Source organism: Lygodium microphyllum, chromosome 8 (assembly GCF_053477565.2).
Source record: "Lygodium microphyllum isolate KBCC chromosome 8, Lygodium_microphyllum_v1.1.10, whole genome shotgun sequence".
NCBI classification, from domain to species: Eukaryota; Viridiplantae; Streptophyta; class Polypodiopsida; order Schizaeales; family Lygodiaceae; genus Lygodium; species Lygodium microphyllum.
The window spans coordinates 107,375,537-107,447,625 of record NC_141142.1 but is presented as its reverse complement, the minus strand read 5'-3'; the positions used below and the strand labels follow the sequence as shown (position 1 = coordinate 107,447,625).

The 72,089-nt window shown below is 42.7% G+C and overlaps 1 protein-coding gene across 4 annotated transcripts; it reads left to right on the top strand.

Moving 5' to 3' along the window:
- Positions 1 to 24,548: 24,548 nt before the first annotated feature.
- LOC148032705 (pentatricopeptide repeat-containing protein At4g13650-like) lies at positions 24,549 to 62,622 on the top strand. 4 transcript variants are annotated; one of them, XM_087683342.1, is made up of 3 exons: positions 24,549 to 26,925; positions 27,229 to 27,389; positions 61,419 to 62,622. In XM_087683342.1, exon 1 carries the CDS (start codon positions 24,708 to 24,710, stop codon positions 26,589 to 26,591), a length of 1,884 nt encoding a protein of 627 aa, XP_087539468.1. In that variant the 5' UTR covers positions 24,549 to 24,707; the 3' UTR covers positions 26,592 to 26,925; positions 27,229 to 27,389; positions 61,419 to 62,622. The 4 variants fall into 4 exon arrangements, with proteins under 4 accessions (XP_087539468.1, XP_087539465.1, XP_087539467.1 ...); XM_087683339.1 differs by having other exon boundaries at positions 27,224 to 27,389; XM_087683341.1 differs by having other exon boundaries at positions 27,210 to 27,389.
- Positions 62,623 to 72,089: the final 9,467 nt, after the last annotated feature.

The following is a 72,089-nucleotide window of genomic DNA, read 5'->3' as shown; positions in this document are numbered from 1 at the left end:
GAAGGCTCGTGTTTCCACTCAAAAGACGGTATTTTGCCTATTCTTCTTCTGAAAAAGGCAATTTGCCAGCCTTATCTTGGCCCGCCATGATGGGTGCATGTCATGAAACCATATTCGCCATTAGTGTAATTCAGAATAATCACAAACAAAAGGAAACAATTACACATTTGCTGAACTGATTTACTCGAGTGCAGAAATTGACTTTTTCTTTCACTTAGTTTGTTGGTTTCAAATTTTATATCCTTTTCCACACTCACAAGTTGTTCCAACCTACCAATGTGTGCCTTTCCTTTATTATTTTCCTTGTGTGTTTGGTTTGATTTACCTTACACTTACCTTTACCTTGCCTTACTCTTACTCCCTTCCCTTTGTAATTGAGAAAAATCCTTCATAGGATTGAAGGCTAGAGTGTAAAGGACACACTGCGCATGGGTATAGTGCTTTAATTTTGTATGAGCCACGCATAGAAGTTTGGATTATATTCCATGTGGGCATACCGGTCCATGTCGAAAGATCAGATATCAAGCTGGGTGATGTAAGTAAGGACATCAAGCAAGAAGTCAATAGAGTCCATGCGACTAGCAATGTGTAGCTTCTCCTCGGCAAGGATGCGATCTAAATAGGGGTGTCCATGAATATGTTCTTCCATGGATTGGTCACGAATGGTCGTTAATACTCTATAAGAGGTTGAAGCAACATAAGTTGGTTCGTATTCTGATGTTTTAATTGCACGTCGTTGCTTGGCATTTGACATGACCTGACATCCCTCGAGCTACCATTGGAGGCGAAGAGTGTACCATTTTTTCAAGAAAGGGGAGTTGTTGGCTACAAGTTGTTTCAAGTATTCTATCTCTTGTTCGTTGGCACAAGCTGCACGCTTGTGATGTGAAGTGATGAGGCATTGTCACTGCACTTTGTTCGTAGGAAACCTCGGTGGCAATCAGCTCCGCAGTTGCTTTGAAAGCTTTGACAAACATGAATTTCGATTCTTTCCAAGAACAAGGGAGCATCCGTATTTCCGTCGCCACAAGTTCATCCAAGAGTCCCAAGTCTAAGCGGTCATAGATTTTAGTAGCAAGTGACATGAAAGTCACGTCCAAGCATCTAAGGCAAGCAACCAAGTCATCCCCCATATTTTCAGCTAAGTCTACGACCAAAGTTGGAATTTATCGCCATGCATAAGAGGGTCTAAGGTCGGCATAGGTGGTTGAGGTTTGACAAAACTAAAGAGTTCGTCGCAGCTTGGTTTGCTCCTTAGGTTGTAGCTTGGCTTGATGTTCAATGAATTTGGTCATGGTTGCGATTGTCATGCTACTAGATGCTTATGAGGTTTGAGGGGTACCATCAACTCTAGATTTGGGCATTTTGTTAGTAGGAAGCTGCGATTTTGGGCGATAGATTTGTTTTGGCACTATTAAGCTAGGTTTTGGTAGTTCTATGGACTTGGCGACCCGATTCTCTTATGGACCGAGTGTCTCTAATTCACTATTTTGTGTGGCTAAGCTCAAGGGTGGCATTGGAAAGGGAATTTTGGTTGTTTTGTCTTTAGGTAGCCAAATCCAAGGGTTACCCTCATAATAGCCTTGTGCTTGCAATAAGGTTTTGGGGACCCATCGTGGCTTGATCGTGCGTCGATGTTTACACTTTCCTCTTGGCCTCATAGGTTTCAAGCGTGTTCCCTTAGCTCCGCGAGGACGTGGGTATCTGCTTCGAGGTGGCAGTCCTTGACGTTCAGGTACCCATTTGAACTAGGGTTTCTTGGCTTCAGTGTTGGGTTTAGCGGGTTGCTGGCATTGAGGTTTGGCGGGTTGTGACAAGTCACGACTACCCTCCTTAGACTTGAAGGTGGGGTTCTCTATGGGTGGCTTTGTGGACTTGGAAGAAATCACGCCGTTCTTGATGAAAGATGTAACTATTCAAATGTTGCCTATGGCTAGGTGGATACGTTGCGACTTGTAGTTGACAGTACAATGAGCTCGCTTCTTAAAGGTTCATCCTAACAACGATTCTGTACCTACATCTTTAGTGTTGGGAAACACATAGAAGATCATTGGCATGCTATCAGACTCGATAGAAATTGCAACCTTGCACTTTTCCAAATGTGTGTAGGGTCGGCCTCCATACCGGCTGAGCTTAGGATTAGTGGGTTGCAACTGCGGTTTGCCAATTTGGGTCCAATGTGTTGGGGGTAAAGGTGCCTCCACCTAGCCGCCCGTGTGTTACTACACTAATAGTCACTACCACTGCACACTGCAGGTGGCGGGTGCCCCTCACCGTTACTTTATTCTTTATTCTTTTAGTAACAGTTTGAATAAAGGAAGGCCCGGTCACACATTGTGACTGTTGGAGTTCCCATTTCTTGTATCTCTCTTTCTTGCTCTTGCTCTCCCGCCATAGCTCTCGAGTGCAAGCTTCGATCCTTCTCACCTTTCAACTAGTACCACAGCTCGGCTTCCCAACTCTTGAGCTTGGTTCGTGGCATTCTGAGCTTCCCATCAACTCCCTACTCGCATTGGGTCTCCTTCCCGACAGCCATATCCGACTCCTTCAAGCTCCCATCACTCCCCGGCTTCTCGAGCTTCTTTTCGGCCTATTGAGGCACCCTCAGGGCATTCAAGAAAAGGTATTTGATCATTTTCTTCAGGGTTTACTTCAGTTCTCAGGTCTCATAGGCTGTAAACAAGATTGGGGCAGCCACCATTGAAACTCCCTTGCTTCATATCTTACTTGCCTTTGAACAAGACTTGTTGGGGCTCATTGTGGGCCACCATTGGCCACTTCTCTTGCCCCCCAACACCTCAAATTTCAACCACGTGAGCAGCAGGCCTCCCCTACAGATCTGGACAGTTTGTGCCATCTTCTTATAGCCTGTGTATAGCACCAAAGCAGCCCCCTACTTCCTAGTGGTCATTGGCATGATGTTTGGGCTTCATAATGCACTCTTGACATGGTCTATGGCTTGGTCTTGAAGGCTTGAGCATTGGACATTGATTTGGGGATGATTCAAACACTGTTTGGGACTGTTTACAATAGTTCACAGTCATGTTATGCTAATGCTACATTGACAGTAAATGCTATGCTTGTCTAGGCATACATAGTCAACCGGTTTGATGCCTATTGGATGCCGATCGACTTGGGGATGGATTGCACATGTTGTACCATCATTTTGGCATTGATTTGGGACTGAAATTTCTCAGTTTTTACAGTCATTTCATGCTATAATAAAAGCAGGCTGAAGCTATTACACATGCCTTGGGTTTCGCCTATTGGTTCCGGCCTATGTCTTGGATATATGCCATGAAGTATTGATCTTCGGGTTAGCCATCAACTTGTTATCCCAATCACTACGCAAGGTAGAAATGACTTTGGTTAGGACATTTACTAAGGTTTTATTGGTGGATTCAGCTTGACCATTTGCTTGAGTGTAATAAGGCGAAGATTTTCGATGGATGATTATGAAGGAAGACAAGAGGTGAGCTATCACTTCATTGATGAAGTGTGTGCCTTGGTTGATGACCAATTTGATGGGGCAGCCAAACCATCAAATCACCTACTCCCATAGGTACTTGGTAGTGGTTCTAGCATCATTTTTTCTCGTAGCTCATCCTTCTGCCCATTTTGTTAAATAGTGAGTGGCCATAATGATGTTTTTGGCTTGTGAATATTGTGCCACAAGACTAAGGCTCTGATGAAGTCAATCCCCCATTTCTCGAAGGGTTGTCGTGTGATAATTGAGGCTAGCTCCATGTGATCTTTACGAATACAGAATTTAGTTCATTGGCACTCATCACAATGCTTCACAAATAGTGATGCATCTTCGAATAGAGTAGGCCACCACAATTGGGACTGTAGCACTTTTGTCGCGTCTTCACTGAAATGTCCTCCTGCAATTCCATCGTGTGCCTCTGTCAGTGTGTCATGCATCTCATGCTCACACACGCATCTGTGCAGTAACCCATCTTGCCCCAACCTGTAGAGTTAGCCTACTATCAACTGATAGGGTTGGATTTTTAGGATGAGCTGCCTAAGTCGGGCCTTTTCTATCGGTCATTTCGATGGTCCGTACTCAAGCACTTGAACTATGTCATCTGCCCAATACGGTGTCATGTTGGCTCTAAACAAATCCTTTTTGCTGGATAAACGGAATAGATGTGTGTCTGGCAGTTTATCCACAATGCCTTGTCCAACAACTTCTCCCGTAGGGATGTGAGACAGATGGTCAGCCATGTAATGATGCTTCCCTTTACGCACCGGCATAGAGAAGTCAAACTCCAAATGTAGAAGGAGCCATCTAGCAATGCATCCTGTGGCGCATGGTTTGTTAACAAGATACAACAAGGCTTGATGGTCAACAAAGAAGGTAAAAGGCACAGCCAAGAGATAATGCCAAAATTTCTTTACAACAAACACCATGGCCAAGCTCTCTCTCTCAGTTGTTGAGTAATTAATTTCAGTCGTCTCAGTGAGTTGTCTGCTAGCAAAGCTCACTGGGTAATCACTGTTGTGTTCACCAGGTTGGCACAACACAGCTTCCACAACGAATTTCAAAGCATCAATGTGCACATCAAATGAGTGTCCAATCTAGGGCTCATAGATTGGTGATGCGATCAGAGTCTTTTTTAGTTCCTCATATGCACGTTGGCATTTCTCAATCCATTTGAATATGATAAATAGCTTGTATAGAGGTCTAGCAATCAATGCATAGGTAAACATGAACCATTGATAATACCCTATATGGCCTAAGAAGCACTGAACACCCTTGTAATAAGTTGGAAATGGAAGATCGACAATGACCCTGATCTTCGAGAAATCTGTGGCAATGTTGTTCTTCGCCACCACATGTCCTAGGATGCATCCATGCTTCAGCTAAAATTGGCACTTCAAGGGGTTCAACGAGAGACAGTATAGTCGACATCGTGCAAAGACCGCTCGGAGTCTATCTAAGTGTTCTCTCCAAGTAGAGTGAACACACAAGTTGTCCATGAAGACCTCTAACTCTTTCCTCATCATGTCTTTGAATATTGTACACATCAGTCGTTGAAAGGTGGCTGGCGCATTAGTCAATCCAAAGGCATGACTATCTAGGCAAAGATGCCTCATTTAGTGGCAAATGCAGTCTTATGCCTATCATTAGGATGTACTTGCAACTGATTGTATGCAAAAAGAAGCCGTCCAAAAAACTGTAGGCCTCTTTGCCAGCCACTCTCTCAAGCATGTGCTCAGTGTATGGCAATGTGTAATTCTCTCTCTTCATAGATGCATTTACCTTCTTGTAATTGACACACACTCTAATCCCTTCTTTAATACGATGACTACGGGGAAAACCTAGTTCGTGTGTTCAATTTTGTAGATGAATCCTGCTCTCATTAGCTTGTCAATTTCTTCCTTGATGGCATGGGCATGCTTTGGATTCATGGGATACAGTCACTGCTTTGACCAATGTTGCGGCAGGTGTCATGGGTATGTTGTGAGTCACCACACTCAGGTCTACCCCTTTGAGCTCTTCTAGGGACCAAGCAAAGGCATCTATATATGCTCGCGAGAGAGTAACAAGACTTGCTTCATCTTGCTCAACCAAGTCATCGGCTATAAAGATAGGTCGTGGGGTCTCCCCTTCCCTGGCTAAATTGACCTCTTTGACCTTGGTGGGTCCCTCGATTGGTTCACTTGCCTACCCCTGTCGTTTGGCTCCAAGCAAGATCACCACTATATCGCTCTTTTTGAACTTTGTGAATCGCTTTGGTAGGTCTTGTAGTTTTTGTTGCTCTTCTATCTACGTTTCTTTAGGCTACTTCCATCGTTCCTCCCTTGACCGTCGGCATCTTCGGTGGATGGGTAGGTTCCCCTTGGTGTGTCTAGTCTTGGGGGGTCAAGGTATTTCAGGATCAATCATTATCTGAGTTGCCTTCCAACCCAGAATGAAACTCTTTGTCTTCATTAGAAGAGGGGTTCTCTCCTGGTGGTCGTAGCTCAAAAGGTGAGTCCGTTCACATCAGTGGTGTGTCACTCGGTTGGGCTAGGCATGCCTGCTCATAGTCGATTGTGCCTTTGTGCTCCAACCAAGTTCGATTGCAGTCCTTGTGCATGATTCCCTTCTCTATTCTAAGGGTGCTCTGCTTGCATGGTTTGGAGTCTACCCGTATTTGTTTGATTATACGTCCCCCAGTGTTGGTGGTTGTGTGAGTCTGCATTTATAATGCTTATACAAATTTACCTATTTATCAAGGTTCTTATGGTGATTTGATGATGATGGGGCCTCGTGGGAATTGGTCCTAGGGAGAAGCTGATCAAATGATTGGAGACTCTTGGGATCTTGTATGGATTCCGCATCTGCACAACTACTAGTCTTTTTGCTCCAGTCACTACGGTCCCTCCACTTGCACCTTGAATTATCTCTTTATTGACCAAAAACTGTACTAGGCCACAAGGTTACTAGCATCCACTGTAGTAGAAGTGCCATGGGTGGGTGCAGAGACTGGGGTGGTGGGCACTAGGACAAGTGGGATGGGGTCAATTATACCATTGCCTTTGCCCTTTGCCTACTGGGGGTGGCATGCATTTGGGTACCTAGGATCTCATCCCTAGGCGTTCTTTTTCATGTTGGCTCATGGCAGCCAACTCCTCCTCCCTAGAGGGCTACTCCACTAATAGGCGGATGGCTAGGGCTATGCCTTCTTCTTCTCTCCTCCTGAGCTCCTTGGCTTCTTCATCTACTTTGCTCTTTCTCTCCTCTTCAACCCTCTTGGATTCCTCTTTTATCCTTTTTGACTCCTCCTTTTCTTTTCTCTTTCTTTTTTCTTCAGCATTTTTGGACTCTCTTTGGGCTCTTTGTATGTCTGCTCTCTCTTTCTTCCTGCTCTCTTCTTTGGCCTTCTCTTGTGGAGACTTTTTCTTGGACTTCTTGACCCCTCCATGGCTAGATTGTGCTTCATGTTGTTCTTCTTCGTCACTCACCGTTCTCTTGCTAGACTGCCCTTGCTCACAATGAGGTGGTGACTTGTCTGGCGTTTCATAGACTTCTTCTCCATCTTGGATTTCCCCTAATGCCTCCCTAATGATGGCTATCAAGACCCCACCAAATCCTATGGTTGAGGCCTTGGAGAATGATGTCTTTCTTGCCCTAGAGGCTGGGAACTCTCCACCTATGAGTCTTCCTCTTGTGGTCAATGACTTTGCTGAAGTCTCAATGGTCTTTTGCACGAAGCCGTTCAGGTTTACTTCATCTAGAGACTTCCCTGCAATGCTTTTCAACATCAGCACATTGATATCGCTCATCAATGTAGTGTATCTTTGGCTGGAAAATAGAGCATGCACCATTTTGGCTTGAAGCTATGGAGCTCTAGATCAGGGATATCTACCAAGCCAATGCCATTGTTCATGTGGACTAGAACTTTGTCCATTCCAAGCATGTTATATACATCCCTTTTTGGCCATCTTTCCACCTTGTTGGATAGGCCCAATGCCCTCTCAAGTAACTTGGGGGTTAACTCAACTTCCACTTGGTGGGCGTCTTCTCCTTAGCGTACCGTTACAATGCCACAAATCCTATTGAAGGTCCGAGAGGAACTCCGTGCACTTTTTGTAATCGATGGCCTTGCCAACCTTTTCCACATACTTTTGCAACTTGCATTGGCTCACGACTCACCATATGGCCTGCTCCTTTAGGATATGCCTAAACTTGAATTGGTTGTAGGCCCTCGTCTCCATTGAGAGGTTATACTTTGCTTGCTCTTCCTCTGAGAATGGCAATTTGCTGGTTTTTTCATGTCTAGCCATTGTAGGTCCATATCATGAAGCCACAGCTCACCATTAGTGTTTTTTAAGACAAATTCTTACAGAAACACATGTAGAAAATGGTTGTGTGCTTATGGAAAATTGAAATGATTAACTAAAGAAAGAGACTTTTCCTTCAAGCAGTCCATGCATTCCAACCAATTTTATGACACTTTTCCTTAATCTCAAGTTTTTTTTAATCCATTCTTTTGTGCTAGTCTGTTTTTATGTTCCACACTTTACCCCTTCCCCCCTTGGGAGATGAGAAGAATCCTTCCTAGGATTTGAAGGGTTAAGGGCATTCACCGCATGCTCATGGTGCTTTACTTTTGCATGACCCAAGCGTAGAAGTTTGGGTTGTACTCTATATTAGCATAGTGGTCCATGTCGAAAGGTCGGATGCCTACATGAGTGATGTAGGTGTGGACATCCATTAGGAAATCACTGGAGTCTATTCTACTGGCAATGTGTAACTCCTTTGTCAAAATGTGATCTAAGTAGGGGTGGAGTTGGGGGGGGGGGGCACTTTGATGGAGACTTCATGGCACAACAAATCTTGTAGTCTTCTATGGTGGCCAACTCTATTCTGCAATGTTGTGAGATTCATCAAGCACTGTGACAAATGCCAACACATGAAAGTTCTAGTCAAGGAGGATAAGATAGAGCTAACACCAATGATTGCAAGGACAACCATTTAAAAAGTGTGAGATAGACTTTGTAGGGCCTATAAGTCTTGCAACTCAATATTCTCAAGCTAGATACCTTATCATTGCTCAAATTACCCGACCAAGTGGGCTAAGGCTAGGGCGATAAGAAAAAATGATGTGAGAATGAAAATAAAGTTCTAACTGGCAGTGTGCAAAAATCGATTTGTTTTTGTGTGAAGCTTTAGTTTTTCTTGGCAAGTTGTACATACATTTTCTTTTCTTAAACAAATTCCATACTTCTCAAATCGAGGATCAAACGGAAAATGAGTTGGTTGAACCCAAGTCCCCCTTGACTACTCCGAGCCATGATGAGAGCGTCTCACTACAGTTTCATGAGAAGGAGACCCTTTGGTCTAAGGACCTTGAGTTTGAATGCCCAATGGTAGCTAAGAATGTGGGGCTCATGCACATGCAATACCTAGGGATTGATTCAGTCAAATTCAATCATGAATGTAGCTACACTTGACCATTATGGGTAATATTCCAATGGATGGCATAGATCATACATTTTCCTTTGATCCATGTGAGTTAAGTATTGGGCCAAAAAGTAAAAGGTCTATTTAGACCAGTACATATGGCACAATCTTCAAGGGATCTTTATGTGAGTTGGGCTCTATCTTATACCACTATTTCATGGTAGACTGCATGCAAGGTAGCTCTTTGTTTTAGACCAATTTGAATTCTAGTTGAATTATAGATATGTGTGGCTTACATAAGCTAAATGCACCCAGAATAAGTTTTCTTTCAAGCTATAGTACACCTTATTTGAATCAACCCATGGAACGTTATGGAAGTTTTAATGCGGCCAAAACTATATAGATAGCATAGTGTTTGTTGATCAGAGGATCTCATAACTAAGACATTTTGAACCAAGTTCCCAATTTGATGGTTCAATATGGATACATTGATATTGTACTTTATTCGTAGATCTAGCTCCATGTGTTATCTTGAAGATTTTGAATTCTTTGTAATGTCTAAATAGAGTAGCACCCTACCCCTTTCTACCACTTGGGAAAACCCTTTAATAAGTTCTATATTTTGCTTTTTGGGGACAAAAACATATGAGTGGGGATGGAATGTAAAGAATAGAATATCATGGAAAGAATAGGAGAAAATGTGAGAAAATTCCTAGCTACATGGGTAGGGGTATAAAAAGTATAAGGGACTCAACTAGGGCATCAATTTATCAATAATCAAGTCTCTTTTTACCTTCATTCCAACTTTCATGGCTTCCTCCCTCTCTTTCTCTCTCTTCATGTCTTTCTCTCTCATCTACTGGTATTTCTCTTCTTCTCTCTCCTAAGTCTCCTTCATCACAATTAGGAAAGTATATCCCTTGGTCACGCTGACGATTTTGATGGGACAACCAAAATGTGATATTTTTTTCTCCCAAAGAAATCATGCAATCGTTCATGCATCATCTTTTCGGGTTGCCCTACCTTTGTCTATTTAGTTATATGATCCATGGCTATAATGATGTATTGTAGGTTGGTCTAATGGGTCCCATGGAGTCTACACCCTACTTTTCAAGAGGTTGGCGGCAAGTAGTCAACGGTGTGAGTTTCACCTTACCCTTTCGGATGGGTAATTTTGTACTTTGGCACTCATCATAGTGCTTGATAAATCTAGTAGCATCCTTAAAGAGAACAAGCAACCAAAATTGGGATTGGAGTACTTTCCTCGTTATGATATTCATGTCAAAGTTTCCTCCAATAATATTAGAGTGTGCCTCTTGTAACATCCTCAATTTCATGCTCACAAATACACTGTCATAGGAGTTCATCCTACCCTATGTGGCAAATTGTCTAGTGAAGATCAATTGGTAAGGTTGGGTCTTGATTAGGAGGTTTGTTATTCAAGCTTTCTTAATTAGTCATTTTGATAGGCCTTGCTTGTGGATATGGACAATGTTGTTGGTCCAATGAGGTGTAAGATTGGCCTTAAAGAGATGAGCTTCTTGATTAATATAGAACAAATGAGCATCAAGGAGTTGAGAATAAACTTTTGCAGTATTTTTACCATTGGTCACTCATGATAAGGGATCGGCACAATGAAGTACTATTTATCTCTATATATAATAATAGAAAAGTCACATTCCAACAAAAGTAAGGGCCATCTAGTCATGCCTCATGTGGCACAAGGTTGATTTACAAGGTACAAAAATACTTGATGCCTAACAAAAAATGTGAAAGGCCTAGTGAGGAGATAATATAAATTTTTTTAATGACCTAAACCATTGCTAAATCCTATTACTTAGTAGTAGAGTAGTTCATTTTGACATCAATAAGTTGTCCAATGCAAAGCTCATTGAGAAATCCATATCATGCTCACCGAGCTAGTATAACATCACTCCAAATTCAAATTTTTAGATGTTGATACATACATAAAATGTCATTATTGAGATGGCAAGCTCAACATATGCGGATATTGATGATGAACCACCTGATTAGATTGATCTGCATGTCTACACTTAGCATTCCGGTGGTCATTATGATCCTCACATGGCCATTGACTCATCACTTATTATATTTGGTTGTTACACCTATCTACAACTAGCATAGCTATAGCGCCAATGGATTAGTATAGTTAATTATGCACTGTTTGACTTAGTAGGCCACTTTCTTTTATATTGTATCTTATCTATATTTTGTGTACGTTGTATTGTGTGTAAAAGAAGAAAAAGAAACCAACAATAAAATGTTTTTACCTTCATATGTGTTCTTGTGTTTTTGAGTGAGCTTTCTCTTATGTGCATGATGGTTGTTTGGTACAACAGCTCAAGCAAGCCCCCCACCACACAAGTCATCACATGGTGTTAGAGCGGCGCCACTAAGAGAAACCAGTTTTAAAGGCTGAAGTGAAGGAGAAGAAGTAAGAATTTGAGCAAGCAAGTGAGAGGTAAGAAGCTCTCCCATTCTTTCACTCTTTCTCTTGGATAGAGCATGTGGAGGCAGTCGAAGTAGGGTAGGGGAAAAAAATCCAACTTTGTGAGATTTGGTATGTGAGCAAAGCATTGTATATTCTATAGATAATCCCTCTAGGGTGTTGTCTGCGCCACGTTTTTGGCCATCTGAGATCGTTTCGGGCCTTGTTTTAGACATGCAAGGTTACCAATAGTACTTTCAGGTTATACTACAATTTTGGTTGTGTCGACTGAAAGTGGATGCACAGGTTACAATTTTCAAATTTGTAAGTTTTGATGTGTTTGTCAAGAAGCAAATACAAGTTTTATCTACTAAGAGGTTGTAGATTATATGTATTGTTGATCAGTTAGTGAAAAAGACTGCTTGGTGTATTATTGTGCACTTGTTATGAAAGGTTGCAAAGGACTTGCTTGCTATTTTGTATTAGTTTTTTAATAATGGCAAATAATAGTGGAAACCCCATGAGTGAGAAGCTAGACAAGAACAAGTACCCATCATGGAAGCTCCATGTAACAAACTTCCTTATTAGGAAATGTCTCTTTGAGTTTGTTTCAGGTGAAGAAAAGGAGCCTGAGTCGAGTAACCTTATGACTATAGATGAATTAAAGGCACAGAAAGAATGGAATGCAAAAGACACTTAATGGTGGAAAACTTAGCTCATTTGGAGCTAAGTAGCAATTAACAGTTGTCAATTGATGTATGTAATATTCTTGTTGCCATTTTTTGTGTAAAGAGAATATTTTATTAGTTTAATGCTAAAATATCTGAAGTTGCATGAGTAGGCTTCTATTCATTGAGACAATACAATCATTGTGGTGATGAGTGAGATGCATATGAGCAGCCCTTATCTTCTTGAGAATATTCTACGAGGTCCTTCGATTGCAAATGAACGAGTCAAGAAAGTGGTAAGTACAAATCATTTCCTAAATATGCATTTAATTTTATTTATGAATTTGAAGCTGAAAGGAAGTTGCAAGTACAAATTGTTTTCTAAAATTTCATTTACTATGATTATGACCTTGTTTTCTAGCTTATGGATCCCAAAGGTGATAGCCCATCTCACCTACATCACCATATTCAAGAAAGATGTAGTTGACATACTTTAGATCCAACTTGTTGTGCTTGTCTTTAGGTATGGCAGAATGCCTCATACCCAAAGATACACATGTGCATATGAGGGTTTACCAGACCGTACCTCCTCATCAAACCTACCCCCACGAGCAATGCATGGGGATCTATTAGTCAAGTAAACTACAATAATAACTACCTCAGTCCAAAATATATAAGGTAAACTTGCATAACTAAACATATTGCGGGTGGTCTCCTAAATGGTTCTATTCATGCACTCTACAATATCTTTTTGGGGTGGGCTATAGGGGGTGGTTAATTGACGCTTAATGTCTTGATCATCCTAGAAATGCTCAAAAGCATGTGAGACATACTCCCCTCCATTATCATTTTGTAAGCATTTCAACCTATACCCAAATTGGTTATCAACTAAAGCAATAAAGTGTTGAAACATAGGATATGCCTAGACTTAATGTGAAAAATTGTCAATAAAGATGACAAAGTACTTAGCACCACCTAAGGACTAATAGGATGTGGGACCATAAAAATCCAAATGAATAAGAGCTAGGAACTTATCCATGTGTAGAACCAAACTTCTTATAAGTAATATATATTTGCCTACCATATAAACAATGATCACAAGAGTCAAAACATGAATAATCCAAGGGCGAGAGATATTGCAAAAGAGTCAAAACTTTCATTCCTTTGAGTGACAAAGCAAAGGATAGACTACCAATCTTGGCACCTCTACCAAAAAGGAGGTTGCCATAAGTGATTTTCCATGTAGAATCACCAAGGTAACATGATATCTAGCATCATTTAATTATCTTGCAGAGATAAGGCCTTTGGTCAAAGATGGTACTTGACATACATCATGGAGAACAAATAAAATACCTTTAAATGCATATTGCTAATGACAACAATGTCAAAGACATGATCATCGCCTAGGTGCATTGAACTAGAAATAGTATGATAAGTATAGAATCAAGTACGATGCGAGGTCACATGAAAGGAAGCACTCAATTTGAGTAACTAGAACTAAGAGAAAGAAAATTAACCATCAATCAAGTGCATGGCACCAAGTGAAGAAGCAACGAAAATAAAATCATTTAAATTATACTCCGATACATTTATCTCCTCAATCTTGATAGTGGACTTTGTAATGTGCTAAGCATCATATGTCTTAGCATTATCTTGTGCTTTTCCTTAGCCTTTCTCACACCTATCTTGGCGTAGCTTACGGCACTCTGGCTGCATATATCCTTGCTACCCACAACAATGACAAGAGAGGACTTAGGACCATGCCATTTATTGCAACCTTGCTCATAAGGTCTAGACTTAGACCTATGTTGTTGTGGGTCTCTACCAAGGCGTTCTTAACTACCTCTAGTATCATCCTTAGGATATTGCTTTGAACGAGGCTAGGCAAAGGAGGAGGGTGGTTTAAAAGTGTAGTTTTTGATGGCTCTCAAGCTACGTGACAATGGTGAACATATTGTTAGGTTAGTTACACACTAAATGATAGATGCCCACTTTGTAAGCTTTAACCAATCAAAACACTTATTTAAGGGTTGGGTGCCTGCATTCCTTTACACACTGGAGAGGACATGACTTGTTGTTTACCTACTAAACACGTGAACTCCTTGCCCACTTTTGGATGGGGAGTCTCCCCTGCCCACCTTGTAAAGTGGTGGACAAGGGAGCACTTTTTGCATTTACAACCAATCAAAAATTTATAATTTTTTTTTTTTTACAAACGGTGTCCATTTGGTGTGTAAAGGTATTGCACCATGTCTGCACCCAGTTTCAAAAAGTGCATGCCCACACTTTGGGTAGGTGTAATAAAGAAATTTTCATGGTGATTTAATTAGGAAATTAGTCTATTTTGGACTGGAGTATAAAAGGCAAGAGGGTGCCAATGTAAATAATCTTTTTTCATTTTACATATCTCCACTTCTTGGAGCTTGAAGGTATTTCCTTCCCCACCATTGTAAGGGGTGAGTTCCTTGTAGCAGCCTTCATCAATTGATTCTCAAGCTTCCATGGCTTTAGCATTTCTTGTAGTTCTTGGTTGTGAGACATCTTGAATTAAGAAATGGCAAGCTATGGTTTCCAACATTTCTTGTTAATTCAGCTTTTCCTATTAGTTCTATGTTAATTTCCATTTAAGTGGCAACCTTCATTTCATTGGTATCTGAGCATGGACTTTGATCCATGGGAAGGGTCATTTTCATGGTGGATCTAGTCACAGGCTTGGTACAGGGTAATTGGTAGGACAAAATTTGGTCACAGGACTAGTTACAGTTCAAACCATGACTAGCCATGGCTATCTGCATCAAGTCATCACTATTTTGGAGGTTCTTGGAGGTTCTATGGTGAAAATAGCAGCTCATGGCCAATCCATCAGTCATTTTGGAGGGAGATTGGACTAATTGGAGTTAAATAGGAATTATGGAAGATTAAATAGGGTTACTTTTTGTTAAGCAAGGGTTTCTTCTTCTCTTTTCTCTTTCTCTCAAGCTTCCTTACAAACTACCATGGAGATTTCTTCTCAAATCTTCTTCCCATGAACTCGAATGGACAAAAGGCTTACATACCACACTTCTATGGATCATGAGCTCTCTATTGAATACTCCTATGGCATAGTTTGCCTATCATTTCTTCACGAGATAGAGGAGTGTGTCTTCAGCCTGTTTGCACCATTTTCTCAGCAACATACTCCTGCCTCACGTGTTCAAAAAATGAGCCATAGAAGCTCATAGTAAGCAAGCTATGGTCTCTACAATGCTTGGCAATGATCCTCCTTCATTAGTTTGGCAAGATTTCAAAGCATTTGTGGACTCCTCTTCTCTCTTGAAACCCTAGAGCTCACTGTTTTGGACAGCATGAAGATTCTTGCAATTTCTTGAAGTATGGAGAGGGCTTTCATGATCTATGGCTTCCTGAGATGAAGGCAAGCTTCTATGCTTGAAATAGAGCCGACATTGAAGCATTTTGAAGAGATTTGAAGCATTCTTCTTCTCTTTATGAAGGTGAAAAAAGGGCAGCCATGTATTTCATGAAATTTTTGGTCAAATGAAGCTTGATTCATGGGGCTTTTGATCTTTCTTGCTTCTTGAAGCTTCCCTACACATCAAGGACCTGACATGAAGGCTTTTGTAAAGATTGGAGCAACTCTTCTTCTCAAATCTGGGGAAAAACAGGGCAACCACTCAATTCCTCAAAATTTTTGGTCTTACAAGGCTCAAATCATGGGGCTTTTGTATTCTTCAGCTTCAAGAAGTTTTCATTAAATCTACTATATCAAAGGAGGGCCAACATTGGAGCAATCTATCAAGAATTGAAGGAATTTTCTCTTCATGAAGGCAAGAAGGTCCTGAATTCTCATAAATTCTTGATTCTAATCAAGAATTGAGGCTTCTTCAAGATTCTTGGATTATCTACAACCCTTTCTTGAAGACATTCAATCAATGATGGCATTCCCATAATCAATTGGAGCTTCTTGATTGCTTGGAGTTGGAGCAAGCATTATGGGGTTAATCTTCTCTTGAAGCTGAGCTTATACCCTTCAACTTGGATCAATTCGATGGTGGATTTTATAGAGTATTGACCGATTGTGATTCATCTACCATTCTTCAACATCAATCAAGAGGTAATTCTTGTTTCCTACTCGTAATTTCCCTATTAATCCACTTGTTCAAGCTTTCCAATTGCTGAAAGGGAAGAAATTAAGAGTAAATCATTGATGTCATGATCATATAGTACCTTACCTAGGGATTGATTAATGTTGTTTACTGATTTCCAGCTTAGTCCATTCATAAATCGATGCCCAAATGATTGCATAGATTGATTCATTACTCCTTGCTTTGTTGCTTGATCAACCCATAATACAAACTCATGCAATTTCCTTTCATTATTGCTTAAGAATTTCTTAACCTCTAACTTTGGGTTTTTTGTGATTCAATCCATTAAGAATATCCAATAAATTGTAAAAGGTGAGCATAGTAAATCAGTGAGTCACTGATTACTATTGGTAAGCCTTTCTCATCCTCAGTTTTCATACATTTTACCCTTTAATTCTTGCATACCATGAAATGATAAAATCGTGATTTAGTGATGCATTGTATTCCTTCATTGTTAGAACACTAGCTCTGCCATGTATATTCCGACCGAGGAAAAAGGTCGAAGCCGGATGAGATAGCAAGACAAAAGAGAGGTGACCCTCCCTTGCTATTTAAGACTCCATAGGGGTGTACAACCTAGCCGGGAAGGAACTTTGCACACCTTCCGGAGTTTTAGAGCCCATGTAGGTGCCCGTTCTACCGTTTTATTCCTCACTACAAGTGGTGGACCATGGAAGACCACTTGGGAAAGACTGGATGAAGATTGGAAGACTCATGGTACTAGAGCAAAACAGGGCAGTCAGTGACATTTTTGATCAGAAATACATGTCTACAGGTACTTTGAAGTTGACTCCAGGTGAATGAATGAGCTTCCAGGTCATACTTCAGTGCCCACAGGTGGTTATTGATGATCCATGACAAAAGGGTTTGAAACAGGGTCCAAACAATTAATTTACATGCTATTACAGGTTGTTGTCTAATCCTAGACAGTCATATAAAATCAATTAGAGAAATGGGATATTTCACTCTGAAATATTGGTTCTTATACTCAATGTGTAGAGGATGAAGTTAGCTTTGACACTTCATTTGGACCAACGGATCAAAACTTTTGGCCATTTCAGTAGGTGGTCATTGTAGACAGCATTGGGACTGGTTGACAAGGTACACTGTTTTGATCCAAAGCAACCACATACCTCTTCCAAAGTTGTTATTTCGGTAAATATGATATATCTACGTGTTATTAGCTTCATGTGGAGCTATCAAGCACTTAGATTAGAGGAGAATAGCTTTGGATATTGACCATTCTTGCAGGCAGTCCTGAAATTATCACAGTTTACATGATGGCAAGGAACAAGAAGAAAGGTCAGGTATTGGAGTCCATTAATGAAGGATTAGAATATTACAATGCTGAAGCTAATCCTACCATTGGAGCCACATATCAAGGGCAAGAATTTATAGGTAATAGTACAACAAATGAAGAGGCCCATTGGCCAAGGATTCCTTTTGACAATGAGCCCAAAATTGAAGCAAATGTCACCCATGATTCCAATGACTTCCAATAGTTATCAAAGCAAGTTGGTAACTTGAATGAAGGTCTAATCCAACTCACACATTCAATGGATGACAAATTGGGTAAGATGATCAGTCATATGGATCAGCAGAACTATAGAATGGATACCAAATTTGAATAGTTAGTCACCATATTCAACAACTTGGATAACAAATTGCAAAGCAATTCACCTTCCCATGTTGAAGATGTACCTATTGTTCATGGCAATGTGAGGTTCACAATAGCCCAACAGAATATACCATCTACTTTTGAACATGGAGGACCTTCTAAGGTGAATGAAACAGTTCAGCCTCGTACCAATTCATGGAATAGGAACAAGACCAACTTTACTAGTTCAAGAGATAAAGGCCATCAAGATCATTCCCTGTATGACGACAAAAATGAGTTTGTACATGGATGTCATCCCTTTTACAAAGAGTTTGGTTTTCAACATACCCAAGTTCCTCATGCAAGAGGTGATCAAGGGCAATGTGCACATGATAAAGCAAGGAAATGAGACAGTTTCCAGCATGCTGAAGATCAACAAGCTAGATTGTCACATGGGATATCCACTTATAACCAACATTCGCATGGAAACTCATTGTTTGGTCGTCAATCTTTTGGAAATAATGGAAATGGACAGCATTCATCTACACATAATCATGGACACCAAGCAATGAGTGATCATTCTAATAGACAACAATCTTTTGGATATACCAACCATAATGGGTAGCACTATCATTATGACAAGGAATACAAGGACAAAGTCAATATATCCAATTTTAAAGGAGATAACCGTTCACCGACCAAACTTGAAGAATGGCTCAACAAATTGGAAATGTATTTCACTCTGTACCCACGCAATGATCAAGCAAAGATTTGTTGTGGAGCCCTACACGTAGAGGGTTATGCGCATACGTGGTGGAGATACATGAGCAAGATTGGAGAGAAATTTTAGTCTTGGGAGGACTTAAAATCAGTCATAACTCAAGTATTCATGTCACCAATGGAGAAGGAAAGGCTTGAAAGAAAATGGTATGATCTTAGGCAAATGGGTTCTACCGTGAGGGAGTATTCCAGTCAATTTTTAAACCTCTCCATGTATGTGGAAGGCATTTTTGATATAGCCAAATTGAACAAATACATTTTTGGTCTTGATCCAAACCTATCAGATGAAGTAGGGGGAGCCAAGCCTATAAATGTTCATGCAACCATTCAATATGCCGAGAGGTATAGCCAAAAGTATAGAAGAGATTTGACTTCATTTCAGCCCAAAACAGGAATGAATTATCAATGCAATCAGCCTATGAGATTTGGACAGCAGTTCAACCAACAACGAGAAGGATTTAGAGCTAAAAACAGGTTTCAAAATAATTCCAGCAAGGTGCCAACCTATCCTACAGCATATGCTTCAAAACAGGGCAATTTTTTAGGATATAATGCTGATCCAAAAGGAGATTTCAAAAGAGCTGAAGGTGCAAACATGCAATATCCCAATAATAACAGTAACAAGGTACTTCCTAATGATAAATCCAAGGGTTTATGCTACAAATGTGGGGAGAAATGGTCTCCTGAGCACAAGCAGAAGTGCAAGGGATATATAGCAAAGTCTAATATGTTGAATATTGAAGACTCTGATGAAGAAGAGACACAAGAAGGACATCTTTTGCAAGTAGAGACAGTTCCTACTTGTGATGAGATGCATGAGCATGATGATCAGGACATATAGGAGGAATTAGAGCCGGTTAGTAATTTTCCTTATGATCTAGGTGGTCCATTTGATCCTGGTGGATCAAAGATGGATGATCCTTCTATGGTTACTTGTCAACCCATGTTATGTTCCATATCTTAGGATGCATGGTTGGGTTGTAAAGGTGAAAGTACACTTCATCTTAAGGGCACTATAAATTCAAAGGTTGCCCATATTCTCATTGATACGGGCATCACACATAGTTTTGTCAATGCCAAATCATTATATGAGCTGAAGTTATTACCTCAAGAGATAGAAGTTCCATTGAAGGTACAAGTAGCTAATGGTGCCCAAGAGTTGAGTAAAGAGATATGCAAGCAGACTCCTATTGAATTATCACGGACTTGCACTATTATGATGGACTTGATTGTCCTAGAAATGGGTCCCATTGACATCATCATTGGGTGTGATTTGCTTAAACAGCTTGGAAAATTTTCTTTGAATCTAAATCAAATGTTCATAGAGTTTACATGGAATGGGCAGCAAGTAAAACTAAATGGCATGGAGAGAAAGCAAGTGGAAATAATCAGTAAGAAGAAGACGAAGAAGGAAATTAATGCTATGTCTTGCATTTTTACACTTCTTCTATCAAAGGCAGATGAAAATCATCAATCTACTTCACCTAAGGAGCAAGATCCATGTCATTGTAAACTCTTGGAAGAGTTTAAGGATATATTTCAGCCACCTACATCATTACCTCCTTAGCGTGAAGTGGATCACCCTATTGATTTAATGCCTGACACTAAACCCATAAAAAAACGTCATTACAGATTATCCAAGTATGAGAGAGAAGAAGTAGAGAAACATGTTAAAGACTTGCTGGAAATGGGGTTTATTCAGCCTAGTTAGTCACCTTTTGCTTCTCCTGTACTTCTTGTCAAAAAGAAAGATGGGTCATTCAGGATGTGTATTGACTATAGAGACTTAAACAAGAGCACAATAAAGAACATGTACCCAATTCCCCGCATTGATGATTTGTTGGATGAACTCAAAGATGCAAGAATTTTCACAAAGATTGACTTAAGGTCAGAATATCACCAAATCAGGATGAAAGCAAGGGATGAGTACAAGACAGCTTTTAGAACAGAAAGAGGTCTCTATCATTTTTTAGTTATGCCATTTGGACTTTCAAATGCACCTGCAACTTTTCAGGCTCTTATGAACAAGATTTTGTAGACATTCTTGTATAAATTAGTCTTAGTATTCTTTGATGACATTCTCATCTATAGCAAGAGTAGAGATGAACATCTAAAGTATGTCAAAGAAGTCCTTGTTACCTTGAGAAGACACAAGCTTTTTGCAAAGGAAAGCAATTGTACTTTTATGGCTAACGAAGTAGAATAATTGGGTCATATAGTTGGTGATAAAGGAATTATGGTTGATCCAAAGAAGGTTCAGTGCATCAAGGATTGGCCCATACCACAAAATTCTACTTCACTACGAGTATTTCTTGGACTATCTTCTTTCTATAGAAGATTCATTAAGAATTATGCCCATATAGCAACTCCTCTTACTGATAGATTAAAAAAAGAAGCTTTCTTTTGGGATGCTATAGCCAATAAGAGTTTCAATGAGCTAAAAATTCTACTCATTTTAGCACCTATTTTAGTGTGTCCAAACTTTTCCAAGGAGTTCACTATATTTACTGATGCTAGTGGCAGAGGTATTGGGGCTGTTTTATGCCAAGACCATGGTGTTATTACTTATGAAAGCAGGAAGTTGGATGATAAAGAAAGAGAGCTCCATGTCTATGAGTAGGAAATGCTAGCCATTCTTCATGCGATGAAGAAGTGGCATCACTACATTTATGGCAGTCATTTTAAGATGAAGAGTGACCATGGTGTGTTGAAATATTTTCTCTCTCAGCCAAATCTTTATCCCAAACAAAGATGATGGTTAGCTACACTTCAGGGATATGATTTTGAGATTTCTTATATGGTGGGCAAGGATAATGTAGTGGTTGATGCTTTATCCAGGATGTAGGCATGTTCTGTTTCAAGCATTTCTACCCTACATAAGGATTGGATCCATGACATTCAAGAAGAATATCTTTTAGATTAGCACACTGCCAATATTATGAAGAAATTATAGCAAGATGATGGATCTAAACTTTCCAATTTCAAATAGCAAAATGGACTTCTTTGGTTTAAAGGGAGAGTATATTTGACCCCTCAGTCTTCATTTAGATCCCGAATCTTATAGGAGATGCATTCTTCTCCTTTGGCAGGACATATTGGATTGTTTAAAACCTTTGACAAGATCCATAAATGTTTCTATTGGAAGGGACTTTGGAAAGATATCAAGGAATATGTGATGCAGTGCTTTCCATACCAACAGAATAAAGATTCAAATCTATTGCCTGGTGGTTTACTCCAGCCTTTGCCTATTCCACACGGTAAATGGACTGATATCAGCATGGATTTTATTACAGGACTTCCTACCACTAAGCAGGGCCGGAATAGCATTTTTGTTGTGGTTGATCGTCTTACGAAATCAGCCCACTTCATACCTACCAAAGTCCAATATTCAGCAAAACAGGTGGCGGATCAATTCATGGAAGGGATTTTCAGACTTCATGGATTACCTACGAAGATTGTTTTTGATAGGGATTCCAAGTTCATAGGAAATTTTTGGAAAAGTCTTTTTACTTCCATGGTTACAAAACTAACTCCAAGTAGTGCCTATCATCCACAAACAGATGGCCAAACTGAAAGGGTCAATAGATGGTTAGAAATCTACCTCAGACACTTTTGTCATGATACACAGAATGCATGGGATCATTGGATTCATCTGGCAGAGTTCTGTTATAATAATACTCATCACATGAGTATTGGTATGTCACCATTTGAGGCATTATATAGATATAAAGTCCAAGTACCTTTAGCATTGTTTCATGATGAAGTGAATCCTCTTGCTCGAGAAGAGTTAGAAAAGATGAAAGCCTTAATGAAGCAGTGCAAAGAAAATATTAGCAAGGCACAAGAGACAATGAAATCATATGCGGATGATAAAATAAGGCATGTGGATTTTGAAGAAGGAGAATGGGTATTTTTGAAAGTACATAAGTCTCGTTATGCTTTTCTCAAGGGTGGACATAATAAGCTTGCTCATCGCTATTATGGTCCATATTAAATGATAAAGAAAATTGGGATCTTGCATACCAACTTGATCTACCTCCTACCACACGTATTCACAATGTTTTTCATGTGTCTCAACTCAAGAAATATATTGGGCCTAACTTACAAGTTCTTGAAGAATTACCTCCTCTTGATGAAGATGGTTTAATCATCTATGAGTCCGAAAGAATTGCTGGCAAGAGAGAGAAGGTTCTAAGGAACCGTATTGTTATGGAATACCTTGTCAAGTGGAAGGGATTGCCTATGGAAGAATCATCTTGGCAACATGCTACTTATTTGGATCAGTTTCCATGGCTTCTTCAAGAAGATGGTTAGTTCATTGTACAGTGGACGACTTGCTATATTCATTTTCTTCCATGAAAATAATTGACCTATCAACATCAAAATTGGATTTTGATGATATGGATGGATACCTTATGAAGTATACTTCATTTCTATATCTTATATGCGACAGTATAGCATTTCTATCCAAAGTTATGGGTCATTTACTATCACTACTCTATTCAGGACATCATTCCAGATTTCCACTGTTTTGAGCTTACTTTGGAGATTCTTCTCAATGGAAGATTATTTTCTTCAATGGACAATTTCAACAAGGATATTCAGCATTGGCCTCTCATTTCTTCATACTTATCATTCATACATCCTTTCACTCTTCAAAGTTTTGAGGACAAAACTTTTGGGCATGGATGGATTGTAATAAAGCAATTTTCATGTTGCTTTAATTAGGAAATGAGTCTATTTTGGATTGGAGTATAAAAGGCAAGAGGGTGCTAATGTAAATCATCTTTTTTCATTTTACATATATCCACTTCTTGGAGCTTTAAGGTATTTCCTTCCCCACCATTGTAAGGGGCGAGTTCCTTCAAGCAACCTTCATCAATTGATTCTCAAGCTTCCATCGCTTCAACATTTCTTGTAGTTATTGGTTGTGAGACATCTTGAATTAAGAAATGGCAAGCTATGGTTTCCAGCATTTCTTGTTAATTCAGCATTTCCTATTAGTTCTATGTTAATTTCCATTTAAGTGGCAACCTTCTTTTCAGCAGGGGTTGGCCGTTCATCACTTGGTGTGTAACCGTGCTAATGAGCATTTCTTCATCTATTACATTTTCACTTATGGGCCTTTCAATTAATGCTTACCACATAGATAAAGTAGGCTAGTACATGAGTACACATGATTCATGTGAGTGGCCTATTGATGTTAGCAAGTATCTAATTTTGAGAAACTTGTAAAGTGATTACCAGGCAAACAAGAGTTATGAAACTCTTAAGATCTTGATAAGATTAAAAAAAGACTCACCGAGCTAAGACACACACACACACACACACACACACACACACACACACTCTCTCTCTCTCTCTCTCTCTCTCTCTCTCTTTTCATGAAGAAGTCTAAATTAATGAATCGAGATACTAGCTGGTCAGGCATTGTTGGCGAGACCTGCTAATTGTGCAGTGCACAATTGGCAAACTTGCAAATTCACGAGGCTTCGTCTTGTTTGTTTTGTGCTTTTGTGAGCAAAGGGAAGTGGATATTCCATGTTTGCTTTCCTTTGCTCACAAAATAATTAAAAATTGCATGCTTTGCATGCACTTGTGAAATGTTAAATGTTTGAAGAGTCTCTCTCTCTCTCTCTCTCTCTCTCTCTTTATTGGACTATTCATTCACCTTTATCTACGGATGTTAATATCTCTCTTTATCTCTCTCCTTATAAATACATTTAGTGATGACTAAAAAATTGATATGAATCAATTACATGAAAAATTGATGTGAATTGACATTATCGATGCCGTTAATGTTTTCAACCACATGAAAAATCTATGTAAATAAGTAATTTCCTAATTAAAAATGTAGCGATTGATGTTTTGAAATAGAGGAGGAGTTTAAGGAAGAACAAGGTGGACATGTTTCTGAAAAAGTACAATGGTTATTGTTTAGAAATAGAAGAGGAGCTGAACAAAATAAAAGTAGAGTTGTTATGTCGATTGAGTAGTTGCAGGTGATCTAGCTCTTCTCACCCCCTAAGGTCGCACCATACTATGAATGGGGGAGGGAAATGGAGAGCATGTATTGATGATGATAGATGTGGTAGGAAAATAAAAAAACAGGAAAATATCTGATTGGATACACGGAGGAAAACGCGTGCGTGACATCGGCCAGCTTTGATGCTTGATGCATGTTCTCACACACAGACAATCAGAAGCATTACTGCCTCTGAGGGTCGGGCTACAGGCAAAGCAACTGCCGAGCATTTTCTGCAAACAATTATCTAGCAACGCAGAGCTTGATCATCCCGAAGGTTCAGACGCAGCAAGTCCGATTGCTCGCACTGTCCAATCTCTATGCGGGAAAGGACAGCTCAAAAGAGCTGTTGATGTGCTTTTGAGTCATCCGCATCGAGCCACTTGTCCCCAGACGTTGTATATCTCCCTTCTTAAGGCCTGCAGTAAGCGCAAGGCCCTTCTTCTCGTCAAGAAAGTCCATGAATTCCTTGGCATTCATAGGATTAAGCTTGCAGGATTGCTTGGTGACCATCTCGTCATCGCATTGGCCAGTTGTGGTGCTCTCAATGACGCACAGCATGCCCTGTTGTCGATGCCGAGCCGCACCGTCTTTTCTTGGACGGCTTTGATTTCCGGCCATGCTGGCAGCGGCAATCGTGAGGAGGCTTTGAAGGTTTTTCATCAGATGCAAGAGGATGGCGTGCAGCCAGATCAACACACTTTTGTGAGTCTTTTTCAAGCATGCGGGAACATAGCTGACCTTCAAGAGGGGAGAAAGCTACATGCAGATGCCTGCATGAAAGGGTTTACTTTCGATATCTTCGTTAACAGTGCACTTATGGGCATGTATGGCAAGTGGGGAAGCATTATGGAAGCTGAGAATGTCTTTGATGGGCTATCTCGTCAAAATGTTGTATCTTGGAGTACTATGATGTCACTTTATGCTGATCAGGCTCAAAGTGAGGTGGCTTTGCAGTTTTACAGGCAGATGCATGAAGAGGGTATTAGTCCAGATGAACAGACACTTGTCATTGTCATACAGTCATGCATTGGCCTGTTAGAACAGCAAGTTGCTGCTGGCAATGAAGACTCTAAAGTGAAAACGGCTTGCTCAGAAATTGGCCAGGCTTTACATAGTGATGCATTAAGGCTGGGCCTTACCTCATGCGATTTTGTTGGCAATTCCTTAGTGAATATGCATGGCAAGCTTGGAAATCTCGAATATGCAGAGAGGATTTTCAAGGACTTGTCAAATCCTAGCATTGTTGCATGGAGCGTAATGCTCTCAGCATATATAATGCATGGTCAAGGTGAGAAAGCCTTACAGTTTTACAGATACATGCAAGAAGAAGGTCACGCTTTGGATGATGTTGCAATTATATCTATTCTCCAAGCATGCATTGAAACAGGAAGCTTGGAGACTTGTAGGCAGCTTCATTTCACTATCACAGTTGCAGGTTATGATCAAAACCTACTATTATTGAACACCCTTATCCGTGCATATGGGAGTTGCATTAGTATAGTAGATGCTCAGGCAGTATTTTGTGGACTATGTGAGCCTGATGTTACCTCGTGGAATTCTTTTCTTGCTGGTTTTGCACAAGAAGGATATCAAAGAACAGGTCTTGTAGTTCTTAGTGACGAGATACATTCAACTGGTATTAAGCCAGACACAGTCACATTCCTCTCACTTCTTTCAGCTTGCAATCATGCTGGCCTTGTCGATGAAGCTATTGCATGCTTTGATTACATGCATGTGCAGTATGGTATTGCTCCAAAGTTAAAACATTATGTGGTTCTTGTCGATCTCCTTGGGCGTGCAGGCTGCTTCAAAAGAGTGGAAAGCACTTTATTAGGGATGCCAATGAATGCTGATCTGATGGTCTGGTTAAGTGTGCTGAATGGGTGTCGCATGCATGACAATGTCAAGCTAGGGAAGCAGGCGTTCACTTATGCAGCAGATTTACAGCCTGAGGACTCTTCTTTCTATGTATTAATGTCAAACATCTGTGCTTCTGGTAGATTTCTTGGCTATGCAACTGAGGAGGAATGAAAAAGAATGTAATACTCATTAATGTGTTGAAGAGAGCATTATTATCCACTGTTAGGACTGTGGTTGTTTCTCATGAGTTGCAGCCACTCTAACAAGAAGTTGGTTGAGAATGCCAAAACCTCCTCTTAAAAGAAGTTGATTTATCGTGGGAGCTTTTATGTCAAGAATACACCACAATGCTTTTATTTTCCATTGATGTTCATAATGGACTTGGGTTACTGGATATATTTTTGTGTTTGAAACATCTGAAGAGTTGCTTTGAAGGCTCTTTTGGCCTGGTAATAAGCGTACTGGAGGATTCTAAGTAGCCATGACTTTTCAAGGCTAAATTAAGGTATTTATGGCTAGAGCGAGTAGGTTATGTATGAGATTTCCATTGCACCTAAAAAAGTTCTGGTATTAAGATATAGGAGATTTTATTGAAGTTGAGCATTTCAGTAATCAGGAAAACAACTTATTTAGTTATAGAACTTATTGTGTTTTAAGTAGCTGCAAAACTTCGTTGTGTTTTAAGAAACTGTAAACTTGAAAATTAGGGGATATTTAGTTGTACACATAATGCCTTTTCTTATTTGATCATGATTATGATCATTTGTACTTGCTGCTGACTATCAGTAGTGGGCTGTTTTCAGGACAGACAATTCATCAAATGGAAGTACAAGATTATGTTTGGTTGCTTTCACCATCCTTGTATGAACTCTTGAAGACCTAGTGTTAAATGGATGCACTAGGGACAAACTTCTGGAGCTTATGAGCTTTTAGCACGATGATTCTTTCAACTCACCACCAGTCACTCAGGTTTGCAAAGCCAATTTATTAGTAGCACTATCATGATTTTGGTCATTTACTTAGGTTTTGCAAAGCCAATGTATTCGTAATACTGTCAGGATTCTGTCTTACTCAACATGAATCTTATGATCTTATATCCATCATTGTTTGTTTGTAGTGTGCTTATGGGGAAATGGGTATTATGGGTGGACATTTACAAATATATGTTGGCATGTGTGCTTATGGAAAAATGGGTATTCATGGGTGCACATTTACAAGTATACATTTGAGTGTGTGCATGCATGCGCATGCAAGCATGTGTGAGTGAGAAGAAAGAAAGAAGTTGTATTAACATCTACAAGAGGTCAATTTGACCTATGAGACAAAGTAGGTACATAAACTTAAGGAACTACCATGCTTCCCAAGTAATGTAAAGAAAACATAATACACAGACACACATATACACACACACATTGAGCCACTAAAATTAAAGAATGCATTAGTCAAAATTTTATGTGGATGCCTAGTTTGTTCTCCTTAAAACAGCCCCAAAAATCAATTAAAAGCAAATTTCAAAAATAAAAGGTTTTATGTTCAAATTGTGAGAGTGCGCAATAGAAGAAGGAATTCAAACATAGAGGAAGAGGAAGAAAATTGAATGAGAGATAATCTGCCAATTGGAGAGGAAGAAAATTGAATGTGAGATAATTTGGCAAGGTAGGCTATAAGTAGCCATAAATGCCCTAAACAGGCTGATGTGCTACAGTAAATGCCATAAATATTGGCTGGCCAGCATTTAATGCTGGTCGAACTGGGAAAATACCAGAAAAAATGACAAGTGGCCACAGAAAAATCTTGATAGGCATGGACAATATTCTGCAGGTGGAGCAGACTGAGAAATGCAAAAATTGACCTAGAAATGCACACAGGATGGCGATAATTGAAGGAAATGCATAGAAATCCAATTAGACAGCCACTTAAGGGTGACTAGCCTCCCCCATCAAAACACATGACAGACATGTCAGAGCTCTCAATGTCCTTGTTTGACTTAGACTAAGTTTCACAGGCAGGAGATGACAAGGCATGACAAACATGACTACTAACACCTCCTCTCAGATTCTAAATGTGGTAGAAGGCCAAGGAGGAAATGGACCTTGGGATGGCAAGAGGAATGCCAATGTCGATGAAGAAGCTCCTCACGATCCTAGGAAAACCCCTCTAAAATACTAGGGGCTAGGGAATCCATAGCCGCATCATTGAGATCGCCCCCCTCTAAAAGGGATGGGGGGTATGAAGGAACCACCAGAGGAGAGGCTAGGGGATGGGAAGGAGTATGTGGAAAAGATGGTGCACAAGCGGAAACGGGTGTCTCAATAGACAATTGCCTTAGGAGACCCGGCATAAGAGAAGGGGAATGGAACGTGTAAAGCTTGCTCTCTTGCCAACCTGTCGTGATAACAACTCCTGTAGAAGAATCCTCAATACAAATGGCTTGCTCACATGATTGCTGACACAAACAATGGGAACAATAACCAAAAAACCTCTATAAAAGAGCATGTTGTGTGCATCCCGAACGATCCTTGATCATTCCAACCAGCCAGCTGTCTTCCTCTTGCTGCCTACATCCGTGCAAGGTCATCAACAATCTGAAGGAAGTCTGCCCCAGCCATCACCCAGTTTCCTATTGCTGTTGCCAACTACTCTGGAGTCTGCCCTGCTGTATTGCTGTTGCCAACTCTTCTGGAGTCTGCCCTTCTGTTGCCTTCAGCCTGGTCTGCCCAGCTGCTGGAAGTCCTGCCCAGCGATTCTGCATTATTGCATACTCACCTAGAGGCTTGCCAGCTGCTGCCATGATCTCTGGACTGCTGTGGACTGCATTTGTAGCTGCTATAGCCTGCGTTTTCTGCTGCATGTGGACAGCCAGCTGATGCCATCGTTCCTCCTATTGCTGTTGTGGAGCTGCCATCTTGGCCAGCATTATTACGTCGGGCCGCCCGGAGTCTCCTACATCATCCGGCTGCCTGGAGGACCGTGTTCACTCCTTCCATTGCTACTCTCAACATTAGCATCACCAGTGGATTGTTGTTGCTGCATTTTGGGATCGATCGCAAATATGACACTCTCTCAGAGCTGTTCTTGGCATCTCCGACACCACTTTCAGCTCATCTCATCCTTGATCCTTGAGGCATAGAGGTCTGAAGCCCCCATTTGTATCATACATGTTCATTTTCATAGAGCATTCTATAGACTATGTTCCTTGTGTTTTTCTTTTGGGTTTCCCTAGCATTTTTTTACATGGTATTAGAGCTAGGTGCTCTCTCAATTGACACTTGAGCCTTGATAAGTAAGCTTGGCATTCAAGAGCACATGAGAACGCAAGAAGAGAGATCTCAATGTTCATCGCCAAAGCAATCCCCCTTGGAGTCTATCTCTTAGATGCCAATATCCCCCTTGCTAGGGATTTTGAGGGAATGGTATCCACATTTCCCTTCTCAAACACAAGATTTCCCTAAGAGGGAAGGTATCCCACCAAGGTCCATGTATTGTCTTACCCAAGATGAATATGTGGAGATTCAGAGGCAATGGTGTAAGAGAGTTAGACAAAGTTTAAGTCCTTATGCTCAAGATCTACGTTGCATACTCTTACCCCTTTGACGCATCATCTCAATGCCCATACTTACATCTCAGAGGAAGGTGCACGGTAGTTTGAGTTTGAAGTTGTCGAGGATCCGAAACTTGTAGCCCAAAGAGGACCCGTTGACATGGGAATAATGCCACAGCAAGTCTATCCAGTTCCACAAGAGTCAATGCAAGGTACACACATTTTACATTTTGCTTGTTCTTTGTTGACTCCATTTGATGCTTAGGACATGGATATAAGTATTCATGATAACCTTGACCCATATTGGTATGTGAATGTAAATGGATGTGGGTTTAGAGGAAGAAGATTATGTAATACCTCTCATTCACTTGCTAATTTTGGAGATTTTTTTGTTGGTGCATCTAATCATTCACAAATATGCCACTCATTCCACCCATTTCTCACATTCCATTCACTACATACACATACTCACCCAGTATAGAATTGGGGGTACCATAGCAACATGGGATGAGTGAAGGGGGTTGAGAGACAGGGAAAAGTAGGGGATGGGGAATGAGAGTGGGATTTGGATGGGGATCTTAAAAAATATGTGTTTGGGGATGGGGAATGAGAGTAGGATTTGGATGGGGATCTTAAAAAATATGTGTTTTCTTGACATAATTGAAATGCTTTGTAAATAAACTAAACAAATATGATACTTGAACTTAAAAACAAATATATTGTTCCAACTCAAAAACATTCTTAAAATGTTACCTAAAATAATAAATGAGCCATGAAAGTCAAAACACTCCATATGACATAAATTGCAAGTAGGTGCAAAAGTCTCAAAGTAGTCTAAACCTGCCCTTTGTGCAAAACCCTTGGTAACAAGTCTAGCTTTATGCTTGTTTAAGGAACCATTTGCAAGATACTTGGTCTTATAGACCCACTTTACACCTATCACCTTCTGCTTTTTGAGATGTGGAACCAACTTTCAAGTTTGATTTCGGAATCAAGCTCATATTGCATAGCTTGCCGCTAAATATCTTGGGCAAGAGCCTCCTCAACTATAGTAGCTCGGAATCCTGGAGAATTTGAGACATAAGAGCATAATTTACACAAAGTGAACTATCCCGCTCGGGTTGTAATCAAGCTGATCTACGTGGACCGGAAGGAGCAGTAGGAAAGTGAGTAATATCTAAATCCTGCATGAGTTGCTTGTACCAACAACGAGGAATCTGAATAGATTGCTGCTGTTGCGAGGGAGACCGAGTAGCCTTTGGAACCTGCAAAGCACATGCACGGGTAGGGGATGCCCCTCATTAAGGGAAGGGAGATCCTCCTCATCTGAAGAAGGCTACCCTGCTGACTGTTGGGTAGCCCTCCAAGGCTCTCGAAGGGAGGCTGAAGGGGTGGAGGTACGTGGTGAAGAAGTGGTCGCATCCATCAGGGGTGGAAGGGAAGTCGGTATAGAGGAATAGGAGAGGGAGGAGCCGAAGACGAAGAAGGGGTGCTAAGAGGCAACTTGGAAGGAAGGAGAGGTATTGAAGGTGGAGAAGGGCCAGTTGATGACGAAGAATCATCTGCAAAAGAACAATCAATGGGATCCTTAGAGGCCACAGCTTTATCAAAGATCACATCCTTGCCTCTACGGGTCATAGAGTCGGTGTCCCTTTGTGGTTGAGATATAGCCCACGAAGATGAGCTTCCTTGACTTGGAGTCGAGCTTCGTCTCTCTTCTTCTTGTCCACATGGACAAATGTGTCAGTGCAGCGATGCGGAAGCGTGGGACCAAGATTGAGAGAGAGTGAACACAGGGAGAAGAGAGAGAGACAAGAGTCAGTAAAACACAGAAAATCTGCAGTGTAGAATGCTGTATAGGAATGCAGAAATATACACGGGTGCATAGAGAATATTTGCGTATGTCTCCACCTTGAGGACCTTGATCTCCGTCCGCCCGTGTGCTGTCAGTCACCAGCAGGTTGTCTCTGTCAGATGTCAGATGTGTGTGTCCAAGTGCTGGACCGGACTGCTATAAATAGTAGAGGAAAAATACCAAAAAAATGGCCAGAATCAGGTCACTGCCTGAAACTGTCCGACTGCTGCTGTACCTGACTGACTGTGCTGCAGTACCTAACCGACTGATGACGTGGCAATTGTCCGAGTGCTGACCTGGCATCAACTGCACTGTCCGTACTTCTTGCTGCAACTTTGCTGTCCAGGGAATGACTCTCTAACACCTCCTGTTAGATCCTGGATAGGTCAAAAGACGGAGGGATCTGGCATGCGTCGAAGAAGAGCTTGGGGAAGCGCCTTCGTGAACAAATCAGCAAGATTATCCTCTGTCTTGTAGTACTCCACATCAATGGTCCCATCCAAAAGCTTCTCCTGAATGAAGTGATAGTGGATCTCAATGTGCTTCATCCAGGCATGGAATACAGGATTCCGTACCAAGGCAATGCAACTCTCATTGTCGCACTGTAGAAGAGTAGGATGAGTCTGGGAGCAGCCAAGCTCCTCCAACAATCTTTGAAGCCACACAACCTCACATGTGGTGGAAGATGCGGCCCGATACTCCGTCTCAATAGAAGAAAGGGCTACCGTGGGCTGCTTCTTGCTACTCCATGAGATAACACGTGTACCCAAGGTAAAACGATAGCCTGTAGTAGACCGCCGATGGTCCACATCGCTAGCCCAATCCGAGTCGCTCCAACCTACAAGAACAAGAGCTGAAGCATCTGTACCTGTTGGATAAGAAATCCCTAAGTCAGAGGTCCCCCTCAAATACTGAAGAATCCTCAGGGCAGCTTGCCAATGCACATGTTTGGGTTCACTCATGAACCCTGCCAAAAGACCCACAGTAAAGCAAAGATCAACACAAGTGTTGAGTAGCCAAATCAAGGATCCAATGAACTGACGGTAGTGGGAAGCATCCAACAAGGGAGAACTTGAGTGTGAAGTGGCCTTCCAGTTCGGATCCATAGGAGTAGAAATGGTCCGACAAGTCTCCATCTCAAAAGTCACCAAGAGCTCCTAAATGTATCTCTATTGAGAGATGAAAATTCTCCTCTGAGACTAATAAATCTTGTGACCCAAGAAGAAATGAAGAAGTCCCAAATCCGTCATCTCGAACGTCTGATGTAAGGCTGTCTTGGTCTCTTGGACCTTTTGTGCCTGGTCACTTGTAAGAATCAAATCATCAACATACAAGACAAACAACACACGACCAGCCTCGGAAGTGTGCATATAAAGTTACAGATCGGCCTTGGAGCGCCGATATCCCAACTTTGACTGAAGAAACGAGTTAATCTTCTCATCCCATGCACGTGGAGTCTTCTTGAGGCCATACAAGGCCTTCTTCAACTGTAAACTTTCCCATCGGAGGATCCAAAGCCAGAAGGCTACTCTACATAGATCTCCTCTTGCAAGTCACCATTGAGAAAGGCCGACTTCACATCCAACTGATAGACAGGCCATCTCCTATGGCGAGCCAAGGCAAGAACAGCTCGAATAGTCACCATATGAACAGTGGGGGAAAAAGTATCATGGAAGTCAATGCCTGAGCGCTGAGCAAAACCTTAGCAACAAGGCGAGCCTTGTGCTTGTCTAAAGAACCATCGCTAAGGTACTTGGTCTTGAAGACCCACTTGATGCCAATCACCTTCTTGTGAGAGGGACGAGGCACAAGGGACCAAGTGCCATTCCTCTCAATAGCCTCCAACTCGGCTTCCATAGCCTTCCGCCAATGGTCAGACTGCAAAGCCTCCTTCACAGAAGTGGGCTCTCGATCCTGCATAACACGGGTCATCAAACAATAGCTAGAGCAAACAAGCTCTGTAGAATGTGCTTGATTCCTCTGTGACCTATGTGGTGTTAGTCTGCTCTTCTTCAGTCTCAGTCTGTCATCTCCTGGTTGTGAGCTCCTGTCAGAGTCTGACAGGAGACAAAGGAGCTCTGTCAGGACATTTTTGTGGCTGCCCTAGTCAGCATGCAGCCCTGGGTTTGTTCCAGCCCAAACTGGGCTGTTTTTGTCCAGACTGCCCATTTTCTGGGCAGTCGGCCAGATCTGGCCGGAGTCGGCCAGATCTGGCTGGTCGGCCAAATCTGGCCAGGTCGGCCAGTTTGCTGGCCTGGGGGCTATTTATATCAGCCCCCCCAGTCAGTCCAGCATTGTTCTCTGCAGGTACAGCACTGCTCCCTCCATCTCCGTCTCCGGCATTGGTGCTGCCACTGCTTCCAGTCTGTCCTGGTTCCCTCACTGACGCTCCGGGCTGCGTGCAGGGACTGTTCTGTCCATTCCAGTGTATTCAGCATTCATCTCAGTCAGTGCAGACTTTCTTCCTTCATTCTCTGCTTTCTCTCTCCTATCCTCTGTGTTCGTGTTCTTCTTCCGTTGCGCACTCTCACATGGTATCATCGCCTGATTGAGAGCACGGAGGACATACCTTCAAGAGAGAAATACCTTCCTGTTGCTGCCAACAGATCCACAACAGCCAGGCGACTGCTTCAGGAGGCTGTACAGCCTGCGTTTGCTGCCCACGCTGACTGCAGAGGCTGCCACGTCATCCAGCGACGCAGCAACCCTGCGTTTTCCACCAGGCTGCCTCTCCTGCTGCTGGGCGACCTCCCTACAGGCTGCGTTTTGCTGTCCTGCAGGTCGCTTCCACCCCAGGCGTCACTTTTCCTGCTGGCGACCTCTGTCCGGGCTGTTTTCCTGGTGCTGGTGGTCTCTTCTCTGGTGTTCGACATCAGTATTCTTTGCGTTTTGCAGATCCAGGTGTTTGTAGGCACTCCCTGCCTGCGTCTTGGTGGTTGGTGACCACATTGCTGGTCCTATTTCGACAGCGGCACAACTTTCTTTGGTATTTTGCAGATTGGAAGATGTCTTACCAGTTTTCAGGATTTGAAGACTCAGAGGATGAGCTTCTCTCTCATCATTCCTCTGAGCGGAGGCGGGATTATCGTGAAGTTCGACATCGGGAAGAACCTCCTCGCACTCGTCCTTCTTCAGTCCATGCATCTCAGAGGGTTCCATCTACTGCGAAGGTTTCTTCAGTGAAGACTGCTTCAGATGTGCGGATTCCTTCCTTGATTCCCTCTATACAGGTGCCGATTCTCCCTTCCTTTCCGAAGGAAGATAAGTTGGATGGTTCCAACTACTCCCTATGGTCATGCAAGGTGGCTTGCATCCTCGATACATTTGACCTTTGGGAGCTTGTTTCTTCGCCCATCGACCGACCCCCCGTGGATTCGTTCGATGGCACCTCTATGGACCGTGCAGCCTTATGGGATAGGCTCAACTCTCGAGCCCGTTCCTTTCTTTTTATGAGTCTCCATGATTCTGTTCTTGTACATGTTCACAGGTTAAAGACCGCGGCGGAAGTATGGACAAAGCTTGCGTCTTTGTATCAGCACAAGACATTTGCCCACAAGATTTCCTTGGAGAAGAAGTTGCGGATGCTCAGTCTTGATGGTTCTTCTTCCATGAAGGAGCACATCACGAAGATGGAGGATATGCGAGGCGAGCTAGCCTCTCTTGGTCGTTTGATATCGTTTGAGGATATAGCGATGATTCTGTTGACTCAGCTGCCATCACCCCGCTATGATGTCTTCTACACCAGCCTCATCACTACGAGGACCCGTGAGACACTCCTATGGGAGGAGCTTTCCCCGCTTGTCTTGGAGCATGACGAGCGACTCAAAGAGGTGGGAGCCAGTGGCTCCACCAAGGCATTTACGGCCGGCATAGGTGGCGGCAAGAAGAAGAAACAAAAGAGGGAGAAGGCTAAGGACAAGAAGGAGGAGGACAAGAAGGATGCGAAGGAGAAGAAGCCCAAGTGCCCCCATTGTGGGAAGGGCACTCATCCCGAGGAGAAGTGTTGGCAGAAGTATCCCCATTTGAAGCCTAAGGAGAAGGACTCGAAGGCGGCCCCAGCCACAACAGAATCTGCGTTTGTGCATCTCTTTGTTGAGGAAGACACTGCCCTAGCTTCTACCACACCGGAGAAGCCTTGGCTTGTCGACGGTGGAGCATCTTCACATATGACCTTCCGTCAGGATTGGCTTCAGGATCTTCGTTCCAGAGGGGGTACAGTCACCATTGGTGACAATTCTACAGTTCCTGTTCGAGGCGTGGGGACTTTACCTCTGTTTTCTGACAGGCGGTCTTCCTCCGCCAAAGTTCTCTATGTCCCTGATTTGGGCTTTAACCTATTATCTGTGCATGGTCTTACTCAGTTAGGTACCCGAGTCATTTTTACACAGGATGCAGTCACAGTGGAGGATGCTTCTACAGGTGATGCTCTTTGGACAGGTACACAGGAGGGTGGGCTTTATACGCTCACAGCCTTGGCTGCGCGGACTTTCCATGAGCTTGGGCTGCTTTGGCATGCTCGGTATGGTCATTTGAACCTCGATTCTCTTCGCCGGGCTTCTAGGAGGCAGATGGTGGAGGGACTTCCTGATTTCCCTCCTCTTCACACTTTATGCCCTAGCTGCTTGAGGGGCAAGCAGCACCGGCAGCCTCATCCGCAGGTTGCTTCTAGGCGGGCTACTTCTCCGCTTGAGTTGGTTCATACCGACCTTTGCAGACCTATGGGCACGGTCTCCCTTGGGAAGGCCAAATATTTGATGCTGATTGTGGACGACTTTAGTCGTTATGTGTGGCCTTATTTCTTGGAGTACAAGAGCGAGGCGTACTCCCGTTTCTGTGAGTGGCAAGTGTTTGTGGAGACACAAACCACTTCCAAGGTTCGTGGTGTTCAAGCTGATCACGGTGGCGAGTTCACTTCTCACCTTTTCTCTCAGTTTTGCAGGGATCATGGTATTCGGGTGGAGTATTCCCATCCGAACACACCATCAGAGAATGGTGTGGTGGAGCGTGCAAATCAGACCATGATTGAGATGGCCCGATCTATGCTGGAGCATAGGAGTCTTCCTCATTTCCTTTGGGGTGAGGCGGTGGCTACAGCGGTGCATATCCGCAACCGCTCTCCGACTTCGGCATTACAGGACATGACTCCGTATGAGGCTTTCTTTGGGAAGAAGCCTTCCGTGTCCCATTTTCGCATCTTTGGGTGCGATGCTTTTGTCCATGTGGACAAGAAGAAGAGGAAGACGAAGTTTGACTCTAAGTCGCGAAAGCTTATCTTCGTTGGTTATAGTACGACCACGAAGGGATATCGGCTCTATGACCCGACGACGCGGACAGTTGAGGTGAGCAGGGATGTGATCTTTGATGAGGCTTCGGCCTCTGAGGATCCGATTGATGGTTCTATTACAGATGTTTCTTCATCCTCGACGGACCCTCCCCCACCTTCTCTCCCTTCCCTTCCTTCCAGGATGCCCCTTAGCACCCCCCCTATTCCTCCTCCTTCGGCTTCCCTTTCCCCTTTGGTGGATGTGCCTTTGTCTTCTACGAGCTCTTCTACCGCCACTTCGGGATCTTCACGGGATACACAGCCTTCTTCGGATGCGGAGGATCTACCTTCTCTCGGTGAGGGGGAGTCCCTCTCCGATTTGGGTGCTTTACAGGTTTCGGAGGCCCCCCGGTCTCCCTCACAGCCGTAGGAGTCTCTCAGGATTCCTTTATGGTATTGCCGGCTCATGCAGGATTCAGGTATTACTCACTTTCCTGCTTCTTCTACAGGTCCCCGTCGCTCAGCACGTTTACAGGCCCTGCGGGACAGTTCACTATGTGTGAACTATGCTCTTATGTCACAGATTCTTCAGGATTCCGAGCCTTCCACTGTGGAGGAGGCTCTTGCACAGGATATTTGGCGACAGGCTATGCAGGCCGAGCTCGATTCCATCAAGCGAAACCACACGTGGGAGCTTATTCCGCGTCCCGCGAAACGGAAGGTGATTGGTGTGAAATGGGTCTTTAAGACCAAATATCTTGCGGATGGCTCCTTGGACAAGCATAAGGCTAGGCTTGTTGCCAGGGGTTTTGCTCAGCGTGCAGGGTTGGATTACTTTGAGACTTTTGCTCCTACAGCTAGGATGTCCACCATCCGAGTTCTTTTGGCTCTTGCTGCTCACCACCGTTGGCCTGTCTATCAGATGGACGTCAAGTCTGCTTTTCTGAATGGCGTTCTTGAGGAGGAGATTTATGTTTCACAGCCTCCTGGTTTTCTTGTGCAGGGGAAGGAGGATCATGTCTACAGGCTGCGGAAGGCACTTTATGGCCTCAAGCAGGCTCCTCGTGCTTGGTACCAGCGGATTGACCGCTTCTTTCTACAGAGTGGCTTTGCGCGCTCCGCTTATGATCCCAACCTCTACTTACGGGTTGTGGATTCTCTTTCGGTGTTCCTCATCTTGTATGTGGATGATCTTATCATTACAGGGAGCGACACTCAGCAGGTGGAGCATACACGGTCCATTCTTCAGCAGGAGTTTGACATGACGGATCTAGGGATCCTTCACTTCTTTCTAGGTCTGGAGATCTATCAGATGGCACAGGGCATTTTTATCTCGCAGCACAGGTACATCTCCGAGCTTCTTTCGGAGTTTGATATGGCTGAGTGTCGGCCTATCTCATGCCCCATGGACCCTGAGTCCAAGCTTTTGACAGCTAGAGTTCCTCTTACCGACCCCACCCGTTACAGGTGCCTTGTCGGCTCTCTTATCTGGCTGCTTCACACTCGGCCGGATATCTCTTTTGTGGTGGCTTTATTGTCTTCTTTTATGCAGACTCCTACCCAGGATCACTGGCAGGTGGCCTTGCGGGTTCTTCGCTATTTGCAGGGGACTCGATCCTTCGGGATCATGTATGGAGATGGGATTACCCTTTCTGGATGGAGTGATTCTGATTGGGCAGGTGATGTGGATTCGAGACGATCCACTACAGGTTATGCTTTCACCCTTGGATCTGGTGCTGTCTCTTGGAGCAGCAAGAAGCAGCCTACTGTGGCACTTTCTTCTACAGAGGCTGAGTATCGGGCCCTATGTTCGACCGCTATGGAGGCAGTTTGGCTCCGTCGCTTACTCGCGGAGATTGGCTTTTCCCAGACCGGACCTACGGAGCTGCGCGTGGATAACTAGAGTGCTCTTGCTCTGGCCAAGAACCCGGTGTTCCATGCTCGCACGAAGCACATTGAGGTTCAGTATCACTATGTTCGAGAGCGGATCGTGGATTCGGAGCTGGTGGTGGTCTATTGTCCTACGGCGGCCAATGCAGCTGATCTCTTTACGAAGCCTTTGCCTCAGGCTTCTTTGCTTCATCACATGCGGTTCTTGGGTCTTCAGACTCTCCCAGGAGTTGAGAGGGGGTGTTAGCCTGCTCTTCTTCAGTCTCAGTCTGTCATCTCCTGGTTGTGAGCTCCTGTCAGAGTCTGACAGGAGACAGAGGAGCTCTGTCAGGACATTTTTGTGGCTGCCCTAGTCAGCATGCAGCCCTGGGTTTGTTCCAGCCCAAACTGGGCTGTTTTTGTCCAGACTGCCCATTTTCTGGGCAGTCGGCCAGATCTGGCCATAGTCGGCCAGATCTGGCTGGTCGGCCAAATCTGGCCAGGTCGGCCAGTTTGCTGGCCTGGGGGCTATTTATATCAGCCCCCCCAGTCAGTCCAGCATTGTTCTCTGCAGGTACAGCACTGCTCCCTCCGTCTCCGTCTCCGGCATTGGTGCTGCCACTGCTTCCAGTCTGTCCTGGTTCCCTCACTGACGCTCCGGGCTGCGTGCAGGGACTGTTCTGTCCATTCTAGTGTATTCAGCATTCATCTCAGTCAGTGCAGACTTTCTTCCTTCATTCTCTGCTTTCTCTCTCCTATCCTCTGTGTTCGTGTTCTTCCGTTGCGCACTCTCACATGTGGTCCATCTTGTGGTTTCCAATTCTCAGGGAACCCTTCGATCCCGGAATCTCGGAGTGTGTCATGGGCCCAACGAGGAGGCCGGACCGCTCTCTATCTGTTGAAGACTTGGGTATATCCAGTGGTGGAAGCTCCACTGGGTGGACCGGTGTAAGGGAAGACTCTGAATCAGAAGAAGAATCTCCATCAAGAGGTTCTGGCTCCAAAGAAACTATCTTGGGAGCATAACTCTCCCCTGGATCTCCAAGGACGGGTTGCTCCTCACTCCCCTTTGTGGCTGGAACTTCCACGAACTATATGTGTGAGAGAGAAGAAAATTTCTTGTGTGTCTTACTCACCTTCCAACCAAATATACCCTCTTTCCACCTTCTAATCGGGTCTCTAGGGCCTGTTTTCATGGTGCACCCAACCGGTGTTCCCAAATAGACAAGTCCTGCCTAGTTTAGTAAGAAATGTGAGGGTATCCCCCGAGCTTCGGACCTTGGCACTTCTTGCCCTTGTTCGGGACACACTAATTAATGGCCGTCTTGGGCTACTTGCCCGGCCGAAGGTTATTATGTTTGACATTCTCTCTCCCTTTCAAAAAAACCATTGTCCTTAATGATTAGTGATGGGAAGTGTCGTCGAATTAGAGCTTCTGATTCCCATGTAGCATCAGTAAACTGGTAGACTCTTCCAGGCAACTAGATACTCGTGGTGGAGAGCACGATTACGCAACCGTTTCTCTCTTCGATCTAGTATCTTGTCTGGTCCATGGTCAATAATTGAATCCTATTCCTGCAAAGGTACCATACCATCAATTAGATTATCATCACGCGAGATATACTTTCTTAATTTGCTAACATGAAACACTGGATGACCACGATATCCAAGAGGAAGTTCCAATCGGTAAGCTACATCACTTAGCTTCTAAATAAATTTTCACAGTCCACAATATCTTGGAGATAACTTTGGATATTTGCCAGTCAATAAATTAGATGACTTGGCTGGTACTTGGAAATTTTTTTTTTCTCCTAATTCAAAGATCCTACTTGACCTTTTCTTATCTGCAAAATGCTTAGCCCTATCAGCAGTTTGCTGTAACTTGGCTCGAGCAATTTTAATATTAGTGTGTGTTAGTAAGAAATTTTGCTGTAGCTGGGCATTTCTCATCTGACCTTACTGTACTAGGAAAACTTGGATCCATTCCATAATTTATTTCAAAAGGAGACAAACTTGTTGCCTTATGAGGTCTGTTGTTATACACAAATTCTAACAAAGACAAATGCATATCCCAATCTGTTTGTTTATTAGATACATATGCTCTCAGCATCATGTCTTCTAGTATCTGATTGACTCTTTCTGTTTGACCATCTGTTTCTGGGTGATCACCACTTGACATGTTTAAAGACACATTTAAACGACCAAAGAGATTACGCCAAAAATGACGAGTAAACATGACATCTCTATCAGTCACAATGGACGTAGGTAGACCATGCAACCTAAACACATGATCAATAAACAAATCTGTGACTTGTGGAGCTTCCACACTTTCGCGAGTGGCTATAAAATGAGCCATTTTATTAAAGCGATCCACTATCACTAGGATAGTGTCTTTTTGTCTTTGGGTTCTAGGTGAGCCAACAATGAAATCCATGGAAATACTTTTCCAGTTAGATTCTGGAATTTGTAATGGCATTAGCAGACCCAGAGCTGGTGGCTTCACTCTTTCTGCTTTATTAACTTGACATTGAAAGCATTGTTGGACATATTGGCAAACATCCTTGGCCAACTTTGGCCACCAAAATGTCCTTCTAACCAGTTGTATGGTCTTATCAATACCAAGATGTCCTGCATAAGGCACATCATGGTTATCAAACAAAACTTTCTTTCGTAGTTCCTGTGCACTAGGAACATAGATCTTGCCTTTTCGTTTAAGAAACCCATTCTCAATTGAAAGGTTCTTAAATGAACTTGCCTTATCAGAAATAATAGTAGGTAATGAAACAAAAGTATCTGGTCCATCCCTAATCAAAGAGTCTCGTTCTATGGCTTGATAAATTTTTGCTATATAAGAGTCCTCTAACTGTGCTTCCTTTATTTCTTGAAGCAATGAGCTTTCTAAAATTGTAAAGCTCATTTGATACATTATACAAGATAATGCATCAGCAACAACATTATCCTCACCCTTCTTGTATAGAATTTCCATATGAAGTTCTTGTATCATTTTAGCCCATCGAGCTTGGCGCCCTCGAAGATTTGGTTGACTACAAAAATACTTAAGGGTATGATGATCTGTATAAACTTTAAAATCTGCACCATATAAATAGTGCCGCAAAACTTTAAGGCAATGAACAATAGCATAAAGCTCTTGTTCATGAATTGGTCAATTTTGTTGGCTTGGGAAAAGTTTCTTGCTTTCAAAAGCTACAGGCTTGCCTTCTTGGCTAAGGACTGCACCTATCGCGATGCTACTTGCATCTGTTTCTAAAACAAATGGTTTCTCAGGATCAACTATCTTGAGAACAGGGGCAGTAGAAACTGCTTCTTTCTTAGCCTCAAAACTTTCTTGTTGCACTGATGTCCACACATAGGGCACCATAGCTCGCAACAAATCTGTCATAGGAGCAACTATATACGAGTATGCGTATATAAATCTCCTATAGAATCCGGACAATCCCAAAAAGGAACGAAGAGTTGTTTCATTTTGGGGTGTCGGCCAGCTAAGTATCACAACAATCTTCTTGGGGTCCATCTTGATCCCATCGACAGATACAATATGACCTAAATAATCTATCTTTGCTAAACATAGAATCGTCTTGTCTGGGTTAGCATAGAGTTTTGCTTCCCGCAAAGTTTCAAAGACTATTACCAAATGTGACTCATGTTTATGGATACTCTTACTATACACAAGCACATCGTCAATAAAATCTACAATGAACTTGCCCATGTATGGTCTTAGTAAATCATTCATTAACATCATAAAAGTAGCAGAAGCATTTGTTAAACTGAAAGGCATAATCAAATACTCATATTGACTAAATCTTGTTCTAAAAGCAGTTTTAAAATATCTTTATCTCTTACTCTAATCTGGTGATAACCACTTTTTAAATCAATCTTACTAAAGATAGAAGCATCACCTAGAGCATCCAAGAGATCATCAATATGAGGCATAGGATATCTATGCTTGACAATTATTTTATTTAAAGCCCTGTAGTCTACACACATTTGAAAAGAACCATCTTTCTTTTTTTCAAGTAAAACAGGGGCTGCAAAGGGTGAAAAGCTAGGTCTAACAATCCTTTGCTTAAGTACTCATCCACCACCTTACGGACTTCATTCTAATCTTGTAGACTCATCTCGAACGGGGGTCTAGCAACTGGATTAGCTCCTGGGACGAGCTCAATCCTATGCTTCACATTCCTACGAGGAGGTAAACCAAGAGGTAGTTCAGATTTAAATACATAAAAAAATTGGGCTCTTATTTTACTTGATAAGGCCGAAGGGATACTTCTGGAACTTCCACCTTTATCTGTGTCATCCTTTGACACACATTTAGAAATATTTAAAATATAACAAAAGTAAAGAAACTTACAGTCAATCTTGAGTGCCTGGGTCATCGAGAGAATCTTCGCTTCTTGGAGATCTGGTTCTCCGCGAATCAACAATCGTCGGCCCTTGTGCTATTGATAGATATGAGAAGAGAAGTCAATGATAGGTCTCTTCTTTGCGTGCTACTGCTTGCTCAACACTAGGTCGAATCTTGCAAGCCGTGTAATTTCAAAATCCAATCTGTCCTCATAGGATTGGATCGTCAACAACTTGCTGATCCCATGTCTCTGTACCCATCCCGTCAGCTAGCTCTACCGAATAACTATATTCTGAAGGGGTAGTCTTGCGCTTCAGCTTCTTGACGAGATTAGAGCTAATAACATTATGTGAAGAGCTCGTATCAAATAAAATACGCACAGGACATCCTACCACTATGCCTTTCATTACAATGAGCTCAGTGTCAGCAAACTGGTACCCCTTTTGTGCCTTGGGTGATAACACTGCATCTAGCAGAGTTGGTACTTTCTTTGTTATTGTGACGGCTAGGATCCGTTCATGGTAACTAGAGTCATGTGGAGGTGACTCACCTAGGCCATCTCTCGCCTTATCCACATCCTGCATTGGATTAAGCACCATTTGAGCACTGACTCTTGCCTTCTTGGGACAAGCCTTAAATTTATGCTGCCCCAGGCATCCGTACAAAGTCCTTCTCTCATTGCTTTCTCCCTTTGCTGTGGAGTGAGTATGGATTTATTGTAGGCTCTCTCAGCCATAGCAGATACTTTCCTCTTGGTACCTGACATCGTCTTGATCATATGCACCTCTCTAGTGTCCTTCGCACGAGGAGCACTAGATGCAACTGCAGGAGTAAAGACAGGGCGTGCACCTCTAGTCCAAGGAAATCTATGGGCCTTCCATCTTCAAGGACCAATGCAAGCTCCACTGCCTCATTCAAGGTTTTACATCTCTCCTTGACAAGTGGCCTTAAGGTTTCTTTTAAGCCCATGACAAATTTATGCACTTGTAGAAAGTCAGGAATATGTTCAGAAATCTTTAACAGAATCTCTCTATACTTGTCCGCATATTCCTGGACAAAGTAGCCCTTCTGAGCTATGAAGAACCAAGCATCTAGAGCCCTTGTTCGCTCATGTGGAGGGACAAAATTATTATAAAACAATGTCTTAAATGCAATCCAAGTAGATGGCTCTGCATGATCCTGCTCAAATTTCCGCCACCAACGGTGAGTGGCATCCATGAGATTATATGTAGCTTGCTGTATCTTTAAAGCATCCTCATGAATATGGCATAACTTAAAACATTGCTCCCATTTAGAGAGCCATTGTTCCACCGCATCTGCAGTCCTTTGTGCCGTCGTGCCATTGAACTTAGGCGGCTTAAGGTCTTTAAGTTGCCACTTAGCTTCTGGCAACGGAGGAACGACTACGGAGGAGTTATGTACAACTTGTGTGTCAGGCATACATGCATCAGGTAAACTCTTATCTAAAGGTCTCTTGCCTTTAGACCTTAAGCCGCCACTTAGCTTCTGGCAACGGAGGAACGACTACGGAGGAGTCATGTACAACTTGTGTGTCAGGCATACATGCATCAGGTAAACTCTCATCTAAAGATCTCTTGCCTTTATCCAAAGCATTTCAAGTTAAAATTTGCATTTGTTCAAGCAAAACTTGCATAGTGCCTTCCAAACTAGAAAGACGATTATACACATCACTAGATGAAGAGGGCAACTCATCATCATGCATAAGAGGTTCTTCCTCTACATTAATGTCGTTCAAAGGCATATCTTCAGTGCCTGACATGATTGTTTTTTTTTTGGATTGATAATTCAAACCAACAAAAGCAAGGCAAACGTAAATACAATGTACTTTCAGAAAATTGCTATGTATCCGCACAAGTACTATCCACAAGAAGCATACATGTCAAAAGCAAGCTTCTTTGTACATTTCGAACAAAAGTGCAAAGCTGAATAAGTCACCAAATCCTCTTTGAAACCATGCATAAACATCCAAATGCATAGAATCCACACTCTCAAGCATACATAGACGCACTCAAAGTAGTGAACTTTGAGCCCCAACAGGTAGAGATAGTGCGAATCTTGCACCACGAAAGCAATTTGAAATGTCCTTGCCCGTCAAAACCAGAGGTCAAATGTGCTGAAATTTGATATTCATCGATGCAAGAAAACCACAAGAATTGACAACACTTGAATCGGAGTCCGTTGGAGCCCAAAAAGAATCCCAATTTTTGCCCGCCTCAAGAGGTCACTTTGGCGCGAAATACGGGAAGTGCTCCCAAGCTCAATTGGCAATGATAATACTTCAGAAGCTTGTCTTCAAATCATTCTTGAAGCTCGTGAAATCAGTTTGCAATTTGGATGTCGTACCAAGAAGTTATAGATCTTAGAAAATGTGCTCAGAAAGAGGAGAAAACACCCCTTTTTTTTAACAAGGGGATGGAGGGGTCACAAGCTTGGTAAAAAGGGGATTCTATCCCACATGCAAAGTGCCACAAGGAATTTACTAAGGATAAAAGATGAAAGGGAGATGGTCATTCTCTCAAGTAAAAGATAGAGAGCTCTCTTGTGTGATGGAGTGTGCCTTGGCCTTGGTGGTGCTATTGGCCACCACTGGCTCATGTGATTGGCTCGCTGGGCAGCTGTTGGGGGCCTTGTGGTGGGTGCTGCCACCCGCAGAGAAAGAGGCTTTTCACACTGCGCTATCTTTTGTGGTATGTTGCAAAGATGCCTTCACGCTGCCCACTCCTGTGCGCTCTCACGATTGCAGCACGATCTCACTTGTGTGGCCGTAACAAAAAAACCTCCAAATCTCTTTTTTTTTTCGGAAACTCGTGAGCTCTGATACCAAATGTGAGAGAGAGAAGAAAATTTCTTGTGTGTCTTACTCACCTCCCAACCAAATATACCGTCTTTCCACCTTCTAATCGGGTCTCTAGGGCCTGTTTTCATGGTGCACCCGACCGGTGTTCCCAAATAGACAAGTCGAGCCTAATTTAGCAAGAAATCAGAGGGTATCCTCCGAGCTTCGGACCTTGGTACTTCTTGTCCTTGTCCGAGACACACTAATTAATGGCTGTCTTGGGCTACTTGCCCAGCCGAAGGTTATTATGTTTGACATGTTGGGAATAAAGGCCTCGTGCCTTTAAATGTGCTCGGGTGTGAACGCACCCTTAGCACTTGTACTTACATATATATATCTATCTAAAAAACCTAAAGGTACACACTCGTCATTGTACCTAAAAACGTGCTCACTCTCTACTCTCCTCTCTCTCGCACTCTCTCTCTCTCACTGCGCGTAGGACAGTCTGTCTTGATCGTCGTGCTCAATCGGTCCCTACAAACTGGTATCAGAGCCAATGGCTCACTCAAGCTGTTGAGGGGTAGATCAACAGGCGTAATAGTCTCGTGTAATAGTCTTGTGGACTGTTGAGAGGTGCAGGCGACATGCAGAGTCTCGTGTAACAATCTTGTGGATTGTTGAGGAGCAGGCGACACGTGGCGAGTAGACAAACAGACAGTCGAACTATGTGACAGGTGACGGGCGACAGTCGCCAGTCGAACAGAACGAGCAGTAGCAGGCGTGACGGGCTGCAGCTGGTCGGGGGTCCAGCGTGGACCACAGCAACAGTAGGCGTAACGTGACGGGCGACAGGTCATCCCGTCACACGAATGGGGCGGAAGGTCAACGGACACCCCGTCACGTTCCTAATTTTTTCTTTTTAAAAAAAAGAAAAATTCAGATTCTACCCCTTTCTTGATGGGGTTTTGCGCGCGCAAGCACAAAGTCTCAGATCTGTGCAAAATTGGCCCAGAAATTTGGGGCTTTTCCCGAATTTGGGGATCTCAAGACAGAATTGGACAATCTGACTCAGAAATTGCAAAGTTGGTGTACATTTGCCCGGAATTATGGGGCTTTTCACATTTCAGTGAAATTCTTTCAATTTCACTGAAATTAATACACGCAAGACTTGGAAAATTTGGGGATTTGTCCAGATTTGGTGCGAGCAAGATGCAACAGTGATATCTGTCTCAGAAATCGCAGGAATTTGACATTTTGTCCCCGACATTTGGGGCTTTGAATGTACATGCGCAAATTGGGCTGAAATTAACCCAATTTCTCAACATTGAGGCACATTGGACCCTGTGCAATTTGGGGCTTTTGCAGTTTGAGCAAAATTTGTTCAGCATTTGGTCATTTTATGTACATGCAGGCTGAATTCCGCGCAATTTGGACATTAACACTTGGTAAAATTTGGGGGTTTTGCTGAAATTGCTTTATTTTGGCAAAATTGGACTGTCCTATGCATGACAAAGGAAATGCAGATGTGTGTTTGACACTTTGAGCACAAAATTTTGGGGCTTTTGACTGTTCGTGGACTGTCAGCCTAAGAAGAGTAGTGTAAAAATTGAAAGAGGTGAATGTAGTCACTCATGACAGTGACAGTGGGAGTGACGTACTCTTTGTCTCTTCACACTTTGGTGCACATGCTTTACTTACAGATACAGATGATGACATGCATACCTGGATTCTTGATTTAGGTGCTTACTTTCATGTCACCCCTCATCGTGAGTGGTTTTCTGCCTATACAGGGGGTCGACATGGTGTTGTCCATCTTGGGGGCAACTATGCATGTGAGATTGCAGGTATTGGCAATGTGCAGTTACAGTTTTAGCATGGCTTTGTCTTTACACTTCAACATGTACGGCATGTACCTCAGCTCAAGAAGAGCTTGATTAGCACATGGCAACTAGATGATGATGATTTTCATACCACCTTTGGTGATGGAAAATGGAAGATCTGTAAGGGATCTAGGGTTATTGCCAGAGATTGCAAGAGTGATACTTTGTATCCACTTCATGTATCTAGTGTGCATGACCATGTTGTTGCCGTGATCGAGCAACCAAGCGTTTCTTTGTGGCATGGCCGGTTGGGACACATGAGCCAAACAGGAATGAAAGTGCTTTCTCGTTTGGGTTACTTGCCTTGTCTTCGTTATGTTGATTTTGAGCATTGTGATCATTGCATTTATGGCATTGTGACAGCAAAGGGATAAAGAGGGAGCTCACTGCCCCTCATAATCCGCCCCAAAATGGAGTTGCAGAGCGTATGAATCGGACCATACAAGATAAGGTAGGAGATCGTCTAGGGCTACTAGACAACTTGACAGGTTTGTTCCTGGTGCAATTAATGTGGCTGATTATGTCATGTTGACAGACTGTGGTGATACGTCTTGCTTCAAGGAAGCAATGGACAGACAGGACAACAAGAAATTGTATAAAGCCATGCTATTAGAGATGGAATCTCTTGAAAAAAATGGCACTTGGTACTTGGTGCAATTGCCTAAAGGGTAGAAAACTGTTCCATGCAAATGGGTTTAAAGATGAAGGTCACTTGTGGTTCCTCACCAAAGTACAAAGCAAGATTGGTTGCAAAAGGGTACAAGCAGGAGCATGGAATTGACTTTGATGAGATTTTCTCTCCTGTAGTAAAGATGACTACCTTGAGAACCATTTTGGGCTTGGTTGCAGTTGAGGATATGGAGCTCATACAGATGGATGTAAAGACTGCGTTTTAACATGGTGATCTTCATGAAGATATATATATGCAACAGCCTGAAGGATTTGTTGAACAAGGGAAAGAAAAAATGGTATGTAAAATCAAAAGGAGTTTGTATGGGCTGAAACAAGCACGAAGAGAATGGTATCATAAGTTTGATACATTCATGCAGTCCCAAGGCTTTCATAAAAGTCAAGTGGATCACTGCTTGTACACCAAAAAGGTAGCAGATGGCAGCCTAATTATCTTGGTTTTGTATGTTGATGACATGCTGATTGCTGGCAGGGACTCTCATGCCTTGGATTGTTTGAAGCAAAGTCTTGATGGTAGCTTTGACATGAAGGATCTCGGTGATGCAAATCACATTTTTGGCATGCGAATACTCAAAGATAGATCGAAAGGCTTACTCTATCTATGTCTCAGCAAGAGTATATCTCCAAATTTTTGCAGCGTTTCAATATGGAGGGGGGGAAAACAATTGGGGCTCCATTGCCTCCATATGTGAAACTGAGTGCAGAGGACAGCCCTACATCTGATGATGAGAAGGCTGAAACGGCCAAGATACCATATGCTTCAGCTGTTGGCAGCTTGATGCATGCTATGGTTGCTACACGTCCTGACATTGTCTTTGCAGTGGGAGTGGTTAGCAGATACATGGCAACCCCTGGCAAGAAGCATTGGGTTGCCGTGAAAGGTATTATGAGATACCTGAAAGGCACAAAGGAGTTGTGCATCTGCTTTGGAAAGCAAAAGGCATCTGTTGTTGGCTTTACGGATGGAGACTATGCTGGTCATGCGGACTGCAGAAAGTCCACTTCTGGGTATGTGTTTACTTTCACAGGAGGAGCTGTCTCTTGGATCTCCAGTCTACAAAAGTGTATTGCATTGTCTACTATAGAGGTAGAGTATGTGGCTACCACTGAGGCATGCAAGGAGGCTTTATGGCTTTCATGTCTGGTGGGAGAGCTTGGCATCACAGAGTTATTTGTTCTCCATTGTGATAGTCAGAGTGCTATCATGCTAGTACGGAATTGTGTCTTTCATGCAAAGACAAAGCACATACAGGTGAAGTACCACTTCATTAGAGATGTACTTGATAGCAAAAGCATTGAGCTTGTCAAAGTGCATACAGATCATAGCCTTGTAGACCTTCTCACAAAGGGTCTTCCAGCAGAGCGGTTTGCTCATTGCCGACAAATGATGGGAGTTGGATAGATATATGTATTTCAGCTTTGTACATACCTAGACTTAGCTGATTCTTTTTTCTCCTCTTAAGGCACATTGCCTTTAGGTGGGAGGTTGTTGGGAATAAAGGCCTCGTGCCTTTAAATGTGCTCGGGTGTAAACGCACCCTTAGCACTTACTTACACATATATATCTATCTAAAAAACCTAAAGGTACACACTCGTCATTGTACCTAAAAACGAACTTACTCTCTACTCTGCTTTCTCTCGCACTCTCTCTGTCTCTCACTGCACGTAGGACAGTCTGTCTTGATCGTCATGCTCAATCGGTCCCTACATGATACCGCACATCTTGACTCGTGTAGACATCCTACTTGACGGGATCCAACATACGATAACCTTGGGGCTGGGAGCTGTAGTAAAAAAAAACATGTAGTTGGGAAGCTGCCTCGAACTTGTCACACTGTCTTCGGGATGTGCACATAGGCGTCTTACCCAAAGATCCTAAAATAAGAGACATCAGGCTTAGTCCCAAAGTAAGCCTTAAAAGGTGTCATCCTGTCAACGGCCGAAGTGGGAGATCGATTGAGGATGTGAACTGCGGTAGCCACTACCTCGGCCCAGAGAAACTGAGGTGTCTGTCGATGCCCCATTATGGTGCGCGCCATCTCAATCACACTTCAGTTCTTCTGCTCCAAAATGCCATTCTCTTGAGGAGTATTGGTGTTAGCAAACTCTTGGTGAATGCCCCTATCTGCACAAAAACGAGCAAACTCATTAGACATAAATTCACCACCCTTGTCTGAGCTCAAGGCCTTCAGTCTCCGGCCAAATCGGTTCTCCTCAAAGAGAAGCCAATCCTTGAAGTGGAAGAAAGCCTCCAACTTCAACGTCAATAAATATGCCCATGTCATTCTGCTGTAGTCATCTACGATCAACATGAAGTACAAGCTCCCCTTCAAGGACTCGGTCCTCATCGGGCCACAAAGATATGTAGATACAAGTTGCATAGGTGAAGTAGACCGTCACAAAGCTTTGTTGGGAATCGCATCCCGATGCAGTTTTCCACAAATGCATGAGACACATGGCTGTTGGCTCACCATTATGTCTGGTAAACCTCGGACAAACGATCCTCCTGACGCCTTTCGAAGGTACTCATAGTTCAGGTGGCCAAACCGAGCATGCCATAACTCGGACTGTGTCTGAGAGGTAAGAAGAAGAGAGGTAAGAGCTGTAGAAGACTTCAATTTGTAGATACCGTTCTTCTCATATCTTGAAGAAAAAACCTTCCTTGATCCACGATCAAGAACTCCAACAGCATCACTGTCAAACTCCACTAAGAGGCCAAGAGAACAAATCATATGGACCGAAAGCAAATGACACCCTAAACGTGGCACATGCAACACCTTGGAAGTGTGGGTACCACCACATCCATTTGGAATCAGCTGCATCTCACCCCGCACAACAATAGACACAAAAGAGTTGTCTCCAATGAGAATCTGCCCATGCGAAGGTCGCAAATGGGCAACACCAATGGGAGAAGGAGTCATGTGCCGTGAGACACCACTGTCCATGATCCACTCTCGAGCCTGGGGAGTTGTCATCGCAGCATCAGAAGTCTTTGGTGTAGGGTCCTCAATGACGGCTAAGTGTAAAAAAGCAGCTGATGAGGGTGCAGCCACTGCTCCAGAACCCTTCGGTTCCTTGTCCTTGTCGGGGCAATCCTTCTTTCAATGACCGGTCTTACCACAAGTATGGCAAGTCGATTCCTTCTCCTTGTCCTTCTTGGATTTGTTGTCCTCCTCCTTTTGGTCCTTCCCTTTCTTTTGAGAGGCTTGATCAACCAAAGCCTCCGATTTGAAAGCATTCTGTCCCTTCAACTGTTCCTCTTGGTCCAAGACCATAGGAACCAACTCTTCCTATCGAAGAGTCGACTTCCGCCCGGATGCAATAAGAGCAGAATAAAAGGTATCGAATTGTGGCGGCAATTGGGACAATAAAGTGATTGCCATGTCTTCGGAGGAAATTAGCTTCCTCGCATTTTGAATGTGCATATGAAGCTGCCAAAGCTTGTTGATGTGTTCCCGAAGCGAAGAAGACTTATTCACGGACAAGGTCCGCATCTGCACCTCCAAAGAAACCCTCTTCATCAGGGTCATCCGGTTATACATCTGGATTCTGGTGGGCTCTAGTAGCTCTATCCATATCTCTTGAGCCACCACCAGGTGCTCGATGTGAGCTATCACGGTTGTAGTACAAGACAGAAAAAGAAAATAACGAATCCTGGCATTCAGTTTGTCCCAATGAGATTGGGCCTTGGTCAACTCCGCACGAGCATTGGAAGAGAGTTTGGACTTATCTCTCACCAAGTGTCTATTAATCTCCTCCATCACAAGCTCCGCCAAGTCGTAAGACTCCAGAATGGCCAGCATCATCACACGCCAGATGCGGTAATTGTCACCATCAAGCTTCTGATCTGATGGAAGAGCCGGTAGGACAGGCACCTTCCTATCCATGATCGCCTGGATCTCCAAGTCAGTCTCTGTAGACATGTTCACCAACAATGCCTGCACAAACGCAAAATCAGCCCCTTCTGATTGCGTAAACGCAGCTGGTTAGGGCTCTTTCCGCCGCTACCTGAATCTTCTTTAGCTGCCGGAGGCGATGAAAAAGTAAAATCTGCAGTGGGAGGCCTAAAACACAGCCTTCCTTCCCTTCAAATAGCAACAACCTGCAGCAAATTCACCAATTGGACTCCTTTCCCGCATGCCCATACTCGCTTCAGTCTAGTTCCGATGCATAGCCCTCCCGCTCGCCCTTGAATGTTGGAAACACAGCCTTGTGTTGCGTTGAAATCTCTTCTTTAGGTAGGCTCTTCAATCAGCCAGTCCGATTTCACCGCTCTAATACTATGTCAGAGTGTAGTGATGTGGAAGCGCGGGACCAAGATTGAGAGAGAGTGAACACGGAGAGGAGAGAGAGAGAGAGGAGACAGTAGAACACAGAAAATTTGCAGTGTAGAATGCTGTATAGGAATGCAGAAATATACATGGGTGCAGAGAGAATATCTGCGTATGTCTCCGCCTTGAGGACCTCAATCTCCGTCAGCCCGCGTGCTGTCAGTCATCAGCAGGCTCTCTATCAGATGTTAGATGTGTGTGTTCAAGTGCTGGACTGGATTGCTATAAATAGCAGAGGAAAAATACCAAAAAAATGACCAAAATTAGGTCGGCTGTCTGAAACTGTCTGACTGCTTCTGTACATGATCGACTAATGACGTGGGAATTATTTGACTGCTAACGTGATTGCAACTACTGATGTGGCATCGACTCCACTGCCCGTATTGCCTGCTGCAACTCTGCTGTCCAGGGAATGACTCTCTAACAAAATGCATCACACCCAAAGATGCGAAAATGAGATACGGAAAGCTTCTTACCAAAGAAAGCCTCATATCGAGTCATGTCTTGTAAAGCCGAAGTTGGAGATTCGTTGTGGATGTGAACTGTAGTAGCCATTGCCTCACCCCAAAGGAATGAGAAAGACACCTATGCTCCAGCATTGATTGAGCCATCTCCAGCATGGTCGGATTCGCATGCTCCACCACCCCATTCTCCGAAGGTGTGTTTGGATGGGTATACTCCACCTGAATGCCATGATTGCTGCAAAACTGAGAGAAGAGGTGAGAAGTAAACTTGCCACCATGATCTGCTAGTATGCCATGGACTTTGAAAGTAGTCCCTATCTTCACAAACACCTTCCACTCATAGAATTAGGAGTACGCCTCGCTCTTGTACTTGAGAAAATAAGGCCACAACTAATGGTTGAAGTCATCGACAATCAACATCAAATACTTGGCTTTTCCAAGGGAGGCCATGCCCATAGGATTTGCAAAGGTCCGTGTGCACCAACTCTAGTGGTGTAGAAGCCCTCCCAGTGGCAACTTGGGGATGTGGCTGCCGATGCTACTTGCCCCTCAAGCAGCTAGGGCACAAAGTGTAAAGAGGAGGGAAAACAAGAGTTCCTCCACCATCTTCTTTCGAGAAGCCCATCGAATCGCATCAAGGTTCAGATGACTATAACAAGCATGCCAAAGCAACCCAAGCTCGTGGGAAGACTTGTTGGCTAAGGCTATGAGTGTATAGAGCCGACCCTCCTGTGCACTTGTCCAAAGACTTGCACTTGTAGAAGCATCCTCCATGGTAACTGCATCCTGAGTAAAGAAAACTCGGGTACTTCACTGTGTCAAACCATGAACAGGTAGTAGGTTAAACTCCAAATTTGGTACATAAAGACCCTTGGCGGAAGAAGATGGCTGGTTAGGCAATAAAGGAGTAGTCCCCACTCCTCGAACGGGAACAATAGAGTTGTCACCAATGGTGACAGTGCCTCCTTTGGAACAAATGTCCTGAAGCCAATTCTGCCTATAGGGCATGTGAAAAGAAGCCCCATTATCCACAAGGCAAGGCTTCTTCGATGTGAAAGAATCAAGAGTTGTATCCTCCTCGTCAAAGACACGCATAAGAATAGACTCTGTTGTAGCCGGGGTCACCTTTGAATCCTTTGAATCCTTCTCCTTTGGCTTCAGATGGGGGTACTTCTACCAATACTTCTCCTCGGGGTGACTGCCCTTTCCACAATGTGGGCACTTAGGTTTCTTCACCTTAGAATCCTTCTTGTCCTCTTCCTTCTTGTTCTTGGCCTTCTCATCTTCCCTCCACCTGTACCTACAGCTAATGCCTTGCTGGAGCTAGAGCCATTTGCCTCTACCTCTTTGAGTCGCTCATCATGCTCCAAGACAAGCGGTGAAAGCTTCTTCCATAGGAGTTTCTTGCTGGTCCTTGAGGTGATAAGGCTAGTGTCGAAGACATCGAATTGGGAAGATGGCAATTGAGTCAAGAGGATCATAGCCATATCCTTAGAAGAGATCTTTTGTCCAAGAGAGGCATGCTCACCTCACATCCTCTTCGTGATGTGCTCCTTCATAGAAGGAGAGTCATCAAGATAGAGCATCCACAACTTCTTCTCAAGGGAATTGTGGGTAAATGTCTTGTGTTGATGCAAAGATGCAAGCTTACTCTACACTTCCACCGCAGTCCTCAACCTGCGAACATGCACAAGAATAGAGTTGTGTAAACTCATGAAGAGAAAGGATCAAGCTCTAGAGTCGAGTTGATCCCATAAGGCTGCACAGTCCATGGAGGGCCCATTTGTGGGATCCTTGTGGGGATGTGGAATAGGTGAAGAAATGAGCTCCCAAAGATCAAAGGTGTACTCCACCTTGCATGACCACAATAAATAGTTGGAACCATCGAGTTTGTCTTCTTTGGGAAAATAAGGGAGAATGGGAACCTAAATAGAGGGTATCAAATAAGGCATCTTCACATCAGATGGAGCCCTCACTTCAGATGAGGCCTACTGTGAAAGATGAGCAGAAGAGGGATGGGTTGTAGGAGACTCATGTCAAAACTCCCTATACTCATATCTTCGCTTAGAAGAGTGATAAGACAAAAGCTCCTCGTTTGAGTCATCAGAGCCTTGAAATTGATGGTAAGACATCTTTCAAATCTGCAATCACCCAGAAATACTGCATTTTGATGGAAACAGTGTAGAGGGAAGAAAGCAATTAGCTACAGGAGGTGTAGATGTGCCACTTGCACAAGAAAAGACTGTTGCCTGCAAGCTAGAGGGTGTCGGTGCCTTCAAAAGAGGAAAATCGGCTGCAAAAGCTGATGTGGCATGCTACTGCCTGGGGGACAAAAGCTGCCACTTGGGGGATGAAAGCTGCCGCGTGCACCAAATAGTTGACGATTCAGCACGAAGGAGTGTCGCATTTGCTAGAAACCTCTTGAAATGGCTGTGTTTGCAGCAAATGCAAGGTGCGACGTCTGCGTTTGATGGCTGGGTATGCTTCTTTGCAAAGAAATGTACACTCTGTGCTCTCACTTAGGCGATGATACCATGTGAGAGTGCACAACGGAAGTAGGAACAGGAACTGGCAGACTACATACAAGAGTATATCCTAAACCTAGCCGACTGTAGCAGATGAAGGTACGATTGTAATAAATGTAGTCTGACGGCCCATAGAAAAAATGGGAAAATGATGACAATCTCTCATAGGTAGTCATGGATGAGAAAGACAATGGTAGGAGGTGTCAACTGATTGACAAACTATGGACATGCACAATAAATGTGCTTAAAACAAGAGAAATGCACTCTAGAATGCTAGAGCTCCCATGTCTCCATTAGGCTTTGACAGGAGCTCACACCTAAGAGATGACAGATTGACATGACTAAAATAGGTAGGTTAACAATTGTTGCTAGATAGACGTTGTGATGCGTTTTAGTAAGACCTAAAAAAACCCCTAAGTTTGATTTGGGTAGCTAGGTTTAGGGACCTTCTTTGCATGTTTGATCTGTTAGCAGTCATGTTTGTCATGCCTTGTCATCTCCTGCCTGTGAGCCTCAGTCTGAGTCAGACGAGGACTTTAGGAGCTCTGACTTGTCTGTCACTTGTTTTGACGGAGGAGGTAGCTCATTCTAGAGCACTCAGTTTATTGCATTTCAGTGCATTTTCACCTCCAGTCGGGATTTTATGTGCATTTCCCGGGGCAGTTTCTGCATTCTTCAGCTTGCCTCACCTGCCGAACATTGTCCACCCTTTCCGGGATTTTTCTGAGCATTCCTGGCATTTTTACCAGCATTAAATGCTGGTCGGACATATTTATGGCCTCAAATTTCAGGTCGGCCAGTTTTTGGGTTTTTTGGCTATTTATAGCCATTTCCCACTTGGCAGTCAGTTGTATTATCATCTTCCCTCCTTCTTTGGCAGGTGCACACTCCAACTCTGTCATCTTCCTCCGTCTTCGGTGCTGCCGTCATCATCAGCCTGATCTGGTGCCCTCACTGACGCTTCGGGCTGCGTGCAGGGACTGATCAGTCCATTTCAGTGTATTCAGCATTCATTTCAGTCAGTGCAGATTTTCTTCCTTCATTCCCTGCTTTCTCTCTCTCCTCCTCTGTGTTCGTGTTCTTCTTCCGTTGCGCACTCTCACATGGTATCATCGCCTGACTGAGAGCACGGAGGACATAACCACGTGGAGAGATACCTCACTGCTGCTGTCATTTCATCAACAACTGCCCAGGCGGCCCCTATTCTTGCGTTTGCTGTAGACGCTGTCTTCCGAGGCTGCCACGTCATCCAGCGACCCTTCTACCCTGCGTTTTCCATCAGGCTGTCCCTCCTGCTGCTGGGCGACACATCCTCAGCCTGCGTTTTGCAGTTTTGCTAGTCGCTACCACTCCTGGCGGCACATTTCCTGCTGGCGACTCATTTTCTGACTGTGTCCTGATGCTGGTGGTCTCTTTTCTGGTGATCGTCATCAGTTATCTTTGCGTTTTGCAGATCCAGGTGTTTGTAGGCTTTCTCAGCCTACGTCTTGGTGGTTGGTGGCCAAACTGCTGGTCATACTTCGACATCGTCACAATTTTCTTTGGTATTTTGCAGATTGGAAGATGTCTTCTTTTCAGTTTACAGGCTTTGATGACTCAGATGACGAGCTTTTGTCTCGACACTCATCTGAACGGAGGCGTGATTTTTATCACGAGGACCGTCGTTCGGAGTCTATTCCTCTTTCTCGTCCCCCTTCTATTCATGTATCTCGGCGAGCCCCTTCCAGTGGGCCGAAGATGCAGCCTTTGGTACCCCCTGTACAGGTACCCGTACTTCCTCAGCTGCCCAAAGAGGACCGGTTGGATGGCTCCAACTTTTCTCTATGGTCCTGCAAGGTGGAGTGTATCTTGGACTCCTTCGATCTTTGGGAGCTTGTTTCTGTTCCTATTCCCCGGCCTCAGGTGGATCCCGCAGATGGGACATCTATGGATCGTGCAGCCTTATGGGATCTGCTTAATTCTAGAGCCAGATCTTTCCTCTTTCTGAGTTTGCAGGATTCTGTCCTTGTTCATGTTCACAGGTTGAAGACTGCAGCAGACGTGTGGAGAAAGCTCGCGTCTCTCTATCAACAGAAGACGTTTGCCCACCGGATATCTCTTGAAAAGAAGTTGCGGATGCTCGCTATTGATGATAGTCCTTCCATGAAGGACCACATCAACAGATTACAGGATATGAGGGATGAGCTTGCATCTCTCGCTCGGACGATATCTTCTGAAGACATGGCTATGATTCTTTTGACTCAGCTGCCATCGCCTTGGTTTGATGTCTTCTACACCAGCCTTCTTACATCAAGGACCCGTGAGAAGCTTCTATGGGAGGAGCTATCCCCGCTTGTCTTGGAGCATGATGAGCGACTCAGAGAGGTCACTGCTAGTGGATCCGACTCCACTAGAGCCTTTGTTGCAGGTTTGGGAGGACAGAAGACGAAGAAGAAAAAGTCAAAGGCTAAGAAGAAGGACAGTTCTTTAGGCTCTGAATCAGATTCAAAGAGATCGAAGTGCCCACACTGTGGGAAAGGGACACATCCAGAGGAGAAATGTTGGAAGAAGTACCCTCACCTTCGTCCGGGAGCGAAGGGTGGATCTACATCGGAGCCTTCTTCTACCTCTACACCAGCTGTTACCCATGAGATAGTGTTGCTTCATATCTATGCTTTGGAGGAGGATCCTTCTTCCGTGGCTGCAGTGTCTTCTGCGCAGCCTTGGTTAGTGGATAGTGGTGCTTCGAGTCATATGACTCTCCGAGGTGATTTGTTACAGGATCTCCGTCCATCAGAGGGTTCAGTCACTGTTGGTGACATTTTATCGGTGCCTATTAGTGGTATTGGCACATTGCCTTTGTTTACCGACCGACCTTCGAGCTCCTTTTCACAGGCCCTACATGTTCCGGATTTGGGCCTTCCCCTCCTCTCAGTTTATGGCCTTACGAGGCTTGGCACACGAGTGATCTTCACCGAGCATGCCGTTGTTATTGAGGATTCTCTTACAGGAGCTGTCTTATCTACAGGTTGGCAGGAGAGCGGGCTTTACAGGCTCCATTCCCCTTCTTTGATGCAGGGTCCTCCGAGGCAGTCTATTGCTACACCCGTTCTCGCTTGTGCACCTTCTATTCCACAGGTTTCTTCCCATCCCCCACCTTCTCCTCCGGTGGTTCCCTCGTACCCCCCATCCCTTTTAGAGGGGGACGATCTCGGTGATGCGGCTGTGGATTCCCTGGCCCCTAGTGTTTTAGAGGGGGATTCCCAGGATCGCGAGGAGCTCCTTCAGCAGCAGTCTACATCGACGGACTTCATCGACCTTGGCATTCCTCTTGCCACCCCAAGATCCGTTTCTTCCTTGGCCTTCCGCCACATCCAGGATCTGAGAGGGGGTGTTAGCAGTCATGTTTGTCATGCCTTGTCATCTCCTGCCTGTGAGCCTCAGTCTGAGTTAGACGAGGACTTTAGGAGCTCTGACTTGTCTATCACTTGTTTTGACGGAGGAGGTAGCTCATTCTAGAGCACTCAGGTTATTGCATTTCAGTGCATTTTCACCTCCAGTCGGGATTTTATGTGCATTTCCCGGGGCAGTTTCTGCATTCTTCAGCTTGCCTCACCTGCCTAACATTGTCCACCCTTTCCGGGATTTTTCTGAGCATTCCTGGCATTTTTACCAGCATTAAATGCTGGTCGGATCAGCATTAAATGCTGGTCGGACATATTTATGGCCTCAAATTTCAGGTCGGCCAGTTTTTGGGTTTTTTGGCTATTTATAGCCATTTCCCACTTGGCAGTCAGTTGTATTATCATCTTCCCTCCTTCTTTGGCAGGTGCACACTCCGACTCCGTCATCTTCCTCCGTCTTCGGTGCTGCCGTCATCATCAGCCTGATCTGGTGCCCTCACTGACGCTTCGGGCTGCGTGCAGGGACTGATCAGTCCATTTCAGTGTATTCAGCATTCATTTCAGTCAGTGCAGATTTTCTTCCTTCATTCCCTGCTTTCTCTCTCTCCTCCTCTGTGTTCGTGTTCTTCTTCCGTTGCGCACTCTCACATGATCAGTGTTTTCGTGGTTTACTAACCAATAAAAACTTTGAACTTTTAATAGGTTAGGAGTTTCAAACATGACTTTGATTTGAATTTCATTATGCTTATAACCTTTTCTTATCAAAATTAAGTGTTTGTATAGGTGTATAGAGGAATTTGGATGGAAAGACTAAGGTAATATAAGGATGTGGTTCGTTTTCTAGAACTCTAAACTTGTTGTATCTCATTGGGGAAAAGAGGAACACAAGCACTACAAGCATTGCACATTGCTTTGGGCATAGCACTGGGGCTTCTTATACCCCAACTTATCAACGATTTCCATGCCATTGGGATGATGCACTGAACTGCACCATTTTTTTATACATTGGCATGGGATAGGCTTGTTGAGGCTATACTCAACAACCCTAGATGCACTTGCATGAGAGCTTATACCATCATTGAGTAGACACCTTCTTCGCACATTTGTTTGGGATATCTCCCACTAGTTAGGATTTTTGGAAAGAGAGAGAAAGGAGGTTGGGTGAGTTGAGGGCCATAATGGTTTGCTACAGCAGCATGAAGGGTGCTTGTCATCTTTGACTCCATCAAGAGGGTTGTGAGAGTAGAGGTAGAGCTGAGTTTCATCTTCCATTTGAGAGGAGAGGCTTTGAGTGTAAAGATCTTAAACAAAATCAATGAACTGTGTGTGCATATTGCATGGTGCAGTGACACATTACATTAGGTTAGGCACAACTTATTCGGATGTATACATATCTCCTTGGTGAACATAAAATCCCTTGACATGCATGGCATACTCTCAAGTGCATTCTTTTTCCTACAAAGCATGAGTGTTTGGGCATATGGTCCAACAATGGCATAAACATGTTTTCTTTGATAGAATGCACAAGGGGCGCAAGAAGATGCAGGAAAAGGGTGCTAGCAAATCAAACTATGCATTGAAGGGATTTGAGAGGGGTATTGGGTTTAGTGTAGGCCTTTCTCAACAATTCCAGAGGTAAGAAGAAAGGAGCATTGCTGGTTCGTGTGTATATGAAAATATTTATATATTATGGCCTCAAGTTTTTGATGACGATGAGAATATCTTAGACTCTCCCTCTCTCTCTATATATATATATGTGTGTGTGTGTGTGTGTGTGTGTGTGTGCGCGCGCGCGTGCGTGTATGCGTGTGCGTGCATTTACGTGTACTTGTATTTTTTGGAGGTCTAATATATGTCTGTAGTGTTTTATGAGTATATATCAATGTTTGATATAAAGAGCATACTATGAGTTTTTTGTGGCATGGTTGCATTTATGCAAAAGTGTGTGATGAGTCCCATTAGATTAATGTTTATATGATTAATTATTTATATGTTCTTGAATGTAAGTATTTACTTGATTATGCTCTTGTACAGCCTTGCATATGAACAGGAGCAAAGCAATGCCTATCTAAATAGCCCTCATTTGGAATAGAAGGAAAAAAGAGATCATGGAAAGAGGAAAGATTACAGAAGAGGGGCAGTAAAAGGAATGCAAGAGGGGATTTCATGATATTGGAGGGGCTACTATTGGGAGAGGAGGAGACTTTACTTCTCTTTGGACCTCTGCAAGCTTCTGAAGGGAAGCTGTCCTCATTGGACCAATCATTTGAAAAACAGGGTGGCCTGTTATGTAGATGAAGAAGAGCATTTGCAAGAAGGCATGAATAGGGGGGATTTTGGAGGGCGGCTGTGCAGGCAATATGAAGGCAGGGTGGCACTATAATTTTTACTTGGGGGAGTTGTGGTATTTTCTCATCAGAGGGCAGTGAAGGACAAGGACCAACAGGGGCATATGATGGACAAATTGGTTTGGATATATGAGCAATCCTGGAGGAGCATGATTTTTGTGGTATAGAGGCGCAATGTTTTTCACATCATCATGATTCTATGAATTTAAGTGCAGCAGCAGTAGCAAGTGACTATCCAGGAGAGGATCCTTGTTTTGATGAGAGAGATGCTCACTTTTCTTGGAGGGAGCCCGAACCCCTGGGACCAAAGAGCCGCTATGCAAGAAATAGGACATCATAAGGACCAACTGGTTTGGTGGGCTTAGAGCTACCTGGTTTAGCAAGTGGCCAGATAGTTGAAGCAGGGCACTATTTTGATTATCCAAAGGGCTGCTTGGTGGAGCTCATACATCACTAGCATGGCAATCAAGTATGCAGTGGCATCCTTTGATACAAGATGGCAACAATGTGGTAGATAGGTCAAAAAAGAGCCGGAGCATCAGCTCATTCAATAGCTCTGATTTACAAGGCTGAGATTAAGAAGAGGATTAGGAAAGGGACAAAGAATCTCCTATTCCATGTCAACTGCAGCAGATTAGCACAACTAGCAGGGACCAATGGGGGGAAAGAAATGTTTTCTTGGAAAAATGATATTAGGACTAAATGCCTGGAAGAGGGGGTGCTGTTCTAATGGGATGGCTGCTGCTGCTTTGGACTGTGAGACTTGGCTGTAGGTAGAGAGAGGGGATAGCTATCCCTAAGGGACTGCAGCAGAGAGGCACGATATTCTTCATAGCTTCAGGTTATTCTAGAAGTTTCAGGATGGTATTTTCATGAGAAAAGGAGGTGGCCGTTAGAAGAGCAGGCCATGAACCCATCTTTGGAAGCTCTTGGCTGGCTTGTCTGTGGCTTCCTCTGTGGAGGCACAGTAAATGAGAACTTGAACAGAGAAGGCCTTGTGATTTCCTCACGATATCAATGGAAGCTTCCTGCATTTGATGTTCGTTGCTGGAAGCTAGCAAATAAAGGGATGAACAGAGGTGGCAATATGCAAGAAATCTTCTCAACATCATGAAAGGAAGACATGGGCTGTCTGGAGAGGAATTTATTGCTATGTGATGGCAGAAAGTCAGTTCTTAACAATCAGCAGGAGTGGTGAAGATCTGTTTGCTTAAGACCCTGAAGAATCCAAAGAGAAACTGTATAGTAAACAGGTTGTCGTGGTTGCAACAAGGGTCTTTGACATGCTGTTACTGAAGTGAATTGTCATGGGGGTTGTCATCCCTTCAGTGGAGCTGAAGATAGAAAAACGGTTGCTGGACTAAAAATAAAGCAAAAAAGATAGTGTGTAAAAAGAGAGAGGCTTCTTAAGACAACAGCCTGGTCTCAATTGTGGAACCAGAGGTCCTTCTGGATGGAGATCATGGCATTGATAAGATTCTTGAAGTTGCAGAGAAGCTCTGCTCCATGAAGTTTACTCCATCAGATGTTCTTATTTCAAATTGTAAAACAGGATTGCTATATGTTGGTCTCTGCAAGAAGGCTCATGACATACACAAATCTAATCAATAGAGATTATCCCAAAAAGAGTAGTAGTAATCTAGACACTACAACACTGCAATTAGAAAAGAAGTGCATGGACTAAGAAAATCAATTATATATCTAAATTAAAAGAAGGGATGGAAGGCAGGCACCACAAACCTCAACCATAGACCACAAACCAAGAGCTTAACAGAGAAGGGAGCCTGACTCAACCTTCCAACTACAAGTTCTAAATCTTGGTTTCCATTATGCAATTAGCTTCAGCAAATTTCTGCCTTCTCTCTCTTCAAAAAGCTCAATGGAGTAGCCTCTTTCTTGGGTATAGAACCCTTATTTTTCATAATCAAAAGATCATGTTGATAAGATAGCCCTTTGGAAATTTGTCTAGAACCCTTGATCCGTAGCTCAGATCGCGAAGTTTTTCGAAGGAAATTTGTAGCCAAATTCCAAACTACGACTTTCTAAAAGGCACCATGACCAAATTCTAGAAGCTATTCTCCAAAAAAATTATGCACATGCTGCAATATAATTTTCCCACATGCAATCTTGTCTTGCTGTCACACTTCTAGAGCACGTATCTCCCCATACTAATGCAGATTGTCACCAAACTTGATAGGGACCTTTGTTAGGTCCCAAATCACACTCAAAGTATATCATAACCCATCAACAACCTTCTACTCAATCCCAGATTTCAACAAATAAAACTGTTCAGATTTGCTAAAGCTTGTGCTTAAGTTATCCATGATTACATATAGCCATCCCCAAGCTTATAAACGCTCATCAACAACTTATTTATTGTCATCAAACATTATTGCATCATCCTAGACCAAAAATCATGATGGGAATTATGTATGTGCCATCAATAGACCATACTATATTTGCAATAGCAATCTTCATATGCATACTTTGTTTGGAATGCTCCTTTTATAGTAAGAGTATCCATGAACATGAGTCACATTTGGTAACAATCTTTGAAACTTTGCGGGAAGCAAAACTCTATGCTAACCCAGAAAAGACGATTCTATGTTTAGTAAAGATAGAGTATTTAGGTCATATTGTATCTGCCGATGGGATCAAGATGGACCCCAAGAAGGTGATTTATATATGCATACTCGTATATAGTTACTCCTACGACAGACTTGTTGCAAGCTATGGTGCCCTATGTGTGGACTTCAGTGCAACAAGAAAGTTTTGAGGCTAAGAAACAAGCAGTTTCTATTGCCCCTGTTCTCGAGATAGTTGATCCTGAGAAACCATCTGTTTTAGAAATAGATGCAAGTAGCATCGCGATAGGTGCAGTCCTTAGCTAAGAAGGCATGCCTGTAGCTTTTGAAAGCAAGAAGCTTTTCCCAAGCCAACAGAATTGACCAATTCATGAACAAGAGCTTTATGCTATTGTTCATTGTCATAAAGTTTGACGGTACTATTTATATAGTGCAGATTTTAAAGTTTATACAAATCATCATACTCTTGAGTATTTTTGTAGTCAACCAGATCTTCAAGGGCGCCAAGCTCGATGGGCTAAAATGATGCCAAAATTTCATATGGAAATTCTATACAAGAAGGGTGAGGATAATGTTGTTGCTGATGCATTATCTCGTATAATGTATCAAATAAGCTTTACAATTTTAGAAAGCTCATTGCTTCAAGAAATAAAGGAAGCACAGTTAGAGGACTCTTATATGGCAAAAATTTATCAAGCCATAGAAGGACACTCTTTGATTAGGGATGGACCAAGTACTTTTGTTTCATTACCTACTATTATTTTTGATAAGGTAAGTTCATTTAAGAACCTTTTAATTGAGAATGGGTTTCTTAAATGAAAAGGCAAGATCTATGTTCCTAGTGCACGGGAACTACGAAAGAAAGTTTTGTTTGATAACCATGATGTGCCTTGTGCAGGACATCTTGGTATTGATAAGACCATACAACTGGTTAGAAGGACATTTTGGTGGCTAAAGTTGGCCAAGGATGTTTGCCAATATGTCCAACAATGCTTTCAATGTCAAGTTTATAAAGTAGAAAGGGTGAAGCCACCAGTTCTGGGTCTGCTAATGCCATTACGAATTCCAGAATCTAACTGGAAAAGTATTTCCATGGATTTCATTGTCGGCTTACCTAGAACCGAAAGACACACACGCTAATATTAAAATTGACACACACGCTAATATTAAAATTGCTCAAGCCAAGTTACAACAAGCTGCTAATAGGGCTAAGCATTTTGCAGATAAGAAAAGGTCGAGTAGGATCTTTGAATTAGGAGAAATTTTTTTTCTCCAAGTACCAGCCAAGTTGTCTAGTTTATCGACTGGAAAATGTCCAAAGTTATCTCCAAGATATTGTGGACCGTGAAAATTTATTCAGAAGCTAAGTGATGTAGCTTACCGATTGGAACTTAATCCTAGATGTTGTGTTCATCTAGTGTTTCATGTTAGCAAATTAAGAAAGTATAGCTTATGTGATGATAATCTAATTGATGGTATGGTACCTTTGCAGAAACAGGATTCAATTGTTGACCATAGACCAGACAAGATACTAGATCGGAGAGAGAAATGGTTACGTAATCATACTCTCCACCACAAGTATCTAGTTGCCTAGAAGGGTCTACTGGTACTAATGCTACATGGGAATCAGAAGCTCTGATTCGACGACACTTCCCATCACTAATCATTGAGGACAATGATTTTTTTGAAAGGGCGAGAGAATGTCAGACATAATAACCTTCGGTCGGAGCCCAAGACGGCCATTAATTAGTTTGTCTCGAACAAGGGCAAGAAGTGCCAAGGTCCGAAGCTCGGGGGATATCCTCAGATTTCTTGCTAAATTGGGCAGGACTTGTCTATTTGGGAACACTGGTTGGGTGCACCATGAAAACATTCCCTAGAGACCCGATTAGAAGGTGGAAAGAGGGTATATTTGGTTGGGAGGTGAGTAAGACACACAAGAAATTTTCTTCTCTCTCTCATATGCAGTTCATGGAAGTTCCAGCCACAAAGGGGGATGAGGAGCACCCCGTCCTTGGAGATCGAGGGGAGAGTTATGCTCCCGAGACAGTTCCGAGGATGAATATATTTTTTCTTGAACTTCATACTCAGCTTGAGATGCTCCAGACTCTTGTTCTCATCCACAAAATGTAGAGACACATTCTGAAGAAACTGTAAGCAAAACATCCTTTCCAACATGATAATAACCTAGTAGGAAAAGCTTGTGCAAAATAATACAGAACATCCATCTTAGCAATAGTCACATCCTCATTTGAATTAATCATCAAGTTTGCAGTATTTAGGTGAGACTATTGATGCATAAAAGCAAGACACCAACAAATGAGATGCCAAGCATACCAAAGTATCCTTAAAAGAAGCATATGCTCTAGAAATTTGAATATAAGAAGTAGAACATTATGCAGAAGTGTCCCAAGAACCATGAATGATAGGCCAATTAAACATTGGTCTTGTAAAAAAATCATGCAATGTCCACTGCCATCGACAGAGGATATCACTATTATACCTAGGAGTATCCATCATGATTGTGAAGAAAGATTAATGTAATCCTGAGGGGTCCACTAGGGTTTACCGTATGGTACCACGTGAGTGTAAGGGAGGGGGGTTATATAAGGAAAGAAATGTACATTTTATAAGGTAAGGTCCCTTAAATAGGGGGTAGATAAGGGGTATTTTCATATATTTCTTGCATACAGGTGACGTATCCTTATTACTACTAGTGAATTCCCCGTGAATGTAATCAGATGGAGATGGTAAAGGGATAATAGGAAAACAGCAAAGAGGTGGGTAAGATAAATCATAGAATGAAGATATTTGAAGGGATAATGAGAGTGGGAAAGAAGGGAAAGAAATGAGAAATTTCTGAAGAGATTCTGTTGGAAAAATTAAAGGAATAGGTTGAACAACAGAAGTAGGTTCAATAGGAGTAGGTGAGGATATAGGATGGGCATGTAGTAAAAATTGAAATGTGAGGGAAAACAGCGGGAGTAAAAGATTAAAGAGGGATACTATCTAGATTAGATTGGAGAATTGCAATATACAATGGTAATCGATAAGAAATTAAGGAATAAGATAGGATATCATGAGGATCATAAGGATAGATGGAACATTGGAAATCAAAAGCTGAAAAAAGAAATCCTCAATGAATAAAGGATTGTTAGCAATATGACTCAACAATTGGGATCTCAATGACTGAATATCAGACTTATGAAAGACACTCTATCGACAGCAAGGGTCCAAAACATCATCTTTTAAAGGAGGATGCCAAGCATAACCTTTAAGCCATAATGTATACCAATGATAATTCTTCAAGCCATCAACCAAAGTAATTTCAGCTGAATGGACATACATAAAGCCTACAAGATCACATCTCCTACATAAAGGTTCATGTCCTCCTCATCAGGGATGTGTAGATCTCCTTGGAGATACATAAAAGATAATAGTTGAGCTTTATGAGAGATCAATTCATCAACAAATCTATCAAATACTTCTTTGAGTAAATCTACTGACCACATATTCTACCACCTGTCCTCTAGAGGTTCTAAGTACACATTACTCAAGGAGATGTACAATGCAAAATGCTACTATTGATACTGAATCCAAAAGGATGTTGAAGGTGACACCAATTCAACATAATGGACAAAATCTTCATGGACACAATTCATACACTGTTGAAGGCGCTCTACCTTGGTAGAAAATCCATCACACATTTTAGCCTTTTGTTGCAAATGATCTAGCTCTTCTTTAGACAACAAAGAAGACATCATGGGGGCTGGAGGAGAAACAGAATGAGTAGCAACTTTCTAATTAAGTTCATCAATAAACCTCTTTTGTGACTCTACAGTTTCTTGAGAATGCTGCAATTGGCCATCTCAAATACCAAGCTTACAAAGTTGATTCTAGCATTTCCTCAAGAGAGGCACCCTTCTTTTTGGTTAAGGATACATTCAAATCCTCTAAAGTGGCAACCTTAGCTTCTAATTCCTTAATCATGGCTTGTTGTGAATCCATCAAAGTCATAGTTGTAGTCATTTGTGTATGAACATCACTCAAAATAGTCTTTTCAGAAGCTAAATCCATAAGAGCTTTGTTAAACTAACTAGTCAAAGAATCCACCTTGTCTTGCAATGAAGTATACATTCCCGTATAGATTTTCTAAAGACATGAAATCATGGAAGTCTCCAAAGTGTTCTGAACACCATAAACTAGATGTGACAGCATAGATCCAGACAGTACTGTTTGCAAGGAAGGATGAATCTGTGGATTGATTTGTCCTTCCCACTGCACTGCAAAGAGATTAGTATAATACAAGAATGAGGGAAGGGAGCTACTAGACACCTCAGGGATTGGAATATGTACCATAGGAGTTGGAGCAAGTAGAGGATCAGAAGGACCATGTGTCCTGTGCTTCTTTCAAATGATTTTGGTAGGGGATACATCTGCTAGATTTGAATTGATGTCCATAGGAGGAGAAGGAGACTATTGTGAAAATGGAATATGAGGAGGCATAGAAACGCCACCTGGGCGAGGTGCCAACTGAATGATTTTATGTAGAAAAACCCCATAGGACACAGTACTGAGTTGACCTTTCGTGACTTGCTGAAAATGTTGATCCATTTTTGCCAACAAAAAGGTTATCCAATTAAGCTTAACCCCTTCCCCTTCCAGGATCTTGATAGAGACTGTGAAGAGCTCTCATGACAAACACTTTGAAGCTAGTTTGCCTGACATAAAGTGGTCCTAGAGGAATTGGCACAATTGCTTCCATAAAGGAGAGAAAATATGTGCCATTGATACTCTTGACCTAGCGATAACCTTATTTGCTACCAAAGGAGTAGAGGCTTCCTTCTGCAACAAAACAAGGATCTCTGTAGTGGTTGGATAATAAATGATTGTCACTAGGCACAAGAAAAGCTGCAAAAGGAAAAAACAAGGCCTCATTGACAGTAATAGGGGATAAACAAAACCGACGGCTCTATAAACCAAGCCTAAAAGCTTATTGTAAGTCTCTAGAAAAGAGTAACAAAACTTTGCATCCACTAGAGGAAACTTCAAGGCCACAAAGAGATGAAGGCCAGCCTTTTGAATATAGTTAGCATGCAAGAGAAGAGAATAATCATGAATCGCTAACGGTACATGCTGGATCATAAGTGGGGGAGTGGAAGAAGATGCCATTCAGACCGCACTTAGAGTATCCACACATACACAAAACTAGGAAAAGGAGGAAGGATTTCTACAAAACCCACACATATAAGACCACTGAGACAAATAATAGGAGAAACAAAAAATAGCAACAACAACACATCGACTAGACTAGACCAAACCCCCCCAAGCATTCCACATCCTATGAAAAATTTGACATGACCTATGCACATATGTGACCGAAAGCTTCATGCTATGCATACATACATGCACCCAAAGACCCCGTAATCAAACAAAAAAGAAAATAAAATTCCACACATAATGTCTCCCAGATATAATACAAAAATCAAGACTAGACCATAGACTCCGACCATCACAATAAATATAGACAAACAAGATCTTTGTCTCATACCAACAAAAATCCCAATCCCCATAATCATATGGCATATACCTATGGTGTGGTGAACTGGGTGAGTGAAGACTACATGACTAATTTTTATTAGATGATCCATTACTCACAATTCATTATTAAATTATTCTATCAATGTACGGTGAATCGTATTATTCGCATCCCAATCCCTACTTATTTTAACTTGACTGGACTTGGACTAGGGGTCTCTATAAATGCAATTCATTTTAAAAAAGCTATATGATCTATGATGCAAAGCGCATGCATGAGTGACTTTGGAGGGTTTATTATTAATTACAAATTAAAGGTGTGTATAGCGCATGTGCGAGTGCACTTGTGAATTGATTTTTTAATTATCAAATTAAATGGGTTATGGTGCTATGTGCTCATGTAAAGGCAGGATTCCTTTTATAAATTAATAGCCAGTCCTTTTTAATTAAAATTTTAGGATGTGCATTTTGTTTATTTCATGGGTGCAATGGTTAGTTGAATTTTAATTACAATTACTTGTGTCTTACAGTGCATGTGAAGGAGGGAAAGAGAAAAACTTGGCAGTGTGTGGTGCATGTGAAGAAGGGAAAGAGAAAAAATTGGCAATGTGTGAATACCTGCAAGCTCTGACGCGTAAAATCCCACTTCCAAACAACCCAAAAAAAAAGGAAAATCCTCATCGGCAAATAATAGGGCGACCAAGTGGCAATTGGCCTCTTGGAAGTTATGAAAAACCAAATACTAATATAAAAAGAATGGGGACAAAAAAGGGTTTGGCACTTGGAAAATTTTGTGTTGCGGTTTTTGTTTTGTTTTGTTTTGGTTTGTTTTTTAAAAATGTTTTTTTAGTAAATAGATTTGGGTGTATGTGTTTTAAGTTGGGTTTGGTTTTGTTTTCGTTTCTTTTCTTTTTCGATTTTGGTATTTATTTTTTGGGAATAAAAAAATAGATGAATGTGAGTACCCACATGGTAATACAAAATTTAGAAATATAAAAAGATTTTTTTTTGAAATTTTTAAGGCATTAAAACAATTATTTTTGGAAATTTTCGCAATGTCTCATTGTTGAAGTTGTTTTTTTTTTGTTTTTTCAAATAAATCATTCCCAATATGTTTTTTAATTTGTATGTATTTTTAACGAGTCATAATCATGATGGAAATTTATTTGAAAATTTCTATATTTTTTTTCAAAATTTATGAAATTGGTATGGCATGTTGAAGTTTTGTGACTTTTTAAAAAAATCATTGTAAGATTTTTCTATGTTTTTTTGGATTTTTTTATAAAATTTATTTTTATTTTATTTTTATTCTTTTAAACATTAAATTTATTTTTTTTGCAAAAAGTAAAAAGGATGAAAATATGGTACTCGCTTACGTACTGCATGGGCTGCATGTGAACACCTGCAAGCTCTCCACTACGCTGACAAAACCACACGCGCGTCCTCATGTGTGAACGACTGCAATCATGAGTGTGCGCAAGGAGGTCGAAAACCCTGTATGCGAACAAGACCTTGAGGGCAACACACATACAAGATCGTGGAATAGTGAGTGATCACACACAAAAAGAGAAAAAGTATATGGAGAAAAGGGTTTTGGAAGGTAGGTGGTGGGGGCCTTGGGTTTTCTTTTTGTTTTATTGTTTTTTAAAAAATAAAGATACAAATTTGAGATATGTATTTGTATATGGATGAGGGTGAGGGTGTTGTATTATATTGTTTTTAAAATTTTGAATTTTGAAGGTTAGTTTTATGTTTGAGTGAAAATTTAATATTATATTATTTTATTTTTTTGAAAAAAAATAAGTTTAGGGTGGTGGACGGGGGTATTGTTAGGGTGAGTGGGGGACCTGTTGGGTGGGGTGGGCAGGGGACCTTTTAGGTGGGGTGGGCAGTACGTGGGAGGGTGGGCAGGTAGGGCTTGTCAGAGGGGGGGGGGGGGGATGGGGGCGGGCGGGATAGGGCCATTGTGGGCAAGGGGAGCGAGGGCCACTATGGGTGGGGGAAAGTCAACTCGCACGTCCACGGTGAGGCGGCATGACACTTCGGGCAGGCCAAGGTGATGACTACGGTGGGATAGAGCTTGGGGTGGGTCCTCTGGGTGTGGCAGCACTATGGTGGGGTGCAACCAATGGACTGGCGGTGGTAGCAACCCCCTGGCCGGTGGCGTCAAGCATCAAACCAAGGGTGCGACGATTGCCAGTGGACAGCCGCATCTTGCTGTGGTGAGCACCTGT

Bases quoted from the DNA above. Each gene is read 5' to 3' on its own strand.
- LOC148032705 (XM_087683342.1), top strand. From the start codon at position 24,708: ATGCATGTTCTCACACACAGACAATCAGAAGCATTACTGCCTCTGAGG.